We start from the raw sequence: 72089 nt of genomic DNA, 5'->3' as shown, positions 1-72089 counted from the left end.
ACTAATTCTAACATTTATTTTTGTAATCTATTCATTTCTGTAACGCTGCTTTGGGACCCTGAAAGAAACAAGAGCAGAGCTATTACTCTAAACTATTACAACCTAAGGTCTGTAGAAATTAGTCACTTTGTGTTCTGGCACCGCAAATAGAACCCGAATTACACTACGGATGTTATTGGGATACCGGATTTTTTCAGCTCGGATCGTTCCCACAAAGTTGGAAAAAATTGTATAAGATGTCATTTGGATCTTTTTTTTTTTCCCCTCTTCACTTGAAGTGGAAGAGCCAAACCTGTTCCAGCATGACAGTGCTGCTCTGCAAAAAGCCAGCTCCATGAAGATTTGATGTGCATGGGATGGAGTTGAAGATCTCCTGCTATAGAGCTATAAACCCCAATGATACGCCTTTGGGATGAATGTGAACGCAGACTGCACCCCAAACCTCCTCACCTCACCTGCTATCAGTACCTGACTTTACTACCACCCTTGTGGCTGAAAGAATCTCCACAACAATCTAGTGGAACATCATCGTCGAGTAGTGGAGCTTATTATAAACAGCAAATGGCGACTAGACGTGGAATGGAACGTTTAAAAAGCACACGGATTAATCTAGCGTTTTAATTTGATTGATTTGCTCTAGTAAGAAAACAAGGACTTGTCACACTGCAAATTTCGGCGGAATAAAATCAAAGGATATCTGAAAGCAAAAGGTCAGAGTAGCTGTGTTGTGAGTCAGTAGCTGTCAGTTGTAGATCTCACCTCTCTCTCTCTCTCTCTCTCTCTCTCTCTCTCTCTCTCTCTCTCTCTCTCTCTCCCCCCCTCCCTCCCTCCCTCCCTCCCTCTCCTCTGTAGTGAAGCTGAACGGCGGTCGCCATGTCCAAGGCATCTTGCGGGGATTTGATCCCTTTATGAACCTGGTGGTGGATGACTGTGTTGAGGTGTCCACTGGTGGACAGCAGAACACCATCGGCATGGTGGTCAGTAATCTCATTTATTTATTTATTATAAATATCTATCCATCCTTCTGTCTGTCATTCTATCTATCCTTCTGTTTTATCTATCAGTCTTGTCCTTCGGTCTGTCTGTATATGTATATATATATATATCAATCTCTCTCTGTCTGTCTGTCTATCCTTCTTCAACAGAGACATCACTGGTGTTTGATTCCACTTGTTTTATCTTTAGAGAGTTATATAGTATCTATAATCATGGTGTGCTCTTGTGTAGTAGTATCTCATTGATAAGGCTCTGGGTTATAAACCAGAAGGTTGAGATTTAAAGCTCCATGCTCCAGGCCCTTAACCCCAGAGGCGCTGTATCATGGCTGACCCTGCAATCTGATCCCAGCTTCCTAACACCCCTTGGAGATGCAATGAAAGAATTTCACTGTGCTGTAATGCACATGTGAGAAATAAAGGCACTCGTTAGCCAGTTCTTACAGCGTATTATGTATCATGAATTATCAAAACAATCTGGATTGATTTTACACTGTCTTTCACAGGTCATAAGAGGAAACAGTATTATCATGCTGGAGGCTCTAGAGAGAGTATGATGATGATAACGCCAATACCTACGTCTTTTCCACGTCTTATGTGCGAGTTTGTGTTATGAAAGAGGAATGAATACGTTACCTTTTTTTTTTTTTTTTCTTCCATAATGTTTGGAAAATTGTGTGACATTCAAATAAATACTGGATCATTTTTGATGATGTGTGTGCTTTGTTTTTTTGTTTTGTTTTGTTTTTTATTCGAAGGGCCCAGACCCCAGACAGGCGGCCGAAGGGCCCAGACCCCAGACAGGCGGCCGAAGGGCCCAGACCCCAGACAGGCGGCCGAAGGGCCCAGACCCCAGACAGGCGGCCGAAGGGCCCAGACCCCAGACAGGCGGCCGAAGGGCCCAGACCCCAGACAGGCGGCCGAAGGGCCCAGACCCCAGACAGGCGGCCGAGCGAATTTAAATGATCGTAGAATTGACATTAGGGGGACAAGCACCATTAATGCAGGTCCCGTTGTTTTCAGTAATACTTGCTATGACTGCCAATCAAGTCTAAGTGGGTGGAGCCTATTTTCATTCATGATTTTTGCACTTGAATAATAAATTAGGTTAGGTGGTGATCAGCAAAGTGGACTGGTAGCTTAGTGGATAAGATATGGGACTTCTAATTGGTAGGTTGTGAGGTCAAATCCCAGCATCACCCAAAACCACTGTCAGGCCCATAATCAATGCCCTTACTATTTAACTTCAGTTGTATGAATGAGTTTACTTTTAAGTCTTTTTTGGATAAGAGTGTCTGCTAAATGGTCTAAATGTGAATCAGGGCTACACTGTTATATGATGGGTAGTAATTAATGAAAAAATTAGACACTACGGAAAAAAGTATGAAGACACTGTTCTTACCCAAAACCGTTGGAGGAACACAATTGTATGGGACGTCTTTGGATGTTGGAACATGGAATTTTCCTATATTTAAACTAGGAGACCCAAACCCGTGCACAAAGCCAGTTCCATGAAGCTCTGCTTTGCATGAGTTGGAGTGAAAAATCTGTTATCGAGCTCCAACATGGAACACCTTTGGGATGATCGTGCACTCCAGGCCTCCTCACTTCACCTATATCAGTACCTGACTTTCCTAAAGTGGCTGAAAGAATCTCCATAAAATCTTGCAGAATACCTTCCCAGAAGAGTGGAGATCATTATAACAGGAAATTGAGACTAAATGGTCAGGTGTCCACCAAATTTCAGGTATATAGTGTCACACTGATGGAAAATAAAATATCTATTGAAGATGTGGAAGTTCAGCCGTGTTTGGTGCAAAGAAAAAAATTGTGTATAGAATGTTTGGGGTAAAAAAAAAAAAGACTTTACACACACACACACACTAGAAAACACTTGCAGAAATCAGGCAGAAAAACAGCTTTATCTCCTAATCTGGTATCTCAGGCGTTTAAAAACATGGTGTACATTTTTAAACTGAAAGAAAAGGAAAAAAAGTGCTCGGTGATACGAAGGAGGCGGACGTGGGAACAGTGATGCAGTTACGAAACGAACAAACCTGCCTCGAAATAACCTACGCTGCCGTAACACTGAAAGATTGTACCACGGAAGAAAGTGCATTTTCAAAAAGTACTTCATATCATTTTGACAACGTTCGTTTCGACTTTCGCCGGATCGGGACGTACGCCGGATCGGCACGATACTACGCGTGGCGACGTTTTGATTATTATAATATTATTCATATCATCATTATACACCACAATGTCCAGCCAAAAGCTCCTAAAGATCATGATCTAATGAAGAAAACTATTATTTCAGAACACTGATAGGAATCTGCATGGAGTTCACTGATATCAAGGAGAACCGAGGATTTATTGAATCACTGTAGATGTACGATGGCTAAAACTTGTGTGTTGTGTATGTCAGTGTGTATGTCAGTGTGTTCAACCCCCCCGCCCCCCTCCCCCATTATGCTGATGGCACACATTTTGGTCCATGGAACGAATTGAGATGCGAGAATAATAGGTGGAGAAAATGAGGAGGTGATTATTGGTGAAAGACAGTTCGGTCTGCGATCGCGATAATGCTGAAGAAAAACGCGGAGGCAGGCATGGAGACGTTACAGGAAGTAGTCGGGGGTCCGGCGGGTCACGTGCGGTTCTCCTCTTCTCGGCGCCGGGTCGAACTGCAAACTGAAGGAGGAAAACAAAATGTTTGTTTTTTCGTCTTAGAAACGAATTTGTTCATCAAAACATCTTAAATGCAATAAAATACACCAAAAGTATTAGGACACCCTATGTGCTTCTTCCCCATACTGTTACCACAAAGACTACTTGCACAAATCCACCTCCATGAAGATATACTTTAGATATGTTGGAGCGGAAGATCTCCATCCCATAAACCCTGATTATCACCTACAACACTACCTGACTTTCCTAACACCCTTGTGGATTAAAAAATCTCCATAAAATCTAGTGGAACCTCTACCCAGAAGAGTGGAGGTTATAATATGGAGAATTTGATTTTCAAAAAAAGAGCTTATGGTTGGGTGTCCAAACTTTTGACCTCATAGCCTATAACCTGAAAAAGAGACTGATCATCTAAAGTTACGCCGTGTTTCCTCGTCGCATGCGTGCGAACGCTAGAGACCGGGAACTCGTAATGAGAATGCCTGATTTGTCTTTTCTTACCGAAACAGTGTACATTGTAACAATGGCGCATATCCGGTCGCTGGCCGTATTTGCAGCGGGTCTCGGTAGAAATTTTACCTTGAAGTCCAGTGTATTTGCACCCTGAAAATGCACGCTTTAAGAGGTGGACTCATGAGAACGAGTCTTGCTCGAGTCTTGCTCGAATAAAAGGAGGCGACCGGATTTGCGCCATAATACGAAATACAATCTAAGGATCGCCATATTGACACTGATCTCTAAAAATGGTCGCACCTAATGGTCAGGTAATAAGAAGAATAAAAAAAAAAGAAACAGAATATCCAGGACTACAGGAGTTTCTCCTGCTGTACACCCACAATGAATACTTGAGCGTGTCGTCGAGCTCCATGATGGCCGCCTGGTTGCCGCAGCGGTAGCAGTAATTGGGAGCGCTGAAGATGGTGACGACGTTCCGCTCGTGACACCAGTTGTAGCCCTGCGAGAGGAGGTTTGAAACATCAGGCTGAAGTCAGATGTCCACATTATGCTATAATTCATGACCTCTAAAGTCACAGGGGAAGAAAAAAACTCAACAAAGGTATTGGTTACCATTAACTTCTGACCTTAGGAATCAATACATGGATTTTTTCCCCCTTTATTTCTTCCATCCTAGTTTGAGTACAGTGTGATTTAAATCCATCAGGGCTTAAATACACTATATATATATACAGAAGTTGTTGAAAAAACCCTTTTATTTATTCCGTTCAGAATTAAATACACTCTTTGTTAGATTTTAGGTTGTGGATTATTGATCGCTACAAAAGCATTAATAAGTTCAGGAATTCATGTTGGATAAGGAGATCTGGGGTACATCTGGTGTTCCCAGTGAATGTGGTCAGGGTTCTCTTAGTGCTGATGAAGGGGCATATAAAGAGATGTTTCACACACAAGGGAAGTGGGAGCTCAGTGCTTAAGGGTCAGGAGGTCAGGTGCATCACCAAGCCGCCACTTGGGGGCACTGTATCATGTCTGACCCTGCACTCTGACCTTCTTCCTGTAATGTTTAAATGACAAGTAAAAATCTTCTGTCTGTCTTTTCCATTCTTTCAGATAAAAGAACCACATACGTGTGCGATGGTATGGGGTGCACAAACTTTTGGCCGCCTAGTAAAACCTTCCCTGTTTGAGCTTTTAATAATTAGGTTAAACTGCCTTTATGCAAGTCTTCTCATGTGACTGTGTCAATGTTGCATTGAATTATCGAACAATAAACAGGTGTGTGTGTGTGTGTGTGTGTGTGTGTGTGTGTGTGTGTGTGTGTGTGTGCGCTGGAAGTGTGTCTAGCTTCTTAAGTGCTTTCCTGAGCGTGTTTTTCAGTCATGAGCGCAGTTTGGTTCTGCTCTATATTACCTCCATGACCAGCTGGTGAGCTCTGGACACCAGGGTGAGAGAGTTGGCGTGATTGAAGGTTTCTGAGATGTCCTGGCCGAACGTGTAGCCGGCTCCTCTGGGCGAGATCCCCCAGCCACCGCGGTCGTCGGGATCCGACCACAACAGGTCGCACATCGGGCCCTGTCAAATCAGCGCATCGATCACATCACCGGTGAAAAACAAACGCTCGGACTCGTCGCTATGACGACACTTACAACCCGAACATCGTACAAAACACACTTCACTACTACATGCTAGAACAGGGCTCTTCCACTTTTTTCAGATCTCTTAGGATCTTAGGATTAAGTATCTAAGGATCTAAGTATCGCTAAACTTGCACTTCTTCACCGCAGAAAAATAAAGTGCTTGTGATACAATCCGCCGATGACAATTCGTGCCGAAACAGGACAGAAAGCTGATTGGTTGTTGAGTTTGGTCTCATTTGAAGTCGTAATACAGTGAATTACATTTGATCTAGCGGAAGAAAGAACTACAACATCAGAACTAGCAAACAAAAGCATTCTGAAGTGCTGCACTTTAAAATTATATAAGATTAAGTAACAGCGAATTTAAATTGTATCCCTTTTTTTGACGTTTTAAGTCTCCGCACTCAACTAAAAATAATTACATCTAGATGTTTTTACTATGGTTGTACAGTCTGTTTCACTGAATGCCTGTTTGGGAGACTGCCCTTGAACCTGTTGCTATGACAACACTTCACGAAAATATGGATAGGAGTTATATTCAGAATAAAAAAGACGACATCTATGTTTGTACTATACACTGCTATGCGCTGTTATGCTTGTGTTTGTTTTTGGTTTGTTTTTTTAGATAATTGAGCAGGTAGAGGCTCACTTCAGGAACGGCTCTAATTATAGAGAAGACGCTCTGGATCATATAAGAACATCTGTACTTGTAACATGATGTTAGAACTATAGTGCGCGCTATAATGAGTGGAGGAACCGGTTAAGAATCAGACCTCATGTGGGACTTCCTGGATGCGGTCCAGAGCTCGAATGTGGTCCAGCGTATCGATGGACGGAGAGAGTCCTCCATGGAGACAGAAAATCTAGAAATAAAAACAGAGTTGTGATTATAGAAACAGCAGCAATCCATGGATTTGGAAAGGTGTGATTATATATATATATATATATATATATATATATATATATATATATATATATATATATATATATATATATATATATATAAAAATTTCCAGCATCAGAAATGGTCTCGTATATTAGTGTCATTATTCTAGATATATCTATTAGGTAAACCATGGAGATTTTTCATGTACGTTTCATGTATGTTTTTTTATTACTTTTTTAATTATTTTGGGAGAACGAAACACTGACCTGTTTCACACAGAGTTCTCACACTTCGATACTTATTGCAATCGAAAACTTTTAGTGGAAACTAAATAGATATGACGCAAGGGTAATACATTGAAACACAGAGGTAAGAAGATGGATCAGATCAGTGGATCTTAGAGTGTGTTTAGCGGCGCTCTAGTGGAGAATAAAGACATGACAGGTGGAGGCGTAATGACCGGCAGGATTTATATATATATATATATATATATATATATATATATATATATATATATATATATATATATATATATATATATATATATATATATGAGGTCATTAAAGCAAGTAAATTGAAACATTGATGCTGTTTGATGTTATTGATTTACTACTAGCTGTTTAAATAAATTAGACTTTTTAAAACTTAAAGTATTTCATTACTATAAATTGGTGTGATTGAGGGCAGGTGGGGCTTAAAAATAGAACCCCCTCTAAAGTGGGGAATGGCAGAAAAACCACTGGACTAGATTAATTTTTAAACGACACTTGTAAAACCAAAACTTGTTTAAACCACTGGACTAGATTAAACGACACTTGTATTTTTCACATTATAGTTTTCAATATTTTTCTCCTTTCCTAAATGTAGAAAACTGACATAAATCTTTTTATTCTTTAATTTTGGCTCACACCGTGTGTCGTGTATTGCCTTTTTTTTTTTTTTTTTTTTTTTTTTTTTTTTTTTTTTTTTTTTTACCCCCATGTGCTGGAGATTTGATCCTGTTACCTGTGTGTCCACCAGGGCAGTGAGTGGAAGGTAGTCGAAAAGGTCGGTGAAATATTTCCAAACGTTCGCGTTGCCGTATTTCCTCAGGCACTCGTCGTAGAAGCCGTAGACCTGCGTGATCTGTCTGCTCTCGTGGTTCCCTCGGAGGATGGTGATTCGCTCTCGGTAGCGAACCTGTGGGAGTTATAGACACAGAGATGAAGTAGTGCGATCGGATTCCATTTCTTTAAAGGCACTGAAATACATTGTTTTCGAAGACAGAAAGAGGCGGTGTATGTGAACTACATGCTGCTGATATTAATAGTGAAGCTGTTGGTGTGAACACCTGGTGCTGTTTTTCGTTAGGTTTCTCATTTCGACGTTTTCTTCTCGGTGCATTACTATGGTTACAGTTGTGTATAAACAGCAAATTCGTTCATTCATTCATACAACGCTGATCCAACATAGAAACTACCTGTGGAACAAAGTTCGGCACTCACACTTTCCTTCAAGCCAATCACAAGCCAGTATTCAAACACCCATGGTATAAGTTATAATAAAACAGTACAAATGAGACACTTCTTTATTACAATCAGGAGATATAGATATATCTTGGTGGCCGATCTTTACCTTTAAACACACCAGCAGTGTGACAGTCTCTACAGAGTAATAGCCTCGGTCCACGTAGTCACCCATGAACAGATAGTTGGTGTCTGGCGATTTCCCGCCGATCTTGAAGAGCTCCATGAGGTCGTGGAATTGCCCGTGGACGTCTCCGCACACCGTGACCGGACAACGCACCTCCTGAACATTGGACTCCTTGGATAAAATCTCTTTAGCCTGGAGGAAACCAGACAAATATAGTTGGTTGGTTAGTTTATTGTCCACGGAGTGGAAATTTGCCTTTGGCTTCACGAAACGATACAAATGGAAACATTAGTCAACAACCTTAAAATTATCCCCAAGATACATAAAGAAACAGCATGGAGCCTACATCAGAAAATGGCCACAGATACATACATACATACATTCCCATATATATATGTTTGCATCGGCAAAAAAAGGTTAACGATGTGATGTATCGATTTTAAAAAAAGTGTGCACTGTATACAAGTTGGTATTTGTATTGCGATGCATTGTTTTGAACCTATTGACCTATTGGTTGAAAAAAATTAAAAATAAAACTATTTATTTATATATGATTATTCATAAATAATAGACTTTTATTAATTAAAATGTAGCCAATATTTGATATGTCGATTGATTTCTTTTCGCATCGCAAACTACGGAGGCTGAGAGTCACATAGAATACATAGAGAGTCACATAGAATACAGATTAACATGGCAGAGGTAGAGCTGTAACTTCCTGCAAACACAACAGGGGGAAAAAGTCTGGGGTTTTTTTTCTTTATTTAGGCTTTTTTCGTTTTGCGCTACAAATGTGTACGTTGTGAACGTTTCAGTACCATGAAGTTCTTTTCAATTGTTCTTCACATGACCAGTCTAAAGATGAACAAAGTTGGTGTGGAGGTTAACTCAAGAACCATGAAGATTTGGAGTGTAATTACTCTAAAAACATTCTGCAACAATGGCTTAGGGTCATCTACAATCACCATGAACAGTTTTACACTTGAGGCTCTGTTAGTGAGCAGCTGATCACCTCAACAATGATACAACATATATAATGAATGGAGCTTCTGTGGCACCCAGATAAGGATGGGTTCTCTATGGAGTCTAGTTCCTCTTCCTCATACCATCTCAGGAAGTTTTTCCTATAAATGTAAAGCTATATTGGTAATTGATTTTTCTCTGTAAAGCAGCTTTGGGGCAATGTTAAAAGTGCTGAATAAATAAATTGGAGTTGAACTGAATTGAATACAGTATTCGTTTTTTCTCGCTGTACACACACACACACACACACACACACACATCAAAGATTCAAGGTCAACAGGATTCGACGTTCGAAAAATCAAAAACGTGAGCTTGATTCTCAAATAGACATTATAGGTGCGCTCCAGTTTTCATTTAATAAAAATTTTCGGACAAAACGTCTAAAAACCCTGACGTCACACTGACAGGCCACTATATTGACTGGTGGATGCAACCATAAGATTGGTACGTGCTTCAATCTGAACATCCCATTCTGCATGTATTCTCCATTTGCTCATATAATGAGCTCCACTCTTCTGGGAAGATGTTTCACTAGATTTTTGTACATCATATATTCATGGGCATGGCTTTGTATGAAGGCTAATCGTCATGCTGGAACGAGGTTTGGGTCTCCTAGTCGAGGTGAAGGGAAAACGTTCATGCTCCAGCATCCTTTATACAACCGTGTGGCTCGAAAAGTTAGATTTTTGATGAGGAACCGCCACATATGACATGTCCGAATACTTTTGAGCCAAACAGTGCGTTTCTTTGACTGAATGAAAGGGGGGGGGTACACTTTTGCGCGCGCTTTGCTTTGATAACCGGGAGAAAAATCTATATCAGAGTCACTTTAAACGTTAATGCTTGAAAATATATGTAGAAAATGAATAAAATGTATGTTTTTCTCGTTCTTTTTGAACGTCGTCTGCCCGACAACGGGCGCCATCATGGCGGTCACACCCCGGGGGCGAGCTCCGGTTGCTAGCTGCAGTGCACTCGAATGCAGCCAATCAGCGCCGAGTGAAATTGGCCCGCCAGCCAATGAGAACTCGTCTTGGGCAGGACTGACAGCCAATAAAAATAGAACTCCCCGCCATCTTGGAGAAGGAGGAGGGGTCGGGGTGTGGAGGAACTGTAGCTATAGTAACTCGGATTTAATTTTATACCCCATACAATTTATATAGAATATATTTAAAATAAAGTGCGCGTTCAATGGCGCTGGGTGTGTCGGACGGTTTACAAGTTAGCGTCCGAAAAATAAATACTTACTTTCTCGCATAAGAATTTAACCTGGTTCTCCGAGAGCTGCTTGCACTCGTTCAGCTGCTCGATCCATTGATCCAGTTCTTTCGTAAACACCTTCTCGTCCATTTTTCACCAAATAAAATCGAAAAATAAATCGTTAATATAAGGAAGAAATACACGATATTGTATATATGATGGTCTAATGTAGGGCTCGTGTCATCCGGGTCCTTCTCCGTTTAAAAAAAAACAAACACTGGTTTCTATATATTTATTGCGACGAATCAGGTCAATTTGGAGATATTTTCGGGATTATTCCAACATACTGAGAATGATTATTATTTTAGTTAAAACCTGAACGTAAGGAAGAAATAAAAAAGAGAGAAAAACAGACGCCGATTATTCCGATGCGCTTTGCACCCGCGCAGGAAGCGAAGAGGAAGCCGAGCAGCGTTCAAGTGACAAAGCGCGTTGCATCACGTTGTGCAGTGTTACTCTCCTCCTGACGTGCGATGTTGGGATTCAGTGCTTTACTGCCAACCAGTGCTGGTTTAACCCTCTGTTTTAACGTGGCACGACATTTATCACAGTTGATTTTATTCCAGAAATGTCAAAAGTACGACACTAAGACTGATGTGTATCAGCTTCTTCATTTGGTTTAGCTTTACAGAATATAATATTTATAAAACAAACATTTAAGTGAATTATGTGTATTTATCCCAAGGGGAAAACTTCCTTCGATGGTATCATAAAGAAACCTTGAGAGGAACCAGACTCAAAATTGGAACCCGTCCTCATGTGGGTGAAGCCCAGAGTGATATTATAAATCATTAAAACATTACAAACACTGGAGTGTGTGATTATGAATAATATCCTTTCCACAGTTTTGAGGGTTGTGGAACCAGGCACTCCTAAGCAACTCATAAATTAGATCAATATCTGAGATCATTATAGGTTCAACACCAACTCCTCCATGCCCGAGCTGTTAAACGATGGAGAAACAACACATGTATCAAAAAAATTGTTTGTATTGATTGAGGATGTTTATCCTCAAAGTCCGATGTTTCAAAATCTACATGAAGTGGGATCCAAGTGGCACTGGTACATCTCCAGATGGCTTGGGATCCTCGCAGGGTCTGCATCTTCTCTTCAACGGTCCGAAATGTTCAAAAAGAATAAAGCACCGAAGAACGATGATTTTACCTAAATGTACAATGATTCCCCCTAACCAAATCCATGTCCTGTTAGGACCAGTAGCACCGATTATCAAGACTGATACCGATTTTTGAAAAAACCAAGAGGAACATACACTGACATTCCCCCCTTTTGAGCCTGTTTCTCCTGGGACCTATTCATTTCTTGTGCTTTTGAAAATATTATTTTGGAAGCTCTAGATCAGGGGTCACCAACCTTTCTGAAACTGAGAGCTACTTCTACGGATTAATGTGAAGGGCTACCAATTTGATACACACAGTTTTCAGTTTGATCTAAAATAACAAATTTGCCCAATTTACCTCTCATTACATGTTATTATTAATAATTAATGATATTCATCTATGTGAAGACACTGATCATGTTAATTTCTCATAATTATTATCAATAATGATTTAACAAAGTAGGAAACAGCTATTTTGAGAAAAGGCCTGCGGGCGACCCATGTGGTCCTACCTGGTGCCCGTTGCACCATGTTGGTGACCCCTGGTCTAGATGATGAGATTTCAAGATATATGACAAAACTGAGTGAATGCTGAATTGTTTATACAATGAACAGGAGGTGCAGCAGAAGAAGAAATGCTTCCAAATATTAATCATAAAAACTCACTTGTATATAAAACTGCAGGAAGGATTCATATTCTAACATGAATATCTTTCCATACAACACTGGGACTGAAAGTATTGCTGTTTTTAGAATAATTCAGTCGTCCCTACTGTGAAATTGCCAGCAGGCATTCTATTTGCTATAACTTGTATCAGGTTTTGCTTCTGTTAGCGATCCACTTCTGAAAACAAATCAGGAGGTGGATGGATCACGTGTAATGTACCGTCTCCTGATGGAGATCGCTGCACCGAGTCGTTCCGTATTTGCATAAAGTTGAAAATTTCTTAACTTTGTGGCATCTTTGGATGAATCATTATCTAGTAAACAGCGGTCGCTGGTGCTCTGCTAATCTGTTCGCTGTATGGCCTCTTTAATAGGTTGATTGTGGGTATCGTGGTGGTTCAATCCCAAGTTCAGGACTGTGAACTTCACATGTTCTTGCTGTGTTCTTCTTGCAGGTCTCATCCAGCTTGTCCGGTTTTCTCTGTTCTCCTAAAAACCACCAAAGTAGGTAGATTGTGCCATATTGCCCATATGTGTCTGTTTGTGTGCCATCCAGAGCAGATTTTCATTCATGAGCAGATTTTCTGGAATAATATTCCAGATTTTCTGGAATAATATTCATGACACTAAAAGCCACTTGACTGTTCCTAGATCAAGGTTAAACCATTTCCTGAATACGAATAAAAAAGTTGAAAATAATTTTGATAGCTGCAGATATGGATTTGTAGGAAATGACAGCACCGAAATAATGTGCACTCTTTGACAAAAGTTTGTGGACATCTTACCATAAAATTGCTATGTGCTTTTTGAACATCCCATACCACATTTAGTTCCATTTGCTATTACAACAAGCTCTGCTCATCTAGGAAGATGTTCCACTAGATTCTGAAGTGTGCTTGTGGAGATTCAGCCAGAAGAACGTCCACTCAAATCCATGTAAAGGGACAATGTTATTCTGGAGCAGATTTGGGTCTTCTAGTTCATCTACCACATCTAAAGATGTCCTATACAATTGTGTACCTCCAAATTTGTGGTTTGGGGAAGAAGAACCATATCCTGTGGGAAAAGTCAGACAAAGTCTAAATACAATAAATAACTCTTTAACTTCAAATAACTTAAATGTACCTTTCAATGCCAGTGGGATACTTCGTAGTACATAATTATTTTTACATAGAAGCAGGTATTGTGCCTTTACGTTTATCGATTTCTATGTTAAAGCTACAAAAAGAGTATTGCTGTGGCAAAGTACAATACAAATAAAGCTTTTTGTGTAGTATGTCTAATTCTTTGTTTCAGTGTGTGTTTGTGTTTCTTTGTGTCTGAGGTGGTGTTTGAAGGCATTTGGAGTTTGTATTTCTTTTGTGTATCTTGCCTTGACAAATTCAACCATTCAATTTTCTATGCAATACAAACTTTGCTGTGTGGGAATTCTATATTGATGTTCAACTCTACTGCAAAACCTGTCAAATGCGGATTTGTGTATAATAGTATTTATTTATTTTTGCTATAAAACATCACAACATCATCGAGTGCTGTGACGCAGTGTTTATTAGGGCAGTGGATCTAATTGACAATACTTTAGCACAGCATTGTTGAAGGCACCCCTGCTGCTGTGAGAGGAGGCGTTTCGAACAGGAGGGTGGAGGACATGATGTGAAGAGGAGATGATGCTGCTAATGTCTGATGATTTAATAGACCGTGGAATGGATCTCAGCAGATTAAGCACCAGCCGAATTGTACAGAGCAGGTTGTTCAAAATATATCTATGTTTCAAAGCCATGATGAAAGCCTGCAGTGTATTCATGGTTTCGGTGCAAAAAAATACATAAAAATCAAGGTATTTGACCCATACCGTTTGGACATCCATTTTCTTCTCACATAAAGCTGATGCTCGGTTTTAGAGGGTTTAAATCCCATTCGGGACCTGTGTTTGTGCCGCTTGCATGTTCTCTCTGGACATTTAGTGTATTCATGTTAGGCTGATGCTATTATGATCATATTGCAACATTATTTTTATCTGCTTTCTTCGACTCTGAATACACAGTTACCATCTAAGTTGAGAGTTTAAACAGTATGTAATAGAATTGTAATTAAAGCGCTGGAAAAAAATCTCTATGGGCAAAATTTTGTGATCACCTGATCATAAGATTTGTGCTTTTTGAACATCTGATTTAACATTTAGTCCCTGATTTTCCAGTTAGAACAAGTTTTCAACTCGAGTGTCCACTAGTATACACTTAAAAACTTCAACAATGATGGAACTATAATGAATGAACATTCAGTGCCACCTGGATTAGGATGGGTTCCCGTTTGAGTCAGGTTTCTCTCAAGGATTCTTTCTCATACCATCTCAGGGAGTTTTTCCTTTACCATCATCACCACTGGCTCACTCATTAGGTACAAACGTATTGGGACTAATTTATAATGTTGAAATGTATATTTTTAATCCATTTACACTGATCAGGCATAACATTATGTCCAGTGAAGTGAAGTGAAGAACACTGATTATCTCTTCATCATGGCACCTGTTAGTGGGTGGGATATTATCAGGCAGCAAGTGAACATTTTGTCTTCAAACTTGATGTGTTTAAAGCAGGAAAATGGGCGAGCGTAAGGATTTGAGCGAGTTTGAAAAGGGACAAATTGTGACGTCTAGACGTCTGGGTCAGAGCATCTCCAAAACTGCAGCTCTTGTGGGATGTTCTGGTCTGCAGTGGTCAGTATCTATCAAAAGTGCTCCAAGGAAGGAACATTGGTGAACCGGTGACAGGGTCATGTGGGGAGCGAAGGCTGGTCCGTGTGGTCCGATCCAACAGATAAGCTCCTGTAGGTCAAGTTGCTGATGAAGTTAATGCTGTTAATGCTCGACGGGTCAGGACTGTTTTTAGCAGCAAAAGGGGACAAAGATAATATTGCAGGTGGGCTTAATTTTATGCCGGATTAGTGGCTATAAAGTTATGCCTGGTTGGTGCATTTCTTCAAATGTCTATTGGTATAGATGTTATAGAAATTAAATTGAATTTTAACACCAGTCCAAAGACAACTTTTAAAGGCTGATTAGCATCTACATTTTCCAGAGTGTGTGTAACTGTGTATAACTCTGCCTTGCACTGGGTTGGCACCTAGTCCCAGGTGTCCCCTCCTGGGTTCACAGAGTTCCTAGAAAGCGTGTCCTTGTGAGGGATAAGCAGTATAGAAAATTACTTTTGCACTGTACTGTTTTATAACAGTATCATAGTATAACTAAAAACACTTTTTGTTCACAGTAAACCTACCATTTTACCTTTTTTTAAATGAGGGTTAATCTGCTGACGCATTCCCAGCACAAAAGTGCGGCACTAAGCCTTACCGCTTGAGGTCAAGACCAGTCACATGCCAAACCGGCCGCTGGCCAACAATGTACTTACCACAGTAATTACTGAAATTGGCTGCCCTACATACTTAATCCTTAGTGCTGAAAACATACTCCAGGAAAACCTAATAAATACTTCAAGATGCATTACATTTTAATGACCTAATGTCCTCATAACACAATTTTTATTCATTCATTCATTCATTCATTTCTTTAGTAAATCTGTTATTTTTTACATCACTGTGGAACAAGAGCACATTGTGGAATCACTGAAGTGATTTACATGTTAAGCAGAATGTATTATCATATAAAAAGCTGACATCCTTAGGACTTGTGCTCACTATAAAGGAACATATTTACATATAAAAATATACATTTATAAAAGAGGAGAGGTGAGGGTACGCGCTGGAGAGAAGAGGAATGAAAGTCAGTCGGAGTAAGACAGAGTACATGTGTGTGAATAAGAGGGAGGGCAGTGGAGTGGTGTGGTTGCAGGGAGAAGAGGTGGAGAAGGTGGAGAAGGTGGAGGAGTTCAGGTACCTGGGGTCAACAGAGCAAAGTAATGGAGAGTGTGTTAGAGAAGTGAAGAAAAGAGTGCAGGCAGGGTGGAGTGGGTGGAGAAGAGTGATAGCAGGAGTAATTTGTGATAGAAGAGTATCTGTGAGAATAAAAGGGAAAGTTTTAGAAATGTGGTGAGACCTGAGATGTTGTATGGTTTAGAAACAGTGGCATTGAGTAAAAGACAGGAGGTGGAGCTGAAGGTATATGTATAAACTTTACAGTATAAATTGTATGTTGGGGTGGGCATGTGGACAATTTGTACAATTTTGTTGTATCACTATCAACGTCGTAAAATCGAGCGATTAAGGCCCTGGAACCATATACAGTGAGGAAAATAAGTATTTGAACACCCTTCTATTTTGCAAGTTCTCCCACTTAGAAATCATGGAGGGGTCTGAAATTGTCATCGTAGGTGCATGTCCACTGTGTGAGACGTAATCTAAAAAAAATCCAGAAATCCCAATGTATGATTTTTAAACTATTTATTTGTATGATACAGCTGCAAATAAGTATTTGAACACCTGAGAAAGTCAATGTTAATATTTGGTACAGGAGCCTTTGTTTGCAATTACAGAGGTCAAACGTTTCCTGTAGTTTTTCACCAGGTTTGCACACACTGCAGGAGGGATTTTGGCCCACTCCTCCACACAGATCTTCTCTAGATCAGTCAGGTTTCTGGCCTGTAGCTGAGAAACACGGAGTTTGAGCTCCCTCCAAAGATTCTCTATTGGGTTTAGGTCTGGAGACTGGCTAGGCCACGCCAGAACCTTGATATGCTTCTTACAGAGCCACTCCTTAGTTATCCTGGCTGTGTGCTTCAGGTCATTGTCATGTTGGAAGACCCAGCCTCGACCCATCTTCAATGCTCTAACTGAGGGAAGGAGGTTGTTCCCCAAAATCTCGCAATACATGGCCCCAGTCATCCTCTCCTTAATACAGTGCAGTCACCCTGTCCCATGTGCAGAAAAACACCTCCAAAGCATGATGCTACCACCCCCATGCTTCACAGTAGGGATGATGTTATTGGGATGGTACTCATCATTCTTCTTCCTCCAAACACTTTTAGTGGAATTATGACCCAAAAGTTCTATTTTGGTCTCATCTGACCACATGACTTTCTCCCATGACTCCTCTGGATCATCCAAATGGTCATTGGCAAACTTAAGATGTGCCTGGACATGTGCAGGTTTAAGCAGGGGAACCTTCCGTGCCATGCATGAACTTAAACCATGACGTCTTAGTGTATTACAAACAGTAACCTTGGATACGGTGGTCCCAGCTCTTTTCAGGTCATTGACCAGCTCCTCCCGTGTAGTTCTGGGCTGATTTCTCACCTTCCTTAGGATCACTGAGACCCCACAAGGTGAGATTTTGCAATGGAGCCCCAGTCCGAGGGAGATTGACAGTCATGTTTAGCTTCTTCCATTTTCTAATGATTGCTCCAACAGTGGACCTTTTTTCACCAAGCTGCTTGGCAATTTCCTCGTAGCCCTTTCCAGCTTTGTGGAGGTGTACAATTTTGTCTCTAGTGTCTTTGGACAGCTCTTCGGTCTTGGCCATGTTAGTAGTTGGATTCTTACTGATTGTATGGGGTGGACAGGTGTCTTTATGCAGCTAACGACCTCAAACAGGTGCATCTAATTTAGGATAATAAATGTAGCGGAGGTGGACATTTTAAAGGCAGACTAACAGGTCTTTGAGGGTCAGAATTCTAGCTGATAGACAGGTGTTCAAATACTTATTTGCAGCTGTATCATACAAATAAATAGTTAAAAAATCATATATTGTGATTTCTGGATTTTTTTTATTTAGATTATGTCTCTCACAGTGGACATGCACCTACGATGACAATTTCAGACCCCTCCATGATTTCTAAGTGGGAGAACTTGCAAAATAGCAGAGTGTTCAAATACTTATTTTCCTCACTGTATATATAAAGTAATTAATTAATAATGATATTTATAAATAATCACACATATACTACTACATTAACAATAATAATAAAAAATTATACAACAGTAGCTTCTCCAGGCACTTTATATAAAATTACCACAACCGTATAAATAAAAATCAACACAAAACATCTGTGGTTTAATGTTCAATTGGTAAGGACGTTTCTTTGCTCTAACACAAGAACTTATCTAAGACAAAGAAAATGTTAGCAGACTGAGGGAAGTGGATGCGAGAGCAGAATCATCTTTTATTTCACAAACACAAATACTAGAAACAGAAAGAACACACACACACACAAAAAAAAAAGAATTTGCATGAGAATGGAGAGACAAACGTGAGACAATGTGTATTGTGGATGTTGAAACTACACACAATACAAAAGAGCTAATCAAGATGGAAAAGAACTGGTGTGTTTGATCAGTGACATGTGACAAACAAGTGGCTTTTGGGTAATGTAGTTCCTACGCATGATCCTGAAAGATTTGACTTTAAACAACTTTATTAATTCCAAGAGGGAAATTCACATACTACAGAGAGTAGAGATGATACTTAAAGTAATTTACATAAATCAATGAAAATAAGAGAATAAATATATAGATATACAGTATATACATTATACAAGTATATAAAAAAAGAAAGGTAGCGTGTGTACATATGCAGACACTCCATATACATTGTTTCTTATTGTCTTTTATGGTTTATAAGAGACACTCGTTATTTTGCTTCTATGCAATAAACTAGATAAAGTATGTAAAACTTACCAAAGGTGTTCTTCACTTTTTAGAGATTTCTTTGCGATCTTGTTTATGATAGATGACACTTCAGATAACTTTTTGCTCTCTAAATAATGCTTACAGAGCTCAGACGGTTCCGATGAACCGCAGTCCAGATGGAATTACACAGTGTTGAAGTATGGAATGGTAGCCATGTTGGTTCAGGATTCCTTTCATCTTTTCATCATTTAACCTACATGAATATTATGTTCTTCTTCTTCTTTCGGCTGCTCCCATTAGGGGTCGCCACAGCGGATCATCCGTCTCCATACCACCCTGTCCTCTACATCTGCCCTCTTTCACACCAACTACCTGCATGTCTTCCCTCACCACATTTATGAACCTCCTCCTTGGCCTTCCTCTTTTCCTCCTACCTGGTGGCTCCATCTTCAGCATTTTTCTACCAATATAATTCATGTCCCTTCTCTGCACATGTCCAAACCATCTCAATCTCGCCTCCCTCACCTTGTCACCAAAACATCCTACATGTGCTGTCCCTCTAATAAACTAATTTCTAATCTTGTCCATCCTCATCACTCCCAACGAAAACCTTAACATCTTCAGCTCTGCTACCTCCAGCTCCACCTCCTGTCTTTTACTCAATGCCACTGTCTCTAATCCATACAACATCGTTCATTAAAAATGAACAGCAACTTGTGAACTGGAACATGACATTGTCTCAAAAACCAAAACATTTATACAAGCACAGTATTTTCATTTTGATCATTTCAAAAGTCATGCATTTCAAATATCAGCAGAAGCTCCAGAAGTAGTAGATGTTTAGAGTAAAGAGTAAAGTTTCTCGAGAAACAGGATGTTTCTTAAAGAACATGCACCTGTCAAAGCAACCTTTTTTTCTGAGGCCACTTAAGGGGAAACCAGGGCATGTTTTGAACACAACAGCTTTTTTCACAGGTAGTCAAGGGCAACTTCGAAATAATTATAATCATAAAAAAGATTTGTCGTTTACTGTAAAGCTGTTTGGAGATTTTTAAACTGCTTTACATTCCTAAATGAATCTACAAAAAGATTTCAAAAAGTTTTCATGTGTCTAATAAAATAGACAGAATAAGTTTGACATGAATAAAAAGAATATGAAAAGAGTAATGACCATAGTTTGTCTTTAAAACTGCATTCGTTCTCTCTGGTACACTTCTATGCACATGGTATTTTATGATTGGATTTTTTTAAGCATCTTGGAAAACCTTCACTTTTTTTGTGAAACAAAAATTCGGACATCTATCTTTTCCACTGACCTTTCAATGACGCTAAAAATAAATATTTAAGATACTTTTATGGGATTTTGGGATTTAAATCCCACTTACAATTTCAGTGGCGTTTTACTTTAGGTACTCTGGTTTCTCCAGTCCAAAGACATGTTTTTAGGCTTATTAGCATTTCCAGTTTGTCTGTAGTGTGTGTATATGTGTGTTTTTGTGTCCAGCTGTGCCCTGCAATGAGACTATCCAGGGTGTCCTCTAATTTCTGTGCAGAGTTCCTTAGGAAAGGGACCAAAATAGAAGTCTTTTGGACTTGTTCTATATATGATAATACTGAAAACCATTGGAATACAAGTCAAGTAGGCTTTAATTGTTATTTCAACTATACACACTATAGTACAGTGCACAGTCAAATGAAACAAAGGAAACAAAGTTCCCACATAAGACAATCGTAAAAAGTAATACAACACACAGAACTACCCAACACTAACTAGAGCACTACATAAAGTGTACATAAGTGCCATTTAGTACAGAAACAACGTTAGACAATAAGACATTGGACACAATGACACTGCAGCACAAACCAGTACAGCAGATTTATGATGTGCAAATAAATATAAGTCCACATAATAGTAAATCATGTACATGTAAACTCTACACAGCTTAGTGGCAATTGCTGCAAAACGTCGATTTTGTGCAAACGGTTAATGAGTTTGTTCATTTGTGTCCAGTCCCTTTGTATTGAGTAGTAGAATTGAGCATATAGTGTTATTTCTTTCCATTTTCATGCATTTAATAAGTAAAAAACTTGGAGTTGTTTGTATGGAAATAAGCAGAGTCTTTGAAAATAAAAGACCATGCATAAAGGCATAAAATCAAAGGGGCTGAAGAAAGGAACAGACATTAAAGGAGCAAAATCAAAGCATTGATTATTTAATAGGATGATCCATGTGCATTAGGGATGGTAAGATTCACCGATTTGCATAAGTGCATCAGCATAAAATGTAACGATATGATGCTTTGATTTTAAAAAGTGTGTATCAGATACGAGTTGGCATTTGTATCACAATGCATCGTTTTTTAACATATTTGCATGTGTTAATTTTTAATTTATTTATATAGAATTATTACTATTCCTCGTACCTCCACCTCTCCAGGCTCTTCTTAACCTGCTTACTACTCTCACCACAAATCACAATATCATCCGGCACACATCATAGTCCATTCGGACTCCTGTCTGACCTTGTCTGTCAACCTGTCCATCACCACTTCAAACAGGAAAGGGCTCAGAGCCAAACCTTGATGCAGTCCAACCTCCACCTTCAACCAGTCTGTCGTTCCTACTGTACACTTTACTGCTGTCACACTGTCCTCATACATGTCCTGCACCACCCTCACATACTTCTCTGATACACCTGACGCTTTCTCTAAATCCACAAACACACAATGTAACTCCTTCGCTTTCTCTAAACCCACAAACACACAATGTAACTCCTTCTGACCTTCTCTATACTTCTTCATCAACATTCTCAAAGCAAATAATGCATCTGTGGTGCTCTTCCTCAACTTGGCTTCCACTACTCTTTCCCATACCTTGGTGTGACTGATCAACTTAATTCCCCTGTAGTTACTGCAGGTCTGCACTTCTGCCTTATTCCTTAAAATTGGTACCAGCCAGAGGTGGCAAAAGTACACACATCCTTCACTTAAGTAGAAGTACAAATGCTAATGTTTAAAATACTCTGGTTACTTTTTTACTCAAGTTAAAGAAAGAATTTGGGCTCTGACATGTACTTAAGTAAAAAGTAGTCATTACTACTACTGTTTTAGTGTCACGCTGGTAACTGGACCTCACATCATATTTATATTAGGGCTGTCAATCAACTTAATCGCACATTTTTATCTGTTCTAAATGTACCATAAATGAATACTTTATTTTTTTTATACTCTAATTAACATGGACATGGAGAAATATGGATGCTTTATGCAAATGCATGTTTATTATTAGTGAAACCATACTCAACATAGAGCATGAAGACAAAATATTTTTTGCAACTATTTCTTTTTTGGACAACTTTTTACATTCTCTCATTACATTTTTACACAAATATCTGTCCTTTTACTTCTTACATTTTCATTTAATCTATTTGGTGACATATTTGTTCTTCTCATTGCGCCGTTTTCAGCACATCAACCTGTTTCTTGTCATTTCGTGTCTTTTTTAATCTACCGCTGCCGTATCATTTACGTGGATGAGACAGAGGGAGTCAGTGATGTAAACATGACTGAAAACAGACACATTCCTGATCACCTAATCATCATCATCTTCTCTCTGTTTGTGTTCTATATGATGGATGTTCATCCTGGACACATTAATTAGATAACAAAATTTGAAATTCTTTTTTATTAAAGAGACCCGAATTTTTCAGTCCCCCTCAAGCCCCATCCCGCAGGTAAAATGTCATGTCATGTCATGAACAAAAAATGAACATGGACATGAATAAGTAACTATTTAGAACATAAAACATTAACTGGAACGATATCTTATTAAAAAAATAAAAAAAACAGGCCAAGGTTTTGTTGTGTTGTATGTTCCTTCTTTTAATAATAAAGTCTGTTTTAAGTAAAACATTTTGCCTCAGTGTGTGCGAGAATTTGCTTCCATCCAAGTCATTTTCTTCTTTCGGCTTCCCCCAATAGGGATCGCCACAGTGGATCCTCTGTAAATCGTTTTATATTACCTTAGTTGCAATTGTTGCTTTTGTGCAGTAGATATATAAGTTTTTTGTTTTTAGTAATTTTTTTATATATATATTTTTCAGACCATTACTGTGAGGTCCAGTTACCAGCGCTACCTTTTGCTTAAATACATGTTAGAGCCAAAACATCTTTAACTAAAAGCGTAGTCAGTACTTCAACTTTTAACGCAATCTTTTAAAACACGAGTATCTGTACTTCTACTTAAGTGAAGGATGCGTGGACTTTTTCCACCTCTGCCTGAGAGTCACATAGAATATGGATTAACATGGCAGAGGTAGAGCTGCATCTTCAAATCAAATCAAATCAAATCAAATTGTATTTGTCACATACACATTTATATAGAGTAAGAAAGGAAATGCTTTCTGTGACTGTCCAACATGTAAAAAAATAAAATACAAATATAAAGTATAAAAACATATACTTTAGAATAAAATATATAAAAAAAAATTAAACAGAACAGGATGGATATGGATATGACATACTGTAGATAATCGACTGTAGTCCAGATTGAATGTGTCACAGTGGTAAATTGCAAAGCATAGTTTTTTCCATGGCATCATATTGCATTGTGTCAAATCAAATCGAAATTGTATTGTACTGCGTCATAATAGGGGAGAATCGTATCGCATCGGTAGCTTCTTCGTATGCATCTTTAATGTATCGTATCGTTGGTTATGTGTCGAATTGGATCGGGTCTTAATTGTGACTAAAAAGAGCGAGTAATCATAAAGAGTGATTCGATCATTTTCCAATGGACGTGCATGAGCAAAGCAACGAAAAAATCTCTGTAGGTTATGTACAGGAAACAGAACTGAGTCGTTCACCTCTCACATTTTCTGGTCCGAGTCGTTCGTTCGTTCTTTTATTTTTTTATCTTTTGACTCCCACAGACGCTACGCAGTGAATTAAACAGGAAACGTCATTTGAGTAGTTTGTCTCATGTGACTCCTATAGCTGCTACACAATGCAATCTTTTTTGTTGTTGTTCTGAATCTTGTCATTAAAGTCACGTAACAAAATAATGCCCCACATGGACCAGAAGCTATGAGAAGTGAAGCTCCTCATTCTGTTTATCATCATATCTGCATTGTTATATAATTCGAACCATATAGTCAAAGTTGGTGCTAATTGTAAAAGCTGCTAATTGAAATTGTCACAGTTTTGATCTGAGGAACGAAATGAACTGAATGAATAAAAAAGAAATGAATAAAAGAATTCTTTCAAAACAAACAAGGTCTTTCCATCACAAGTGTACAGTTCACACGTTTCACACTACACAAACACTGCACCGGTCTGCGCATGCGCACCGAGCAACACCCCCCCCCCCCCCCCGGTCCTCCTCCTGTTCTTCAATATTGTACTGTTTTTTTTTCCGAGTTAAAATGGCCGCCTTACAGATATAATCCTCGGAGCTCCACCGTCAAATCCCTTCACCATCCAAAGCAATAACCAATGCGATCGGCCATTCGGACGGCACCGTAAGCCTTTCCTAGACGTTATAATACAGATTATGCTTTGGTTTCAAGGATGGAAGATCTATCTGTTTCATATTTAACCCTTTGCTCTCCGAGATCCGCGTCCAAATGAGGTAAAAAAGGAGCCTTCTCCGTCGCCAAATATACGTGCTTTTCTCTTCATTCTGCATCGTCTTTTTTATGCTATTATGGTCCTTAATACTGGTTTCTTTTCCCTAGCGAGACCCGTGGAGCAATAAAAGAAAAGACAGAGATGCCTTTTGATAAGGATATTCTTCGTCGGTCTTTGTACGTTTTTGTGTGTGTGTGTGTGTGTGTGTGTGTGTGTGTGTGTGTGTGTACGTACCAATGTGTGCATGTCTGTTTCCAGGCCTACATTAAAAAAAAAAAAAACCTGAACACTAGCTTTCCCACCCTTTTTTTACTAAATAGTGTGCGAAAATATCTACTATATAAACCACACACTTATCAATGCATACTGTTTAGTGTGTTAGTACGCTCCTGTGTTTGCCTATGTATCGGTTTTCAACAGCCATGGCAACCTATGGGCACTGTTTTCTTGCTCGTACTGTTTAGTATGGAAGTACGCAAGGGTGCATGTCGCCATGGCGGCCTTGCGTGAGTACTAGTTAGTACGGAAGTACTTTCGGTTTTGCATACCTCTCAGGAGGGGAAAGAAAATGGTTGATAGACCGTGTTTTTGTAGATCTAAAGTCTGAAAATGATTCACAAGTTCGATTTGAGCGTCAGTACTATAGATACCTGTCGGATAACTGTGTCCAGGTTAATTTTGGCGATAAGAGAATCCTGACACGTATCCGTACGATACATACTGATTATACTCCTAAAGATTATTAAGATTGCATGTACGGACTGAAATCCTTGTTTCCCGGTTTTTCTTTCTTTCAGAAAAATGATGCATCAAGTAGGTAGCAGCAACAACGATTACGGATTGGGAGGCCTGGGAGAAGATGGCCAGCACTCAAGTGGACATTTTGAGTTGTGCGCCTCGCAATCGGGGAAGTTCTATCCGTCCGGGCCGCCTCCGCCGCTCCAGCTGCCCATACCGAATTTGCCCCCCTTACCGCAGAGCATGATCAAGCCCATGTCGTGCCAGATGCAGGACTCGGCGAGCGACTTCCTGCCTCAGGCCGTGCGCATGAGGGCCGCCGAGGCGCCCGAAGGCTCCAAGAAGAAGAAAGGACTCGGGAAGACAGGAAGGCGCGGCAGACCTGCGGGTACCACCAAGTCCGCTGGGTATCGGACAAGCACGGGGAGACCGCCTGGTACCACGAGGGCAGCTGGGTTCAAAACGAGCCCCGGGAGACCGCTGGGGACGACCAAAGCCGCGGGTTACAAGGTCAGTCCCGGGAGGCCTCCGGGTAGCATCAAGACATTGGCGAAACTCAACAAACTGGACTATAGCGCCTGTAACGGAGCCCCCTTCCCTTACACGCTGATGCAGAAACGGGCGCTTTGTGAAGCCACAGTCAAAGAGAAAAACACTAGCGAATGAGGGGCAGGCTTTTGTATTTATTAGGAAAGGATCGAAACCGCGTATATCCATGGAGACGTTTTTTTTTTTTTTTCTTTGCACTGGAGGCACTGACTCTTGCGAGGGCAGAAAGGCAAATTTTGATACTTAGACTTAACACTTGTTATGTATGTGGAAGTGTTACATCTTCATGATCAATTTCGTGTTATTTCTCTATCCAAAGAGCATTACTCATTCTCTCACACCTGCAAGGAAGGAGCAATAAGCAGACTTCCGTTTCATTTCATTCGAAGGAATAAAACCTTCAGGAAAAAAACAACCTATGGAGCGCTATGCCGCGGCTAGACATAACCCTGGAGGTTCGTGGCAGACAGACCCAGACAAAGACCTTTCCTCTCGACGGCCTGTCCGATAAAAAGACCAACAAGCAAATCCCCCAAAAAATGGCTGCTTATTGCTCCTTTAAACGTATATTAACCTACTGTACAGATGTGCATGATAGTAGTCTTGTGAAACAATAACACAGTATGTATTATATGACATTTCTCGGGCCAATAGTATTCACAAAAAGAAAAAAAAAAAAACATACCGCAAATGTATAGAGAGAAAAAAATAATCACTTTTGTGTTGTTTTTAAACTTGTTACCTAACTTTTGATAACGTGACCGCTCTATGCCGTTCTGTAGCGACATTCGATTTCATTCCGCACTTGAAAACGTTTAATCAATATCACGTGCATATTTATCCTTCTTTTCTTAACGTGTTATGTGATTCGTGCTTTGCCTGTATCGTCTTTGGTATGAACTATCTTTTATTTGTATTGAAAAAAAAAAACAAAAAAAAACGTGGTGCCCTTTTAAAGTAGTGTCGAGTGACTTTTGAAGACTATTTCGATTAATTCTTTTTATCCGTTCGTTCGTTCGTTCGTTTGTGGTGAGACGAGAAATAATGAATCAGTGTAATGCTTCAGAGCATTCTTTTTTTCTATATGTGACTGTGATACATTTGATAGTTTAGTATATCCTGTAGTGTTCCTGTTCCATTCAAAATATTCATGTTTATCCAAATCTGGAATGCCATGGTTTAATCTTTCGTTTAGTGTTGTGTAAGCAATTAGCATCCAATCTGCAAAAAAAACTAAAAAAAAAAACACACAATAAACAAATATCACGTAAGCAATGCTACTTGCACGGAAAATGCTTTTCAAAATCGTATCCTTTTACAGGGATGAACAGTATTCCCAGGATGGGCTTCGGATCCACACCGTATAACCCCATGGCTCTAACCAGGATAAAAAAAAAATAATTAATTATATTGATTGCATATGTGCCCAGTGATACCACGATTCAGTGGGAAACTATCTCTGCGAAGGACTGGTACTGGAATTCTGGTATTCCGGATCTGGATCCAGCTTGACCCAGATCAGGACCAGCGCTAACTCAACAATGAATGTTTGTGACATATTTACATGTGATCCTTCAATTTATTTTAATGATATAACACATTACAGTATCTAGCCTTGTGATGGAGTGGGATCCGATCCACGGATTTCCGTCTGCCACCCAATATTCCCGGGATAGGCTCCCGATCCATCTTGACCCTGACCACTATTATTAATAGATGAATGAATGAATGTTTATAACATATTTACGCATGATCTTAACATTGTTGTGTTATTGTGCGTTATTGTATGAAACCTTGTGATAGACTGGTGTCTGATTTGTGGTGTATTTCTCTATCACCATTGAGAATTCCGGGAATAGACTGGAGATCCTCTTCGACTTCAACCACAACGAAGCACTTACTAAAAAGGGAATGAATAAATGTTGATTCCATTTTTACCCGTAATATTTACAATAATTCACCCATAGCGCATTATGATGACTATCCCACTGTAAAGAACTGGTATCTGGTATCCATGGTGTATTCCTTTTCTGCACCCAGTATTCCTTAGATGTTCTTCGGATTCACCTTGACCTTGCAAAGGACTGCCACTCACGAAATAATATAATAATTGCTATATTTCAAGATGATATTTCTATTGTTTTACTATTGTGCACTAGTTATGTGATGGGCTGGCGTTCGAACCATGGTGTGTTTCTATCTCAAACCCCAGTATCCTTGGGATGCTCTCCAGATACACCTCAACACCAACCACAATGAAGCACTTATTAAATATGTACGAATGAATGATTAACATTTTACCCATGGTGTTTCCAGGCAAATTTACCATCTTATGTTGAGTGGCTTTCTGCAATGGACTGGCATCCCAACCATGTTGTATTCCCATCTCACTCTTGGTATTCCTGGGATGGGTTATGGATCGACCTGGATCCTGACCACAATAAAGCACTTATTAAATATGTACGAATGAATGATTTACATTTTACCCATGGTGTTTCCAGGCAAATTTACCATCTTATGTTGAGTGGCTTTCTGCGATGGACTGGGGTCCCAACCATGGTGTATTCCCATCTCACTCTTGGTATTCCTGGGATGGGTTATGGATCGACCTGAATCCTGACCACAATAAAGCACTTGCTAAACATTTACTAATGAATGATTGACATTTTACCTGTGATGTTCCCAGGCAACTTTAGTATCATATGGTGAGTGGCCTAATGTGATGGACCAACCACGGTGTATTCCCAACTCATTTCTGGGATGGCTTCTGGATCCACCTGGACCTTGACCACCATAAAGCACTTACTGAAAATGTTCGAATGAATGTTAATCATATTCTACTCATGTTGTTCCCAGTCAACTATAGTGCATTATAGTGACGAGCCCACTGTGATGGACAGGTGCATTCAGGGATGGGTTCCAAATCCAACCCCCGACCATGATCTTGATAAACCTCATTAAATATGGCTGAATAAATGAGATGCTCGTGATATACATGATACACAGTCACATGCTTCAGATATCTTTCTTTGCAAGCAAGGGTTTATTTTTTACTTTCTTTATACCTGCTAGCTTTAAAAATATGACTAGACTGTGCTAATTAATTGCCTTTTTATATTGTTTGGGGAGGCATTTTTTTTTTTTTTATCATGCCTAACCTTCATTGAGGGTCCAGGACGTGGACAAAAAAAAAGGCACACATTTATGTAATTTGATTTAAAAAAAAAAAAAAAAATTTAATAGGGATATAAGTATCACAATAAAAAAAATGGAGGACAAGTACCCGGATGGAGCTCAACGCGTTAGAGCTCGTGCATGGCATTTAAATTTGACCGTTAAAAACGGCCATTTTTTAAATGTTATGCTAGCCTGTAAATTGTGTATAAATAAAAAACATCGCATTATTAAACATTATAATGAATAAATCGCCATCTATTCAGTGCCACAGATTCTTTCACGTTTGTTAGGGCCGTGGTGATTAGTCAACAGCAGGGCCATCTTGTGACATAGCTCACTTTGGCCTGTTTTTTTTTTTTTTTAAGCCCAAAATGGCTCCAAGTTACAAGTAATCGACCAAATACGATTATTAATTTCACCACCGCGTCTCTAACGTGTTTTTTTTCTCTCTCCACCATTAGTTTGGGATTTAGGTATTACAGTGTTATCACCGTGTAACTGGGTGGTATTTATGTCCGAAAGGCTGTGGTGAGCCCTGGGTGATACTAAAATGGAGGAAGTTTCAACTAGTCTTTTGTTCAGGAAATACGGCATTGAAAATAATAATACAAAAATAAACCACAACTTATATATATATAAAAAAAAAACCACTTAAAACCTGCACCTTCATATATAATGATTGTGTTTTAGGCTGGAAGTAAGAAGGGATAAAATGTCACTGATCAGTCGTGGGATACTGTGTATAATATGGAGCGTTTTGTGTGTCGGAGGGGGGGTTGGGTGGCACTGCCGGTCGGTCTCTGACTCTCTTTCTCCCTCTCTCTCTCACACACACACACACACACACTCTCTCTCACACACACACACACACACACACACACACACAAGGCTTTTCTGCTTTAACATGACCAGGGCCACGATCAAAACAAGCCATGCATTTCCATGCAAAACGTGCTTCCGACCCGCTCACGTTTTGCACCCGTCTACACGACTGCTCTCGGTGAAAGCAAGCGAAGGCTCCTTGATTTTTCTACCGGCAATGAACTAATTATTTACATTTCTTCATTTTAAAAGAAAGATAGATAGATAGAAAGCAAAGCGCTGATCCGAGAGTAGAAATGAAAGCCGAGTCCAGGCCTAACACTGTTCCTTCTGCCGCTTTCTGCAGCTCCGGCTTTCACAAATCGCCCAAAAGTGACTCCTCGCCTGCTCTTGTGAACGGAGACCGGATGGTTTTATCTTGACCGAGCCGTAAATGGTAAGATTTCGGCCACTTTTCTCTCCCATTCCCCCCCTCCCCTCACACCCTCCCTGGATTTTTTGCTACATTTTGTTTCTCTTTCTTTCCTCCTTGTTTGTAAACCGAGTCGAGGTTCCTGCTCGGCCATGGCTGTATCACGGCTTTTCAGGTCTGTGTGCATGAGAGTACAAGCTTTAGCTTCCTGTATCCACTTTTACCTTCCCATCATGGCACTATACCTACCGCACTACCTTACAAAAACACGGCTTAATTCACTCATCTCCTAAGCGTTAAGACATGTCCGGGTGCTCTTCAGCGTCGGCTTTGCTTAATTGTCGGATTTTCTGATTGAATCCAGTGCCTTCAAGGTGTCTTTTGTCTGCCCTGATGGACACCACGGCCTAAACGAGGGCGCTGAACTCGAGCAATGAATGTCTAATTAAACACCAAACGCTGATTAAACAGCTGATTTGGATTTGTTCAGTCACCACCTATAGACACCTGTGGTTCTGGTCATCTACGCCATGTCGACCCCCAGATTTTGTTAATTGAATGTAGCTGGTTTAGTCAGTAAGCTTTTTTTTTTACTTTGTTTCTGTTCAAATGCAGGACGAAGCCATGCCAACATGAATCAGTCGTATAAACTGGGCGCCAAAGATGGCTCGGAACGTCGCCCGGGCCCGCACTGTCCGCAGGTCGCGTCCTGTGGGCTCCAGCATGGCGCCAAGCAGGCGTCCTCGTTCGGGTACGGCCAAAGGGAATCGACGTCCAACTACAGTCCGCTGAGGAGGCTCCAGGACCTGACGGCTATGGTAAGCAGGCCGGAGATGAGTCTACAGGACAAGGATTTCCACGGGCGAGCTAAAGCGCACGTCCACGCATCGGAGTTCGGCCTCGGCATTGTCCACTCGCCGCAGTCCTTCAGTCGTGACGCTGATGACAACGTGTTTAGGAACGTCCAGAATCTGGATAAGAATGGCTTTTCTCCCGTGAGCTCGGACAGCCTGGAGCACATATCTCCGATCCCAAACGGATTCCTGCATTTCGAATCGAGCCTCTTCGACAGCGGGGACAGCAAGGACGACCACGACGAAGAGGAGCACGTGGTGGCGTTTAAACCTTCAGCCAAAAAATGCCAGAAAAGGGACTCCAAGAGCTTCTCTGGTGCAGGCCTAAACTTAAGCTTGAACAGACACGAACGTTTTGACCCAGTTTCCAAAAGTACTCCACAGCCAGCACCGGAACCTCCTCCTACTCCACCTCCACTACGTGTTGAAGACATGATAAGGGATTTTGACAGTTCGGATGGCTACTCAGACAGTGACTGTGACCTTCCGAGCACCGAAAACTGCGCTTCGATGTTCAACGTAGGCCTTTCTCAGAGGCCAAGCTCACCTAGCAGCACCTACACAGATCCTGTAAGAGCTTCACGTGTCTTGTTTTTGTACTCATTGGTCACCTCAGGGAATGTTTCTTTACCCTAGAAATGTAACGGAATAGCAAATTGATCACCATATGATACAAGCGAGTGTAATCCCCTTCAATCACTGCACATAATCCAAAAAAAAAAAAAACGGTCCTAAAACTAACCGAACCAGATAGGACATTTCTTGCGTGAAACTTACGTCCCAGAGAAACTCCAGAAACAATTATATTAACCTACCGCTCCAAAAAAACCCAGTCCAATCTAAATACAGCTTAAAAATATATATATATTTCAGAATTACACTATCGATTACATCGTCGTTATAAAACCCCCACGAAAATCAGTTTGAATCGATATTGTGAAAAAGTTACAGATGAAGTTGATGATTTTTATCATACGCCATCGTGAACTTGAACAATACATACTCAATACTGCTTCTAATCAGCTTCTCATTTGCATCAGAAATAAATTTTTCTATCTTCTACTCAGGACATCGTTGCTCTTCTATGCGTATAAGACAAACATTCAAATAAAACGTGTTAAATATGCTAGGTGCTTTTTTGAACATCCGATTCCACATTTAGTCACTGTTATAAGAACTTCCACTCTTCTTAAAAGATGTTCCATCAGATTTGGGAGCGTTCTTGTGGAGATTTGTGTGGATTTATCAATCCACAAAAGTGAAAGTCAGGTACTGATGTAGTGAGTACATTCATCTCAAAGGTGATTCATAAAGTAGTTGAGGAAAGATTTTCCACTCTGCCTCATGTAAAGCATATCTTCATGGAGCTGGCTTTCTGAACAGGAGCGTAGTCACGCTGGATCAGGTTCAGAGCTCCTTGTTCACGTGAAGGGTAAATTTCATGCTACAGCGTCCATAGACATCCTATACGATTATACTACTTTGCGGTAACGTTTGGGGAAGAACAACATACGGTTGGAAAGGTCAGGTGTAACAATACTTTTCTCCATAGAGAGTACGCATATGGCCTACCTGACGTCATATACCTGATGACACGAGTGCTGTTATTGCAGCATGGCAGACAGTTTAGTGACATCATGTGCAAAAAAAAATATCCCTGTGAGTCATTTGATCAGTCATTTGCCAGGTTTCTCATGCCTACAATAAAAATATGAAATTTGACACTCATTTTTCAAGTAATAAAATGACTGTTCTGGAAACTGTGGACGATTACGTACACTATATAAAACACTATATTGCCAACTAGCTGCTGGTGGCTCATTGGTTGGCCATTTCCAGACGTACCTGTTGTAGATTGTAGCTCTCCAAAGTCAGACACTATATTAAAGAAATCAAATCCACATTATGACTACTGATAACTGTCTTTCGTTACTGATGAGTGAGGCGTTCTTGAAAATGCTGCGAGTTTGCATCACACATGTTGGCATGCATGCTTGTGTTTTGCATCCGTTCTTTAAAAGCCTAGACAACTCGTTTCCTTTGCCACTTACCACAAGACAGCCAGCTCTTCGAAGGTCATTCTGTGAGCAATGTAAAGTAATAACTGGGCGATATTCACGCAAGTTATTAGTCATTCGAAAACTACAACGGGAACATAGTCATGGGAAATGTTCTGTAAAGACTAAGAGCATTGATGGTGGTAATTACAGTCAGGATGTGGAGGTTTGCTGTTTGGGCACGTTCAAGAGCTGTACACCTACTTATTGCTGTACAGTTGTTACATAACATTGAATCCCACTGAATATTACCATTACATACCATCGAGTATTAAACAGCGATGTTTTCCAAATCTTTCTCGACTCGAAACCCTTTGGCTATGCGATCTTATACTTTCGCAAGTTACATTGCTAACTATCCTAGCACGCTTCTAACTTTATCTTACATGCTGGTTAGCGAATGCAAAGAACGCACATAGCGTTGCTGGCCAGAATTTGAAAAAATGATACCTCAAGCCAAGCAAAACCCAGTGCTATTTCTTTCCCCATTTGGTTCATTGTTTCATCACAGCCAAGTAATGGCAAGAATACTAAGGCTTTTGTAAAAAAAAGTCGTTCTCAAAACTAACACTGTAAACATTGTATATTCATTTGCTTACATTTTCACCAATGGCGTTCACCGTCCTGATAGACAGTCCTGAATCGTCTGTGGACACTAGGATTGAATCGATTGGTCTAGTCTATGCATGTGAGAGTGCTGAGCGTACGAAGACTCGCAAGATCTGAAGTCTTCTTTGAAAAAGAAAAAGATTTGACACAGCCCACAAGCTATATAACGTGCACAGTGTTTTTGAGAGCGACTTTTCTATAAAAGCACAGCCTAGCTAGGATTCTTGTCATCACTTTGTTGTTAGCTGAACAAACAAATAAATTCTAAATAGTATTGTGGTGTGCAGCACTGCTTAGCATGAGGTAAATCTTTTATTTATTTATTTTTATTTAAATGGTCAGCAATGGTATGTGCATTCTTTGCTTTAAATAGGAGTCATGTAAAATGAGGAATATTCTAGAATAAGCAGCAATGTAGGGTTGCCAAATGGTTACGAGTCGAGAAGGAGTAAAATATTTGTGGGACGTCTACAATAATCCGGATCGAAAAAAAGGCAGTCTCGTCTAAAAACGCTCCATGCTCATGCTATTGATTTTTTTAATCGTTTCCCAAAAGTTGCTCATCCACATGCTTACGTCCCTTTACTTAAGACGCTTCGACTTTTCCGGCTCTTTGAAACGTCGTGACAGTGTAGAGGAAAGGCAGCGTCACATAACAAAAAAATGCGCAATTTTTTTTCGAAAGCCTTTGTTTTTGAAAGCTCCAAACGCGAATTTCGTATTGAAATCCGCTTTGGAGAGCGTTTTCGAATACTTCTTTGTAACTAAAAAACGTTGTCTCAGTGCAGCAGGTAAGGCCACAATGGAGGGAAAATTCTGCGTCTTCAAACGAAAATGTATTGGTGTGGACATGGCCTAACTGTGGGAGAGACTTCTGACTGGCAGCAGCGCAGGGGTCTATGTTATAGTATCGTATATTTATTATTATGTAATACCTAGGCTACATCTACGCTAATCTGGATCAATTCGAAAGCGGCGTTTTCATCTAACCTTCATTTTCAATCACATCCCAAAAGTTGCTCATCCACACCGAAAGGTCTGAAAACGGAGAGAAAAATATGCATATACATTATGTGGGCATGACCCTAGTTTCCTCTTCTGACCCTCCAAACTGGCCAAGGAATCATCACCTGCCTTCCAAACTCTTGGTGCAGTGGTTAACATTGATTTCTAAGTCATAACATGGCACCTTTTTTTTTTTTTTTTTTTGCAGTCTGACAGCCCAAAGAAGAAGCCTCTTCCAGAAGTGAAGTTTACCGTAGGCGATGTGGTGTGGGCCAAATTTAACCGCAGGCCTTGGTGGCCCTGTCGCGTCTCCATCGACCATTCAAGAAACAGCCACACCAAGATGAAAGGTGATTATTCGTTTTCATCCTCAAAGTAGCATTTTCAACTTCAAAAGTGACGACATGAGGTAAAAGACCTCATGCATCTAGAAAGTATTCACAGCACTTCGCTATTTTCCATTGATAAAATCCATTATTTTTCAAAATTCTACAAACAATACCCCATAATGACAAATTGCAAATTGATTACCAAAAATCGCATGTACATAAGTATTCACAGCCTTTGCCATGACAATAATTGAGCTCAGGTGCATCCTGTTTCCATAACAAAATGTGGAAAAAGTGAAGCGCTGTGACTACTTTCTGGATGCATTGTTTGACTTGTAACAATTGCAAGTCTATTGTTACAAAATCTCACAAACTTCTCAAAAGAGATGCAAATTCGAGACTACAAGAAAGTACTGTATTTATCTACGTTTACACACTATCACCGTTAAAATAGTCCCCCTGCACAGCAAAACAGCACCATCAGCGTTCCTGCCACTTCTGGAAAGTGTCCCGGTAGTCTTCTTTTCTAAGCGTGTCAGTCGCTTTCTGCGTTTCGCGCTGGATCTCTACAATGCTATTAAAAAGGCGAGTAGGGTGGGCACGGAAAGCGAGGTTACACTCAAAGTGGGCACGTGGTCAGAATAGCGCCGGTCGTACAGCTCTCGAAATACACAAGTCTTTCGGCACTCTGGCTAATAAAGCCTGGTGCTCCCTGAGACTCTGCGTGCAGCCTTGTGTTTCAATCTGTTGGTGTTACAAAACTCGAGTCCTTTTGATACCGCCACGTATATTGACATCGGTCAAAACAGTGAGAATGTTAAACATTTGTAAGTGATCTGGTTGATGGTGTGATGTTGATGTGATCTTTTAGAGCCCAGCAGCAGGCCATGCCGAATGTATTTTGTCAGGACGTTTGGGGAGATCGTGGACCAAGCCTGGGTGTCTGCGAAAGCTACGTGTGCTTTTGAAGGAGGGCAGCAGTTTGAGAAACTTCCAGTGCTGAGGCGACGAGGCAGAGATAAATTCTTGGTAATGTCTGCAATTGCTTTTTTGTTCTTCTCATAATTTGTTCATATTTGTAAAAATTGCATACAGTTAGACATTTAAACATGTTTTTCAAATGTAATGTTAAGTTTTCAGATTAATAATTTTTTTATTGCCTTTGTTTTAGGTTTCAAAACGCTTGATGCCTCTGTGGAAAGCCAGTGTGCTGGAGGCAGAGGCAGCTCTACCAGAGTATCTCAGGAGTAAACTACAACTTCCCTCGGTCAGAGAGATACACTCTCCTGTTATGGATGAGAGGACATCCGTTTCTCCGACCTTCCCAGACTTTCACTCGTCCTCACCGAGTCCAGTTTTCTCAAACGGACACGATCATCCCGTTGTCGCTTCACCCAAACCTAAGGAGGGAAGCAAAAAGAAATTATCTGCTAAAAGGAAAAACAGCTCGCTGCACAAAAGCCCGGTCAAAAACAAAGACGAATTGTTCTCCAAATTGACGTCAAGCCCCAAGCCGGACATCTCGAAACCTCCTGCTGCTCTTGCAAACAATCTGGCGTCCGACTCCAGGGACTGCCCTTACTTGGACATTGATTCGGTTCCCAGGATACTGTGCCCCAAACGCCCGGAAGAGCAGCTCAAAGAGGTTTCGGATAAAGAACTGTGCATTGAACCGAAGGCAGAACGGACGAGCAGAAAAGCAAAAAAAGTCCGCAAGGTGGCAAAAGAAACCGCGGCTTTGACAAAACCCAAGTCATCTACAATCAGAAACAAAAAGGACACCACTTCGAACGGCAGCAGCTTGAGTCGCACTTCTTCTGGATCAACAGACGGCACATTTGAGATGCATTCTTTCTACTTCCCGGCGAGTTGCGGCCTTATCTCCAGAGCCCTCGCAAACTACGAGCTATCCGAAAAGAAGAACGACCTTGATTCTAGCAATGAATCCCGATCATCATCTCCAGCTCTCTCTGATGAGCACGATTCATTTTCCCCAGTCATGGACATACCAGAAACTACAGAGCACCAATGGCAAGTAAAAACAGACCCCGTAGCCAATCCGACACATCCGACATCTCAGCACTGTGGAGGCTCCCCAAACCCAACTTTGCTCAAGTTAACAAGAATCCGGTCCAACAAGGAACCCTCTTTAAACGGCTCTCATCGAAAAAGGAAGGATTCTACCACCAGACCTGCGGAATTGCCAGTCGCAGGTTTAAAAATCAAGAAAGAATCAAGCAGTTCCTCATCCTCCTCCTCCATTTCATCCCCATCACCTTTACCCTTCGAGGCTTTCCGGGAGCCTAAAGACTTTTCTTTGCATTCTCTGGTAAAAGACGAGTGCGGTTCAGATGACAAGTACAAATTCACCACCTACCTTATGTTGCTGAAGGACTTGCATGACACCCGGGAGAAGGAAGGAAGGCCCCTGACGCTCCCGCCGACATCCCCATCTTCCCTTATCAAGGAAGAACCCTCTCTCCTCCCTGCACAGCCCCAGCCTGAACGTACAACTCCCGACATGGTTCAAAAGAAAGATAGTCAGACTCCTAGGGTTCCAAACGGGCCCCAGGGAAAAACCCCAAGCAGCCTGAAGCCAAACAAATTGAAACCTAAATCCACAGGCAAAAAAGAACCTCAAAAACATGATGGGGTGAACAACTTGCTCCCTCCGGTTACAGAGCTCAAGAAACAAGATGATGCGAGAGCGACTCTAACCGAGAAGCTGCCAAAGTACCGGACAGGTTCTGTCCTTGCTGGCAGTGGGAAGGGCATGATGTCAGCAGTGGCGCCAAAGAAGCGCTGGCAGACGTTTGATGCCGAGCAGGAGGACAGGGCAAAGCCAAAAAAAGATCAGAGCAGCTTGCTTGAGCAAGACAGGGTCATGCCTCCTACCAGACTCAACGGAGTATTTGAAGAGAACCACGAAAGCCCTCAGGTCAACGCTAAGGACAGGAGGGATAGCTCTGGTAAGTGTGAAAGATCTCTTTTGAAAATGAAATTCTGTTACGTGACCATAAACTTAAAAACAAGGAGAATTGGTATCTTTTATTGGGAACAATGTCATCACTGCTGTTCTGCGGTTCTCAGTGGCAGATCTGGGACAAGGCACTGGGGTGAAGGTTATGGATCCTGTGAAGATGGAGCACGTAGGCTATTTTTTCTGTCTTGTTGAGGCCTTGCTCATACGAACATGTTCTTAAGATAAGCTTTTAAACAGATACAAATATGAGATGTTTTATAGGGCATCTGATTGAAATGCCTTTAAAACTGCAGGGTGCACCAATAATAATAAGCACACAGATATTAAGTTTACTGGACAAAGAAAGGCTGTGCTTGATATATTTACAATGCTTGTTCAATGTCTTTTTAACTGCCTGCTCTGGGTTGCTTTGACTTCCTTTATGCTGGGAGTCTGTTTATATTTGAAAAATATAACTCAATTATTTTGGTAATATTACGGGGAGGTACGAACAGAAACATTACCTGTGTAACCTTTTTTACGACAACCTCAAACTGCGATTTTTAATAGTCAATTGTTGCTTGTCAGACCGTACAAACATAAACCCCATGTCACACTCTAGGATCTTAGACTCGCCCAAAAGAAAAAGACTCGTCCAAAGTTTTACGTCATCTAACCGTAACTGTTTAGACTAGCGTTCCCTCGCTAATGGTAGCGAGCAGCAAACAGAAATAATCTGTAGCGTTAATTTGTTCACGACATGCCTTGAGAATAAAAACGTCACACTAACATTCCGTAACGCAATAAGTTTCTCTTCTTGCTGTATTGTCCACCAGACTCGTTTTGACTTTTACCCCCGAGTTGGTTTGAAAGTAAGTCACGTTGCAGGAAAGAGTCTGAAATCTCTTGAAACTGCCAGAATTCCTTCAGAGGAAAAATATAATCGCAATGGTTAATTAATCAGCTAAACAAACCAGCGATCAAATACAACAAATTTTAGCCTAGGATGATAGGAAGCTTTTTTTTTTAGGATTTACAAAAGGATTTACAAAATTGGCCAAAATCGCAGTGTGCACCTAGCTTAACACATCCAGCTTTAATGAATTAGTGTGATGTAGCAGTTCAAAACCCAGTTGTTGGATCAGATCAAAACTCAGTACCATCAGGCTTCCATTACTGGTCCCTTAAACAAGACCCTTAACCCTGAATCTCACTCATAAAGAATTCACACTGCATGTTGTACAGCGATGATATTGCTACATCTGGGGGTTTAATGATGATTTCAAGGGCATCTATTGAAAAACAGACACAGTTGAGCTTTAAGCTATTTCCACTGTGGGTTTAAAGTGGGGGGGTATAATGCTATTTCATACATTATTTACATTGTCAAAGAGTTGGGTTCTCATGCTGATCATGGCCAAAAAAGTTTCCAAAAACCTCTTGGATGTATGACAGAGCATTTATGTGTTAAATACACTCCTTCCGGGTTTGTATACTTTTTTCTTTTTCGAATACGGCCCTTTGTGATGGCATGAAGAGCAGATTTCCTTGTACAAGTAATTCTCCTGGGAGAGCGAGAGCACACCCATCACCGTGCTTCATTTGCTTACTGAAGTTGTCTCAGTGCTGCCCAGGATTCGCTCGAGGAGAAAGTCTCAAAAGAAGTGTGTTTTTGGGTGTGGGGATGGACAACCTCGTTCTGTACTTACCATATAGAAGCCTCCTGCTGTAGTTGTTCTTGCTGCTATTGTTCTTGATGTTAAATTTCGGACCCGCGATCTGATTCCGGGCTGATTCTGGATGTACAGCTGGATCTGATTGTTAGCCAGAGCTCATTTATTTTTAGAAACGTTACAGCTCGGAGACGATCGCTACTCAAAAGATTGTTTAGGTACACCTACGCCACGTCTCCAGGAGCTCGACTGTTTTCGGAGAGAAACGTAAAGCTGTATCTTTCTTTCAGAAATCTGATAAAAGGCTATTCTATAGGTATGCAAGATTAATGTGAGATTGGCTGAAACGGTGTATGTCCCCTTTAAGTACTATACATATATTTTATAGCAGTATACAAGTCACAAATAGTGTCACTGTGTTACACCCGCAATTGGTCCAATCATTGGTTGAGACAGTTATACAATATCTTATTGTTTTTTTAATCAACATTTTCTTTTCTAATTCCTTTTTTTTTTTTTTTTTTTTTTTTTGAGAGAGTTGTAAATTAAATGAGTCTAAGCTGTGCTAAAGGTTTTGGATTCACCTCAGCAATCAGTTTATTAGAACTTAGTTGAGGCAGTTATCCAGTCAGCCAGTCATGGGGCCGAAGCACAATACATAAATCAACAAGAGCGTAAGTTAATTAGTTAGTTCACATCAAACATCAGAGTGAGAGGAAAAAATCAACTTGTGAGCATTGTTTGTTGCTGCCAGATGGGTTGGTTTGAAGGTTTCAAACAACTGTTGATCTGTGATTTTCACACCATAGTCTTTGAAGTTTTCACAGATTGGTGCAAGAAAACAAAAAGAGTCCTGTGTGCCGAGGGTCCGCAAACTTATTGTTGATAAAAAGATGAAAGGAAAATGATCAGATTGGCCTGAGCTTACAGGAAGTACATAGTACCCAAATAAATATTCTTTGCAACCACGTTGAGAAAAAAGTTCAGAACACAACATCAAACCTTGAGGTGATGGAGCTACAGTAGCAGAAGACTGGCCTGGATTCATGTTCTTGGAAGCCATGAGTGGAACCCAGTGTGGACTTTTACTCTTGTAGCACAGTCACCTCAAGGTTCAATGCTTAGTGTATGCTGAAATGCTTTTCTTCTCAACACGCTTGTAAAGAGCGATTATATGGGTATAGCCTTTCTGACCGTTTGAACCTATCTGGCCAATCCCATCAAGGCATTTCCAGAATTATAGAACTGTTGGCTTCTCATATGTTCTTTTTTGGCACCATAAAGCTATCTGCATGAATTTGTGTATTGTGACTGATTAGAAGCAGGCAAAAAAAAAAGAAGCAGGGAGACACATCGGGCTAAATATATAGCCGACAAAACACGATACGTCTTTTCTGTATTAGGCTTGTATCGACAAGGCTGTCAGGAATCTCCAAAGAATTCCATCAATCAGTGATGGAGATCAGGTTTTTATTGCCGGGATGATTTGTCAAGAGACAGTAAAGAGAAACGGAGGCTCGGCAGCCGTCGTATTGTTTTTCTATCATGGCGTTTTTAGGATCATTCTCAAACAAGGTATTGGAGCATGCCATTTTTCTGTTGTAGGGACACGGAGAGTTTTGAGACGATATGTTCTTGAAGTTGAATAGGCATTGACCAAATCTGCCCCTCCTTTACTCATTAGCATGTACTGTACAGTGATGTTTTTGTACCATTCATCTCTTGGAGATATTTTAGTGGGGGGGGTCAAATCAGAGGTGCCGAGTTTAAAACCCACAGTATCGACTTGTACAACGATATACAATTAGAATTATGCATAATCTATTATTTTTTTGTGTGAGAACATGATGTCATTGTTAGTTTGTTTGCTTCGAAATTTTTGTCAGTAGAACCGTATGGTGACGGATCACAACGCAGTTATTACGACTGAACGCATTGACACTGTGTCTGAACCCTTTTTTTCTCTCTGCAAATTGGGATTTCTGTAATTGTTCAAACAAACTGCAGAAAAATTATGGGGAAAAAAAACAGCTGCTCAAAACATTGTGGATAATCCACTTGAAAAACAATTCCCCATTGTTTACTTGGTGTGTGCCAGAAATCCCCAGCCACTAGGTCACAACCCAGTCCCAGGCTGTGGAAGAGTTGCTACCTGGGCAAAATGTCTATAGATGTGACACTGTATTATGTACTGGCCGTTTTGCATTTTAAGAGCAACTATCCAAATTTACATTTAAAAATATATACAGTGGGTACGGAAAGTATTCAGACCCCCTTAAATTTTTCACTCTTTGTTATATTGCAGCCATTTGCTAAAATTATTTAGGTTCATTCTTCTTCCTCATGAATCTACACATAGCACCCCATACTGACAGAAAAACACAGAATTGTTGACATTGTTGCAGATTTATTAAAAAAGAAAAACTGAAATATCACATGGTCCTAAGTATTCAGACCCTTTGCTCAGTATTTAGTAGAAGCCCCCTTTTGATCTAATACAGCCAGGAGTCTTTTTTGGAAAAGATGCAACAAGTCTTTCACACCTGGATTTGGGGATCCTCTGCCATTCCTCCTTGCAGATCCTCTCCAGTTCTGTCAGGTTGGATGGTAAACGTTGGTGGACAGCCATTTTTAGGTCTCTCCAGAGATGCTCAATTGGGTTTAAGTCATTGCTCTGGCTGGGCCATTCAAGAACAGTCACGGAGTTGTTGTGAAGCCACTCCTTCGTTATTTTAGCTGTGTGATTAGGGTTATTGTCTTGTTGGAAGGTAAACCTTCGGCCCAGTCTGAGGTCCAGAGCACTCTGGAGAAGGTTTTTGTCCAGGATATCCCTGTACTTGGCCGCATTCATCTTTTCCTCGATTGCAACCAGTCGTCCTGTCCCTGCAGCTGAAAAACACCCCCACAGCATGATGCTGCCACCACCATGCTTCACTGTTGGGACTGTATTGGACAGGTGATGAGCAGTGCCTGGTTTTCTCCACACATACCGCTTAGAATTAAGGCCAAAAAGTTCTATTTTGGTCTCATCAGACCAGAGAATCTTATTTCTCACCATCTTGGAGTCCTTCAGGTGTTTTTTAGCAAACTCCATGCGGGCTTTCATGTGTTTTACACTGGGGAGAGGCTTCCGTCGGGCCACTCTGCCATAAAGCCCCGACTGGTGGAGGGCTGCATTGATGGTTGACTTTCTACAACTTTCTCCCATCTCCTGACTGCATCTCTGGAGCTCAGCCACAGTGATCTTTGGGTTCTTCTTTACCTCTCTCACCAAGGCTCTTCTCCCCTGATAGCTCAGTTTGGCCGGACGGCCAGCTCTAGGAAGGGTTCTGGTCGTCCCAAACGTCTTCCATTTGAGGATTATGGAGGCCACTGTGCTCTTAGGAACCTTAAGTGCAGCAGAAATCTTTTTGTAACCTTGGCCAGATCTGTGCCTTGCCACAATTCTGTCTCTGAGCTCTTCAGGCAGTTCCTTTGACCTCATGATTCTCATTTGCTCTGACATGCATTGTGATCTGGAAGGTCTTATATAGACAGGTGTGTGGCTTTCCTAATCAAGTCCAATCAGTATAATCAAACACAGCTGGACTCAAATGAAGGTGTAGAACCATCTCAAGGATGATCAGAAGAAATGGAAAGCACCTGAGTTAAATATATGAGTGTCACAGAAAAGGGTCTGAATACTTAGGACCATGTGATATTTCAGTTATTCTTTTTTAATAAATCTGCAACAATGTCAACAATTCTGTGTTTTTCTGTCAATATGGGGAGCTGTGTGTACATTCATGAGGAAGAAGAATGAACTTCAATGATTTTAGCAAATGGCTGCAATATAACGAAGAGTGAAAAATGTAAGGGGGTCTAAATACTTTCCGTACCCACTGTATAGTTTCCACTCACTTTCATGTAATTATTGACGAGTGAATTCTTCTTCAGTGCAGAATAGGGGTGGAAGAAAATATTGATACAAGTGAGTCGTCTTCTTCTTTCGGCTTCTCCCTCTTCTATCCCTCTCCATACCCCCCTGTCCTCTACATCTGCCTCTTTCACACCAACTACCTGCATGTCTTTCTCTTAACGTATCTATAAACCTCTACTTTGGTCTTCCTTTTTTCCTCCTTTCTGATGCCCCCATCCCCAGCATTCTTCTACCGATATACCCCATGTCCCTCCTCTGCACATGTCCAAACCATCTCAATCTTGCCTCCCTTACCTTGTCTCCAAAACGTCCAGCATCTTCAGCTCTGCTACCTTTAGACTCCTTCTCCATTCCTCAGGCATCCTCTCACCTCTGGGTAAAAACTCCACTGCATCTCTCCTAAACATCTCCATGCTTCTACCGGTATGTCATCTGGTCCAACCGACTTTCCACTCTTTATCCTCTTAATCACTGCTTTCACTTCCTCCTTACTAATCCTATCCACTTCCTGCTTCACCATCTCCACATCATCCAACTTTCTCTCTCTCTCATTTTTTTCATTCATCAGCTGCTCAAAATACTCCCTCCATCTTCTCAACACACTCTCCTCACATTTCTCAACTTCATAGTCAACACATTTCCCTCTCCATCCTTTATTGCTCTAACTTGCAGTACATCCTTCCCAGCTCGGTCTCTCTGCCTGGCCAATCGGTACAAATCCTTTTCTCCTTCCTTAGTGTCCAACTTCTCATACAGCTCCTCATATGCCTTTTTTCCTTGGCTTTCGCCACATCCCTCGTTACCTGCTGCCGCATCTCCTTGTACTCCTGCCTACTTTTCTCATCACTCTGTCGATCCCAGTTTTGTTTCTCCAACCTCTTTCTCTTTATGCTCTCCTGCACTTCCTCATTCCACCACCACGTCTCTTTTTCTTCTTTTCTATTTCCAGATGTCACACCAAGTCATTTCTAGCTGTCTCCCTTATCAATTCTGCAGTAGTTGCTCAATCATCCAGCACCTCCGCTCTTATAAGTCACCATATGCTCCTCCTGCTTCTTAAAATAAGTATTTAATCGCTACACGTGAGTATTGCAATATTTTGTTTGGCGAAACTGTATCGAATCTCCAAAATGCAATGTAGCTGTTTTGTTTTAAATGTATATCCCGACCGCTAAATAAATCGCAGTCTTCTTATCTCTGAACTTAAACAGTGACGGGAAGCACTAGCCTAAGGGCATGCCACTAATATTAGCGTTAATATCCACCTGTTTTCTATTACTTCCGCCGGAATTAATAGCAGCGTTGACTGACTTGCGCCGACAGCAATATGTTTTGTTTAAGTGCAGTTTGGTTTTCAGGCTGGAAAATGTTAAAATGGTATTAAAAAGTGCAGGAATAAAAGACATAAAAAAAATGCCTGCTTTGTTAAATAATAAATCAAATAATATTTTGCAAAAAAATGTAATAGAATAAATCTAATTAATGCAAATAAATGGAAAAATTTAATTTAATTGTTTGAATTTGTTAGACCCCATTTGATAAGACGTGTGTGTATGTCAGTGTTTGTGTATGTTTAACATATGTTTCATTTTCTAAAGATATGATCTACTTAAATGTTCTACTTATTTCAGCAGACTTTAACAAATGTCTTCATTACTTCCATCGTTCATTCATTTAATCCCTCGATATGTGGACTTGTCAGGGTTTTTTCCTTTTAAGAAAGATTCTTGAAGCTGGACATAAAATGGTAAAGAGTATATTGCGCAAGCGTTAGCCGATATGTATGTATGTATGTATGTATGTATATATATATATATATATATATATATATATATATATATATATATATATATATATATATATATATATAGTTTTTGCTATGGTTTGCATATAGTGGTGTGTTCTTAATGACAGCTTTCCAAAAATAATATCTGTATCGCAACATATCGTATCACAACCCCCGTGTCATGGTATGTATCGTATAGCCAGATTCTTGCCGATATAAGAAGGGTGAAAGAGACAGCTACTGACGAAGAAAAAAGACAGCAGCCTGTAACCAAAAATAAGTCTTGTATCTGAATTCCGGCTTTGTCCCAATGGTCAGGTCACATGCTTCAAATCAAAGATGTGTAATATGTGGAGATTTGTTAGGTAATGAGTCAATAAAGCACTCAACATTGCTTCAGCATCTTGAAACTAAGCACCCAGCACTGAGAGATGTTAGATAATTGTTAAGGGGAAAAAACATTACATATTATTTATTTATATAACCCACAAGCTTATACCCAGTGTTTTTTTGGAACATTGAAATGCAGGGCAGGATTACATGTAAAGAAACCAGAGTGAAAGTGAAAGTAGAGTATATATCGAGTATATATTAGCATATATCCTTATGCAAAATGTGAATAGTTTTGGTTTTGGTTTATTTTAGTACTTCAGTAGGAACGCTTAACTGGTACTGGGTAGCATCTTGCTTTGCTTTGAGTTCTTGTTGGAATAGATTTCACAAAATGTTGAAAACTTTCTCCTGAGATTCTGGTTCATGCTGACATTGAAATCCTGAAGATTTTTCAGGAGCATTTTCATGCTGTCAATCTCCAATTCTACCGCACACCAGAAGGTGATTTAGGTCCATGCATATTCAGTGACTGGGAACACTGAAGAACTCACTGTCAAGTTCATTAAACCAGTTTGAGACTTTCTAAATTGTTTGTATTGATATTAGTATGTTGGATGCGGCCATTAGAAGACAGTAAATGGTGATCATGAGGCCCAAAGTGTGAGAAGAAACCATTTTCAACACCATCACACCACCTTTAACAATTTGGAATGTTGACTCAAGGCATGTTGAGTTAATTAATTCATTCTGTTCGGTGCCAAATTCTGTATCTGATATTCATCAGACCAGGCTACGGTTTTCTACAACTATCACGTGTTGTTTTTGGGTGAAGCAGTGGAACTTGTGGTCCTTTGCTGTTGCTATTGTGCAAGCTTTTCTGCTCACCACAATTGTACAGAGTAGTTGTCTGTAGCTCTTGTCTGATTGAACCAGTCTGATTATTCTCTGTTGCTCTACTAAACAAGGCATTTCCATCTCGAGAACTGCTACTCACTGAATGTTTTCTGACTAAACTCTATCAACTACTGTGTCTAAAAAGTGCAGTATAGACTAGTGATGGTAAGATTCACTGATCTGCATCGGTGCATTGGCATGAAAGTTATTGACGTAATCCATCCATTTAAAAAAGGATGAAAGTTGGAATGTGTATCATGATGCATCGTTTTTAACATATTTTCATCGGTATTCATATTATCAAACCTATTTGTTTATATATAATTATTAGTAGATACTTTCATTATTTAGAAAAACTTTCTTTCGGCTTCTCCAATTAGGGGTTGCCACAGCGGACCATCCACATGTTAGATTTGGCAAATGTTTTTACGCTGGATGCCCTTCCTAACACAACCCTCCCCATTTATCCGGGCTTGGGACCGGCACTAAGGCTTGTGCAACCCTAATGGCTGGGGTAGGTTCCCTGACCGGGGATCGAACCCGGGCCGCAGCGGTGAGTGCGCCGCATCCTAACCACTAGACCACCAGGGAACCTACTTTCATTATTTAGAAAAAGCCCAATCATTTGTGACCAACATTTTATATGTAGATTGATTTATCCTCGCTAAACTGTTTCACAACCATTGATTTTATGTGAATATGACACATCGCTATAGATTCATGTCCCGAGAGTCACATAAAATACAGATTACCATTGGCAGCAGTAGAGCTGCATCGTCCTGGAGACAGAACAAGGAAAGAACGTCTGGTTTTATTTAATCTTTTTAAGGCCTGTTTGTGAAAGGGCCATGTGATAGAAGTAAATTTATGATTTACTGTCTGTCTAAACCAAAGAAATAAAAGTGATCTGCACCATACTGATTTGGTATCAGATTTTTTCCCATTGTGTTCGAGCGAATCGTAATCGTATCGCACTGCATCGCAATAGGAATGAATTGTATTGTATCGCATCGGTAGCTGCTTCGTGTGTATCTTTAATGTATTGTATTGTTGGTTGTGCATCGGCCTCAGTAATCAAGGAGATGTACATCCCTAATATATACACTATATACAACACAATATATACATTTATATATTCAAAAACTTGTATTAATAATCAAACCAGGCCATTTGGCATCGACAATCATGACACGGTCAGATCGTATTTATTCCCTGTTCTGATTTCTGGTAAAGAAAATAGATTGAAGATAGAGTATAATATTTTAAATAGATTTCAATGGAGTTTACACTTCCAGGTTTATTCTCGCTAACCAAGTTATTTGTTCTTATTTGGCGGTATTGTATTGAAAATCCAAATAGGACATGATTTTTTGTCAGTAATAAAAAGTAAAATAATGTCTTATTTCTGTGTATGGGCTGACAGAAGGTTTCCTGAGGTAGTAAGGTCCATTTATTTGGAATAAACTGAGTTCTTTGTTGGCAGATTTGGACTGTTATACTACATTTTTCTTTTCACCACTTACGCACTCATAGTAACACAGTAAACACTGTTAGCTTCAACAAAATAGCCAATCTTCACCACTAGCAAATTAGGAATGAATCTGTCCAGAAATTGCAATATATCTCATCTCATTTAAAATGTAAACTTAGCTAAGTTATGCATAGGCTGAGCTCTTGCTCTTAGTGGTTATTGAACTAGCTGGCTAACTAATGCTAGCATGAAAACTAAATATGTAGCCTGTAAAATAGTTCTGTTCGCTATAATTAGGTGCTCTTTTCATAATGAGACCTTTTGTACATCGAGATTTAAGTCAACAATTTTTCCACTAATTCTGTTTTGAGTTTTTTAATGCTTTATTATAAAAAAGAAATAGAGGCCCATGATGAATCTTGTGTTTCATTATTTAGTCAGTACACAGAATTCTGAAGAATCGTGTTTTTGATTAAAGACCTTTTGTCATACAATATGGATTTTTTTTTTTGTCAGTTGCCCGATTCATTCCTGAAGCATTAATTAACCGATATTTTGTTTTATTACATTCTTTTTTTCTCACAGAGAGCAAAAGACTTCGGAAGCCAAGCAAGAGGCTGATCGAGTGGAGCGAGGACTACGAGCAGATCTCCACTACAAAGAAGAAAACGAGGAAAACCCCAGAGTCCTACAAAGCAGTAAGTTTTCCATCAATGCTGTTCCTGGTAGTATTGCGTTTGACTTCTCTGAGGTATCTGGAGACAGTGATAGATAATAATTATCTATCACTGTTATCTATCAAATAGATCAATAATTGTTTTCCTCCCAGGGGAAAATTTAGGAAGTGGGGATTAAATGTGGAATGAAACTTTTGGCCATGTGTTCTGGGAGGTGGTAGCTTAGTGGTTAAGGCATTGGAGTTTGTATCTAAAAGTCATGAGGTTAATTCCCAGCCACTCCAAACTGCCACTCCTGGGCCCCTGAGCAAGGCTTTCAACCCCATAGCTGTTTAGTTGTATGAACGAAATAAATGTTGTCTGGATAAGGATGTTTGCCAAATGCCATAAATGTTAATGGTCTATGATTGAAACTTTTAGAGATTAACTTTTTACATATAAAAAGAAACAAATTTTAACATGCCTCATTTCCCCCTCTAGGCATCTTCGATTAATAACACTAATGTTGGTGAGGATACGCCGAGAACTTTGTTGGCTGACGTTTTGTGCTCAGTAGCAAGTCAACCGTCCGAGTCTTGGATACCAGAACTATCACAGCCCGAACGTCAACTCGCTCTCGATGAAACCGATAACGCTCCTTCCCCACCAAAATCAACGCCCCTTAAAGCTCCCACGGTCGAACTGGAATTGGTTGAAAAGAAAACAGGTAAGGGTTGCGTTTTTTTTTTTTAAATGCAGGTGCAGTCCCTCATTTGCGGTTCGTGTCAACCCGAACGCATTAACCGACTCTCGATCTTGCAGCGTCTTCAGAAAGGAAAAGGCCGCGGAAGACTAAAGTGCTGGACTCGACTTTCGAAGATGCGATTCTCAGAATTCCAAAGAAGAAGGTGAAAATCTTTGGAGTCACAATGAGAGTTTGTGATTCGTTTGGATATTTATCTTTTTTTTTGTGTGTGTGTGTGTGTGTGTCAAATCAGGAGTCGAGGCTGAAAGGTCAATGGATACAACAAGTGGTGGTTGAAGATGTTCAGGTATAAGATTTTTTTTGTGTTTAGTCTTAATAAATGTTTGAGTTTGAATCCTGACAATAAGAGTCACTAAGGCATTGCTTTCTGGCAATCATGGGCAATTGTGAGTTGAGGTATGCGGAAGGGGGCAGATAGCACTTTCTTTCAAGTCAAGTCAAGTTTATTTCTATTGCGCTTTTCACAACAGACATTGTCTCAAAGCAGCTTGACAGAATTATAAGAGTTAAGGTGAATGATGTGTATTTATACCTGAGCAGCCATGGCGACTGTGGCAAGTTAAAACTCCCTTAGATGTTATGAGGAAGAAACCTTGAGAGGAACCAGACTAAAAAGGGAACCCATCCTCATTTGGGTGACATCAAGAGTGTGATTATAGTCTTTAAACAATACAGAACACTGGAGAGTGGGAACTAACATGAAACTGGAATGTAAGATTATGAATAATGTTCTTAAGAGATCCTGTGAGATATGTCCTATCAAGTGTGATAGTTGGGACAATAGTGGCTTAGTGGTTTTTGGTAATTGATCAGCTGATTGGGGGTTTGAGGCCCAGCATTGCCATTCTGCCACAATTGGGCCCTGAGGGGGTATCCTAAGCTGGGGGGTATCCTGGCTGGCCCAGTCTGCTGACCCTTTCTTTCTAAAAAGCTGGTGTATGTAAATAAAATGATTATACTTTAATGTATATATGACAAATTAAGGTTGTTTGATGATTTTCATACATAGCACAAGCAGAAATTTGAAAAGATCTGTTTTTTTAGCTTGATTCTGAGGAAGCATGGTGGTAGTCTTCACAAGGACATGGAATATACAAATGAACACTGGAACCAGACCAAATGAACTATGACTGTAGTGGTTCAGTGGTTAAGGGTTACTGATTATAAGGTTGGGAGTTCAAGAACCAGCATCGCCAAGCTGCCACTTTTGGGGCCCTTGAGCAAGGCCCTTAACCCTATCTGCTTCAGAAGCACTGTATCATGGCTGACCCTTTGCCCTGACCCCAGCTTCCTGACAAGCTAGGATATGTGATTGGAGGAGAAGTGGTAGCTTAGAGGGTAAGGGACTGGGTTAGTAATCAGAAAGTCAGGAGTTCGAACCCTTGTATCCCCATGCTGCCACTCTTAGGGCCCTTGAGCAAGACCCTTGACTGACTGTGCTCCAGGAGCTCTGTATTATGGCTGACCCCTTGCTCTGACCCCAGCTTTCTAACATCGTTGGGATATCAGAATTTAATTATGCTGTATAGGACATTTGACAAATAAAAAGCACTTTTTAGTGCTTTTACCAAATAAGGGAGATAATGTCCCCCTAAGTTTAAATGTTGTCACTCGTATAAGGTGTGTTTGCTGTCAGAAATTTAGTTTTTTCTCATAGCTACAAAATAAAAGATTCTAATAAAGGATCATTGCAAACCGCAGGTTTAACATCTGACCACCCACCAATTACATTTACTTTAAAAAAGACCTGTGTTAGCAAATGTTTGGCTGTTATACATTCTTTTTTATTTTTTATTTTTAGAAAAAAAAAGTGCCTGAAACCACTCTGTCCAGCCCTCCTTCCAAAGCAGGTGAGCACTTTTTCCACCTGGTCTGGACAAATATTAGCTGTATGTAAATCCAGTTTATTTAATTAAATTTGTCTCTTGTTCGCAGGTATATCACCTGAACTGGGTGATGCACAGGCATCCTTAAAGCAACCCACAACACCCAGAGTCTTCCAGAGCCACATTCAGGGAGAGAACAGCAGTCCGGCTAAGCCCCAAACGGTCGAGATGAAACCATGTGACGACTCAGGACCTTTACACACAGAGGTGAGAAACAGTCAACGCTCTCATGTGTCATGCTGCAAAACCTGCTGGTGGGAATATAATACATTTAAATAAAGGTAATATATATTTTATTTACGACTTGTACACTGTGTACACTGATTTTTCATGTTTTTATTGATTAATTTGCATTGACTGAACAGGTCTGTCACTTAAAGCTGTTCAGGTTTGTATTTCAATTAAACTCGATAATACATCGAACATTTTAAAATGATTGATTGTGATTTGCAGAGGTGGCAAAAATACACAAATCCTCACTCAAGTAGAAGTACAGAAACTCATGTTTTAAAAGACTCTGGTAAAAGTTGAAGTACTGACTACACTTTTTCACTCAAGTTAAAGTAAAGAAGTTTGCGCTCTGACATGTACTTAAATAAAAAGTAGCCATTACTACTACCTGGTTAATTACATAATCAGAGAATATTTGTTTTTCAAAGTAGACATTTTGAAATTTCTATTCATGTATTTATTATGTCTGTGAGGCAGGTATTCACTGAGATTCTGGTTATTTTATTTATGTCTGTGAAGAGAGATGACAGAGACAGCTGGTAGCGCTTCCTGTCAATTTTTCTTTATTTTACAAAAGCACAGCATTTTGTTGTTATTTTAAGTGCATACAATTAAAAGTAGACCTTTACTGATTCGAATGATGTATTGCTCTTATCTGTACGATCAAAAAAGACAGAGTTATTCCACATAACGCGCCGGCACGTATGTCGACCCCCAGACGGTTAATTTTGTGCATCATGGCGGATTTGGGTGCCGATTTGAGACTTAATGCATCAGTATAAAAAATGTGTTGTGCTGAAGGTCATTTCACCTCTTTAAAATGTATTTATTTATATTTTTTTTTATAAAAATCGTCAAACATCAATGACAGGAAACAGGTTGATGGACTGAAAACAGCATGCAATGAGAAGAAAAAATATTGACATATTCACAAAATAGATTAAAACTAAAGTAACAAGTCTGTTTTGAAAATGTAAGACGTAGAAAGTACAGATATTTGTGTAAAAATGTAATGAATTAAAGTAAAAAGATACCAGAAAAGTCTACTTAATTACAGTAACTAAGTATTTGTACTTCGTTACTTCCCACCTCTGGTGATTTGTGAGTGAAATATCACAAATGCTGATGATGAAAGTAATTTTTTAATCTCTCGTTCTGCTCGCTTTATTATTCAGGTGTTTGGTCCAGCACTGACTGAAGACATGGTCCAGTCCAGAGACTCATTAACTGCTGAAATGGGTGTCTCAAACAGTAAAAAGGTATCTGAGAAAGGTGGAGGCGCCTCACTGAAGGAAAACGTGTGCCAGGTAAATGATTTATTGGGTAGTATAATTGAATAAACGAATGCACTAAACCTGTATATCTGTGGATGTGATGTCTCCATGTCAGGTGTGTCTTTATGACCTGCTATGTGTTCCCAAGGTGTGTGAGAATACAGGCGAGTTGCTACTGTGTGAAGGACAGTGCTGTGGAGCTTTTCACCTCCAGTGTATCGGACTTAGCGAGACCCCGAAAGGACGCTTTATCTGTCAGGAGTGCACAACAGGTGAGCGTAGAAAAAAGGAGTTTTTGCTTGTCCTACTAAGAGCAAGGCTTCTTCCTCTCTAAATTCCTTCTTACGGTTGACTGCATCCCATCCCATATTTAGTTATATTTGTGGAGATTCATTCATCTACAAGGGTGTTAGTGAAGTCAGGTACTGATACTATAGGTGAGTTGAGGAGGCTTGAGATGCAGCCAGTGTTTACATTTATCCCAATGGTTTTTAATAGAGTTTATAGCCCTATAGCAGATCTTTCACTCTAACCCATAGAAAGCATATCTATCTATCTATCTATCTATCTATCTATCTATCTATCTATCTATCTATCTATCTATCTATCTATCTATCTATCTATCTATCTATCTATCTATCTATCTATCTATCTATCTATCTATCTATCCATCTTTCTGTCTATTTATCTCCGTAGGGCTTATTTATCTATGTGTCTGTCTGTCTATGAATCCATCCTTCTATGTTTATCTGTCTGTCTGTCTGTCTGTCTGTCTGTCTGTCTGTCTGTCTGTCTATGAATCCATCCTTCCATGTTTTTCTGTCTGTCTGTCCATCTGTCTGTCTGTCTGTCTGCCTATGAATCCATCCTTCCATGTTTTTCTGTTTGTCTGTCCGTCTGTCTGTCTGTCTGTCTGTCTGTCTGTCTGTCTGTCTGTCTGTCTGTCTGTCTGTCTGTCTGCCTATGAATCCATCCTTCCATGTTTTTCTGTCTGTCTGTCCATCTGTCTGTCTGTCTTGGTTTAGCGATCATTTTAATGCTACTCTATCTTTGATGAAAAAACACTTATTTACGTCTGTTCCGTCTCTCTCCAAGGCGTGCACACGTGTTTCGTGTGTAAGAAACCAGGCAAGGACGTGCGACGCTGTATGATCCCAGTGTGTGGGAAGTTCTACCACATGGAATGCGTAATAAAATTCTCCCCCACGCTCCAACAGAACCGAGGCTTCCGCTGCTCTCTCCACGTCTGTCTGTCCTGCTACATCACCAACCCCTTAAACCCCTCTAGCTCCAAGGGTGAGTAGTCCAGTCATGTGTAGGATGAAAATCTACAGCCTGGTGTCAGTATGCACTGTATACCGTAACAGCATGTAATACGATGTTATACCATGTTCTGTATTGATATGCCGCCTTATAAACAGTTATAACAAAAAATTTTTGGGCACCACTTTCCACATTGAGTCTCCATTTGCTGCTATAATAACCTTCACTCTTCTGGGAGGATGTTCGACTAGATTTTGTGGAGATTTGAAGGGATTCATTCAGCCACAAGGGTGTTAGTAAAGTCAGGTACTGATGTAGGTGAGGAGGCCTGGGGTGCAGTCAGCGTTTTACATTCATCCCAAAAGGGTTCAAAAGGGTTTATAGCTCTATAGTAGAAGATCTTTCATTTCAACGCATGTAGCGCATATCTTCATAGAGCTGGCTTTGTGCCCTCGGGTATTGACATGGTGGAACATGTTCAGGTCTCCTAGATCAATGAAGGGAGTGTGCTTGTGGAGATTTCTGGAGATTCATTCAGCCACACAGATGTTAGTAAAGTCAGGTACTGGTGTAGATGAGGCCAATTCCTCCCAAAGTTTTAAGGGATCAGAGTTCTATCGCAGGAGATCTTCCACTCTAAATATAACCACAGTAACTTATAGTTACAGATCCAAACAGAGATTAACGAGTACGTCGGTGAGGTTTAACTAACAGTGATTTTGATAAATGGGTCGAGGCACAAGGTGAATTTGACGAATTGGAGAAGAATCCATTAAAAAAAACTTTCTTTTCGGCTTCTCCCGTTAGGGGTCGCCACAGCGGATCCTCCGCACGTTTGATTTGGCACATGTTTTACGCTGGATGCCCTTCCTAACGCAACCCTCCCCAATTTATCCGGGCTTGGGACCGGCACTAAGAGTGGCTGGGGATGGTTCCCTGACCGGAAATCGAACCCGGGTCGCAGCGGTGGGAGCGCTGCATCTTAACCACTAGACCACCAGGGGACCTGGAGAAGAATCCATTCAAATGAGAAATATAACGAAACACAGCATCAGGAGTTAAACTGCAACAGCTTCATTATTAGTACAGATGCACAAAATCCTTCTCTCTAACTTTCACTTGCGCTTATAATTATATATATGTATACACACAGTGGAACCTCCATACTCACGACCTTGACACTCGATAGTTGGCGACTTTTCATTTGGAACCGGACTAAGAGTTACTGCTGGTCCCGAGTTCAGAGTACCATTTTAAAACAGTTTGTACTAATAAATTACATAAAAATGTGTAAAAAAAAACTATTTTATTATTGTATTATTCATTTAAAGTGATAAATAAAACATTGACATTTTTATATATATATTAATTAAAAAACATCCAAATAAATTTAATCCGATGCTACTACAGAATTCTTGATCTAGTTCTTGAACAAGAAAATATTTAACAAAAATAACCATGATTTTGATCCATTCAGTCAGTTTTGCACTGCAAACATAAATTACATCTTTAATATGTTGACGCTCGCAAGTGACCATGGTATAAGCAGGATAGTCCTGCCTTAGGTGGGAGGATTTACACTATTATTGACTTTGCGTCGGGCCATCATTTGCCTCCACAACATGCATTAAAAAACTCCTAGCTATGGATTATTTCTTACACATTGAATAAGTAGCAAAACCAAACGTTATATTTATAATCACAATTAGTTGAAATCTTCTTGCTGTACTAGATGCTGCTTATGCTCCATTATCAACCACAGTACTTCCTGCTTCTTCTTTAAAAGCATTCAGTTTGACTGTGTACCTGTGTGTGGTTGTGTGTGTGTGCTACAGGTCGCCTGACCCGCTGTGTGCGCTGTCCAGTGGCGTACCACGCAAACGACTACTGCATGGCCGCCGGCAGTGTTCCGCTGGCCAACAACAGCTTTCTGTGTCCAAATCATTTCACTCCCCGCAAAGGCTGCAAGAACCACGAGCACATCAACGTCAGCTGGTGCTTCGTCTGCTCTGAAGGTCTCGTCTGGCACGTCTTTAAACCTGATGGAGTGTTCCCGATTAAATACAGTGCTATGTATTAGGTAGTAGTAGTGACCTCGAGATGGAGGCGGAGCTCATTTGTAGGAAAATACTAGCAAGAACCATTACATATTTATATCATGAATGCATTCCTGGGCTGGTGGTAGCTCAGTGGTTTAGTCATCGGATTCTAGATCAGTAGGTCATTTTTCATATCCCAGCACCACCAAGCTGCTACCGCTGAGCACTTGAGCAAGCACATTAACAGCTGCAAGTTGCTCTGGATAAGAGCATCTCCCAAATGTCATACATGTAAATTCTTGTTAGGAATTCACTTTAGAAGCACTGCAAAGTCGCTCACATTAGCGTAGGAATGAGATACTGACAAACCCCTGCAGATGCTGCTGTGTAATACTTGCATTTTGGTTTAGGGGGCAGTCTGCTGTGCTGCGAGTCCTGTCCTGCTGCCTTCCATCGCGAGTGTCTGAACATCGAGATGCCCAAAGAGAGTTGGTACTGCAACGACTGTCGAGCAGGCAAGAAACCCCACTACAAGGACATCCTGTGGGTGAAAGTCGGTCGCTACAGGTCGGTCTTCCGCGGAGTTCAAGTTCAACCCCCTCCAAAGCAAACAATGTCCTTTTTGTTGTGTGACACAACTCTCCGCTGATCTGTTTCTCGTGCAGGTGGTGGCCAGCTGAGGTGACCCAACCCAAGAACGTACCCGAGAACATCTCGCGCATGAGGCACGAGGTAGGCGAGTTCCCTGTACACTTCTTTGGCTCCAAGGACTACGTGTGGACCTATCAGGCTCGCTGTTTTCCCTATATGGAGGGCGACGCTCACAACAAGGAGAAAATGGGCAAAGGCACAGACGCTGTCTACAAGAAAGGTGCTTGTAAAAGCCACAGTAGACTCCTCATCTAGCTTCTCAGCTTATTTTCCAAGACCATGGAATTTTATTTGTGATGTTGTGCTACAGGCTAAAGGTCGACCGATACCGATAGCTAGGATAGATTCAATTTGCCAATAACTGATTAATCAACCAATTAATAATACTGGATTAAAAAAAAATATTAAAATGTAAAAAAGAATTTAAGTGCTGATATGTGCTAAACAAAATAAATATTAATATATTTATTAATAAATATAATTATGTAATCAAGAAATTATAAATACAAAACATAATATAGCGTGCAAAAGTCTTGAGTGTAAAAACAAACAGTAGGTGGCTTCAGGGATTCGCCTCTAGAGGCCGCTCTCGAAACGACAGCAGACCGGATCCCGGAAAAACTATCAGTGTGTATTTTTGGCCAATAGCCGATAGTTCCTATCGATGCCGATTAATCGGTCGACCTCTACTACACGCTACACTGTAGTGCTCAATAGCTTATATGAAAAGAGACGCACAAAGGGACCAGGTAAATTTTACTTCATATTTGTGTACAGTGTCACAATTCTCTATGTACAGAAACCCAAGTCTTCACTAATAACACAAGAAGCAGGGAAAAATAAACTGCACCGGAAGACCAACAATGGTTTTATTAATAAGATGATAATTCAACCCAAAGAATGATATGATCCATATTTATTTTGTACAGCTTTAAACGAGGCCGCCGAGCGATTCCGGGAGCTCCAGACGGAGAAAGAAATGAGGCAGCTTCAGGAAGATAGGAAGAATGACAAGAAGCCCCCACCATACAGACACATTAAGGTGGGACTTAATCTTTTTGCTTTGACTCTGTCGACAAAATGTCATGACATCTGCTCGCATTTTCTTTGCAAAAGTGTGAAATATAGCGGAGTTTCAATTCCTTGTTCATGCCCAAGATCTGCCAAGAAGAACCTTACATATGCTTAAGCTTCGAATATTCATTACTGGTTGACGAGTTAGCTGTATTCATTTTCGTACCCTTCACTCCCTTTGCTCTCCTCCAGGTGAACCGTCCAGTAGGTAAGGTGCAGATCGTGACGGCGGACCTGTCGGAGCTCCCGCGTTGTAATTGCAAGGCCACGGACGAGAACCCATGCGGAATGGACTCGGAGTGCATCAACCGCATGCTATTGTACGAGTGCCACCCGCAGGTGTGTGCCGCAGGAGAAAGGTGCCAAAACCAGTGCTTTACCAAACGCGAGTACACCTCAGTGGAGATCTTCAGGACACTGTCGCGTGGCTGGGGGCTCCGTAGCATCAACGACATCAGAAAGGTGAGAGGGCATGCTGGACATTTATCATTTTTTACATGCAGATCTGGTCAGGTCCCCTGGTGGTCTTGTGGTTAGGATGCGGTGCTTTCACCACTGCGGCCCGGGTTCGATCCCCGGTCAGGGAACCAACTCCAGCCACTCTTAGTGCCGGTCCCAAGCCTGGATAAATGGGGAGGGTTGTGTTAGGAAGGGCATCCAGTCTAAAAACATGTGCCAAATCAAACATGCGGATGATCCGCTGTGGCGACCCCTAATGGGAGAAGCCGAAAGAAAGTTTTGTTACATGCAGATCCGGTCAGTGCCATACTTCACAACACAGAGGTGTGTTTTGAGAGTAACATAGAATACAGATTAACATGGCAGAGGTAGAGCTGCATCTTCGTGGAAACAGAACAGGAAAAGAACATCTGGCTTTATTTCATCTTTTTTTTCCACCATAAAGGCGTGTTTGTGAAAGGACCATGTGCTAGAAGTCAGAAGGCACTTAAGTACATTGATGATTTGCTGTCTGTCTGAACCAAAGAAAATAAAAGTGAACTATTTGCATTGCAGTACCATATTGAATTGCAAAGCATCATATTTCTTCCATTGAATCACATCGTGTTGAATTTAATTGAAATCGGATCGCACTGCACAGTAATAGGGGTTAATCGTATCGTATCGGTAGTTGCTTCATAGGTATCTTTAATTTATCGTATTCGTTGACTACACATCCAGATGTGAATCGCATCAGCCTCAGTTATGGAGATGCATAGTTCTACAACACAGTGTCTTTTACTTTTCTAACTGTTCCTTGTCCTTTAATTTTAGGACATTTTTGCTGTTACATAGTGATAAATATTAATGAAAGAGTTTGTTTTATTAACTGAAATGTAGCAGTGTTAGAGGAATTAGAAAAAGCTTATAAAAGCATCCATAGGGATTCCTCAGGGATTAGTGTTGGCCTTCTTTCAGATCTCTGCATATGTTTCATTTTTGCAGCATGCAGTTCGAATGACTCGATATGTGAAATTCATAGCAATTCAAATCCATAGCAGACGTCCAAATACAGCAGGGACAAAACGAGGCTTAAAATTATATATGACTCGAGTTAATAAATCATCATTAAAGTCCAGAGCAAGAGACAAACCATATCTTGGAAACAATAATACAGTATAATCCATATTATAGAAACAAACAGTTTAAATCCAGGAATTATAGAAGCAGAGAAAAGGCTGAAATATTATTTGGCAAGACTTCATAACGAGACAAAGAAACCTCAGTGAGCTAACACAGAACAGGCGAACACACTAGAGTAAGACACCAATGACAGAACCAAAATGAAGCCTCAAACTTTTTATATATTTCTTTTTCCAATTGGTCAGCTGTAGTCCAACATGGAGTTCATTCTCTGCCCCCTTTTTTTTCAGGGTGCATTCGTGAGCGAGTATGTGGGCGAGGTGATTGACGAGGAGGAGTGTCGTGCCAGGATCAGACATGCACAGGAGAACGACATCTGCAACTTCTACATGCTCACACTGGATAAGGCAAGTTGCTCGAATTTCCGTACCTTACACTTCCTCCAACGGTGCAGCATCTGACACATCTACCTCTGGAACATACACTCTATGGTGGAGTGTGAAAACTCTGTTTCTATACAATAAACTTAATAAGGGTATTAAGATTTTTTTTTTTGACCAAACAAATAAATAAATGTCCAGATATCCCACTTTATTTTCATTAAAAAATCCTTAGCATGGATAAAAGCTTTAAATTCTCTCAGCATCTAACCCTGCTCCAAAACAACTCCAAACCATAAAACATCCACCTCCATGTTTGACTGTGGGGGGTGTGGGTTTGATAAACAACAGGATCATGCATGTGTGTGTCAAAGAATATAAAAGACTAGGTGTTTCCAAACTTTTAACAGACACGGATTGTACGGTTACTCACTTCAATTGTGTAATACTATAAACTTGATATAATAGTATAAAACTTAATATAATAGTATAGAACTTGAACACAAATGATCTGTTTTTGAAGCATTAAATGGGTATCGCCTTCCCCAACATAAGCCACGGTTTTTTTCTCTGTATTTAGGACCGAATCATTGACGCAGGGCCGAAAGGAAACCAGGCTCGATTCATGAACCACTGCTGCCAGCCCAACTGCGAGACTCAAAAATGGACAGTGAACGGGGACACGCGAGTCGGCCTCTTCGCTCTCGTGGACATTCCTGAAGGTGAGATAGATCTTTTGTCATTAAATTCATCCTCATTGTGAATGCTTATAGTTGATTTGATCTCTACAGACTTCTTGTCAGATTTTTTTATTTTAAGCATTTGTCAACCCATTCATCGTTATACATACCAATAGTTTTTCCGGGCTGCATTATACATTATGAGAGCGGCCTATAGAGGTGAATCACTGACACCACATGCTGTTTATTTTGAATTGTTTTTTCTTTTTGTATGTATTTGCTTTTATTTTTAGAGTATTCGTTTTCGTTACAGTTTTCCTCAGTATTTATTAATATAATTAATTTGTATTTTATTAGCACATTTTCACAATGCAGTACTGTTTTTTTCTTTTTTTTATTTTTGTAATGAAGTCCAGTGCTATTTTATAGGGAGTTGTTTTTTTTTTAAAAAAAAAAAACATTTTAAAAACTGTGTTGATTCATCAGATATCAGCAAATTTGATCCAAACTAGCTATTTGTTAAAATCCACTATCAGTTGACTTCTAGTATTAACCCATTGCCTGTTAATGCCCTTCCCCCTACCTCCATGTCACATTAGTTTCATTTAAAAAAAACTCAGTTTTCAGTTAATTCCCGTCCATCTTTTTCAGGTTTAACACTATCCCCTGACTGTTTTATTCAGGTGTCGAGCTTACGTTCAACTATAACCTGGAGTGTCTGGGAAACGGCAAGACAGTGTGTAAATGCGGAGCACCGAACTGCAGCGGCTTCCTGGGGGTGCGACCAAAGGTACAGCATGCAACATGAACATTAGATATAGGAAAGTGGTAGATCGGTGGTTACTAATCAAAAGGTTAGGGGTTCGAGCCCCAGTATTGTCAAGCTGTCACTTATGGGGCCCTTGAGCAAGGCCCTTAACCCTCTGTGCTCCAGGGGTGCAGATACAGCCCCCCACTTTGACCATAGCTTCCTAACGTCTTTCGGGATACAAAGAAATCCCTGTGGAATTATTTAAGTATTCTAAAATAAATAAATAACATTTTATTGAGCTAGGAAATCAACTTGGCAGACATTTCCCTCTTTCTTTTTTCAGACTTACTGCACATAATTTACTCACTGGCCCATTTTCCTAAACAGAACTAAGGTTGATGGTTGAGTTATGAGGCTTTTACTTATTAGCCCTTTTGCTGACTCCAACTCAGAACAAAATAAATACATTGTACTGAAGAGATAATCAGTGTTATGAAGAGATAATCAGTGTTATTCCTGGTCGGTGTTATACGCTCTGTTATAAACTGAGCGTATAACACCGACCAGGAATAACACTGATTATCTCTTGATACTGGCACCTGGACCTGTTAGTCTTTGGGATATATTAGACAGCAAGTGAACATTTTGCCCTCAAAGTTGATATGTTAGCGGCAGGAAAAATGAGGAAGCGTAAGGATTTGAGGAAGTTTGACAAATTGCTAGACGGCTGGGTCAGTGCATCTCCAAAACTGCAGCTCTTGTGGGCTGTTCCCGGTCTGCAGTGCTCAGTATCTTTCAAATGTGTTCCAAGGAAAGAATAGTGGTGAACCGGTGGCAGGGTAATGGACGCCCGAGGCTTAATGATGCACGTGGGGATCGACGGCTGGCCCGTGTGGTTTGATGAAGAAGTTAATGTTCGACGGATCATGACTGTTTTGGCAGCAAAAAGAGAACCAACACAAAATTAGGCAGGTGGTCATAATGGTATGCCTGATTGGTGTATGAATTTTATGAATGACACGAAATAAATAAAATGAAACAAATAAGGTCAGCAAATAAATAAATTAACAAAAAAAAACAAACGAAATAAACAAAAAAAGTGTAGGGATTCCTCAGGGCTCAGTGTTGAGCTTCCTTCAGATCTTTAGTAAGTAATTTGTTGTACTGTTAAGAAAAGGATATAGAAGCATAATATAGCATAAATAAAGCATAACATTTATATAATATTGCAATCGATTTGCAGCCCTAATAGATATATAAAAAAGTCAGGTGTCCCAATATTTTTTGTCCACATAGCGTATGTCGAGGGTACTAATGTACATGTTGCTGCTGTTGCAGAATCAGCCTCCATCAGATGACAAGGCCCGGAAAGGAAAGAAGAAGATGTCTGCAAAGAGGAAGAGCCAGCTGCAGGTTGTGAAAGAGCATGAAGACGAATGCTTCTACTGTGGAGACGGAGGGCAAATAATTTCTTGTAAGAAGCCCGGCTGCCCCAAAGTTTACCACGCTGACTGTCTGAACCTGTCCAAGAGACCTGCAGGTGAGAACAGAGCCACACAGTGCTTAGGAAAGTATCTGTTTTTTTGTACAGAATTTGCAGCTACAAACAAACCAAACAGAATGGAGTGAGTTTGTATTTTAAAAACTGCTGTAATGATCCCTATTGACAAAAATAATGAACATGTGAATACGTACCTCGGGGATAAGCATACTTTAAACAAATAACTTCTGCTAGATAACTAATAGAGGTTGACCCATAGTGTATTTTACTGATACTGATAGATAGGTTGGATTGTACTTGCCAATAACCGATTAATCAACTGTTTTTAAAATGGATACTGGATAAAAAAACAAACATAACACTCCATGTAAAATATTATTGAACTTTATTACAAACATCAAAAATGAGTACTGAATCTTGAAAATGTGCGAAAACGTGTAAAAACAAACACCACATGGAGTCAGTGATTCGCCTCTAGAGGCCACACATGTAATGACAGCGGACCGGAAGCCGGAAAAACTATCGCGGCCTCGACCTTTATTAATAACTAAGGGACATTAAAGCTTGAAAGCTATCCTTTATTATCAAATCCAGATATGAGTAAAACTTCTTCTTCTTCTTTTTCTTCTTTCGGCTGCTCCCATTAGTGGTCACCACAGCGGATCATCCGTCTCCATACCCCCTGTTCTCTACATCTGCCTCTTTCAAACCAACTGCCTGCATGTCTTCCTTCACCACATCCATGAACCTTCTTTTCCCTTCCTCTTTTCCTCCTTCCTGATGGCTTTATCCTCCAGCATTCTCCTACCGATATACCCCATGTCCCTCCTCTGCACATGTCCAAACCATCTCAATTGGGCCTCTCTTCCTTTGTCCCCAAAATGCTGCTCTAATAAACTCGCTTCAAATCCTGTCCCTCCTCATCACTCCCAACGAAAACCTCACCATCTTCAGATCTGCTACCTCCAGCTCCACCTCCTGTCTTTTACTCAATGCCACTGTCGCTAAACCATACAACATCTCAGGTCTCATCACAGTCCTATAAACTTTCCCTTTAACTCTTGCAGATACCCTTTATCACAATATGATATAAGTAAAACACATGTTTAAAATTCTATTTCCAACAAATGTCTCTGGCATTGTTCAGGGGGCCGTTCCAAATGTGGGGGACAGCAAGCTATAGTTTGGGGACCCCTGCTTTAAAGTAAGTGTGTGTTTGTGTTTGCCGTCAGGTCGCTGGGAGTGCCCGTGGCACCAGTGCAACGAGTGTGGCAAGGAGGCGGCATCGTTCTGCGAGATGTGCCCCAGCTCGTACTGCAAGCAGCACCGTGACGGCATGCTCTTCATCTCAAAGCTGGACGGCAAGCTCTCGTGCAGCGAGCACGACCCGTGCGGCCCCGACCCCCTGGAACCCGGAGAGATTCGCGAGTATATCCCGGGAATGCCTGTCCTATCCCCTCCGCCCAAGTGCAGGTTAACTCCGCCTACTGCCGATCTCTACATCCCTCCCGTTACCAGGAAAGCGCCCTACAGCAGGCAGCAAACGGCCTTTGAGGATGAGGTCGTGTTGGACGAAGACTTGCTCCCCGCCCCTTCTCTGTCTAAAGAGGTGAAAGATGACGTCATGGCCGAGGTCGAGGAAGGAGAAGTGGTGGAAGGGCTGATCGGGGGTGAAGGTGTGGGCCTGGAAGTCATCGGGGACGACGATGTAGATGAGGACGGCGAGGTGGATTACGAGGAGTTTGAGGACGAGGATGAAGAGGAGGGATTTGAAAAGGGGTGGGACGAGGACGACTGGGACGATGACAGTTGCATAGACGAAGACTTTGTCACGGAAGGTTTAGAGGACGAGTCATATAGGGGGAAGTGAGCGGTCTGGGTTTACTCTCTATCCCCTTCATCCATGCATTCATCCATCATGCACCGCACAGTAGAAGATCTCGGCCATCGGGCAGGTATAGGTACAAATTTTGTAGCCTGTAGGAAAGAAGCAGTCAATCCGATCTCAAATCAGCGCTCTCACTTATCCAGAGATGCTCAGAGATCGGCTAGTGTGTGTGTTCTCAGCTGGATGCAAAGCAGCTCTTTTTCCACTATAACGGACACAGGCAGCGTTCTGACATTAAGACAGAAGTCGGCTTGCCTTCTTTAACCAAGTTCACTTTTTCAAAGAAAGGCGAACTGGAAAAATAAAGTGGTGCTGTGGACCTTTGGCTGTTCAGTCATAAGTCCTGTTTTGGGTGTAGAGTTACTGTTTGGTGCTTTCTTTGTTGTTTTCTTTTCGGTTTTGTCCTCATCATCATGACCATCATCTCCTCCACCTACTGTTAATATTTTTTATCTCTGGCAAACCGTGGCATCTGGTAAGCAGGAAGTGGGGCAGTGGAACAACAGTTGTTACTCAGATGACGCATGAATTACAAAAAAAAAAACTTTTAACCGATTTACACTGATTCTTATGACATAGATTGGTGTTCGAGTCGAATTAGTTAACAGTTTTAAATACACACATATATATATATATTTTGTATTCATTTCAAAAGCTTTCTCATACATGAAAAAAAAAAAATTCTGTGAAAGTAAGCTTTGACCCAGTATTTTAATTTTTTTTTAAGGATACCAGGTTGTATGGTTCGAAATGTTTTAAGGAAGGCAACATCTCAATTTAATATACAGTGAAACCCCGTTGTACGAGCAACCTATTGTATGAGCAAACAGAGATACGAGCAAACTCGCTGGCAAAATTTTACCCTGTTTCACGAGCAAATTTCGATGGCACGAGCAAACCCACGCTGCCGGTTCCCCGTTTTCGGCGGAGGGTCGCATCAGTCGCTTAGTTGATGACCCTTAGTTCAAGTGATCGGAGGGTGTGTGTGTGTGCGCGGGCGCACGCGCCAGAGATGTGCTGCCTGGGGCACTAAATAGACCGACACAAAAAAACCCAAATAAAAGTGGCTCCCGTATTCATACGCTCTCCCACAGTAACTTTTTTTAGTTTTATATTTTTATTTCCCTAGAAATCTTGAAAAATGTCTCCCAAGAAAATCAGTGATGGTGCTGTGAAAACGAAAGTAAATAGAATTACCATGGAAACCGAGGATGTTATGAGTGGGGTGCGCGTCTCACACTCGCAATCAACCACTACCCCATGAGTAAGTGTTAAATTATGTTTATATTACGGTAATTTGCGGTGTATTTGTTTTTAAAAATAGGCTACAAATACTTTTTAAATGCAGAAATAAGCGATCGAATGACATCTCGGAACGGATTAAATCACTTTTACATTCATTCTTATGGGGAAAATCAGTTCGAACATACGAGCAAATGGACACACGAGCAATTTTCAAGAACGAATTATGCTCGTACAACGGGGTTCCACTGTATATAGTTAGGAAATAACGTTCAGAATTGAGACTATGAGACAAAATCAAAAGACTGGTCCAGAATTAAAACTCTGGTTTGGGATAGAGAGCCTGGTTCAGAATCAAGACTTTGGTTCAGAATCAAGACTTTGGCTGTGAATTGAGACGCTGGGTCAGAATCGTGACTCTAGTGCTAAATTAAGATTTTGGTTCAGAATCATAACTCTGGGTCAGAATCAAGACTTTGGCTGTGAATTGAGACTCTGGATCAAAATCAAAGCTCTGGTTCAGAATCAAGACTTTGGCTCTAAATTGAGGCTCTGGGTCAGAATCGTGACTCTAGCGCTAAATTGAGACTCTGGTACAAAACTGAGATTTTGGGTCAAAATCCAGAGTCTGGGTCAGAATTGAGATCAATACTTTGGTTGAGAATTGAAATTCTGGGTCAGATTCCAGACTCTGGATAAGAATCAATATTGGTTCAGAAATGGGACTCTGGTTCATCAAAACTCTGGAAGTAACATCTTACTTGATTCTCCACTTTTTACTGGACCATCGTGCCACCCAATCAATCAGGACAATCAGGACTTGGCCAATAAACCTGATTCTGATTCAGATTCTGAATATGCCAAGAGCCAAAGTACTTCATCTCCCAATCAGCCTTTGCATGTCATATGTCCCAGTCACATTCCACTGAACATCACACCTGCTTTTTGTTACCTTTAATTAGCACTGTTCAACGTTCCCACATGAACCTTGTGGTAGTCTCACATTTTATCTAATAATGAGACCGGGATTGGATTCAAGTATTAGTTTTATTCTAGATGTAAACAGTGGAAATAGTATCTCAGGGTTCAAGACACTGGATTTTTAATCAGAAGGTCATGAGTTTATATCCCAGCTCCACAGCCAATTCTGCTTTTAACCCTGAACAGCTCAGGGGTATAGATGAGATCAGCGTAAGTCTTTCTGGATAGGGGGCTTCTTGCCAAATGCTGGAAATGAAGATACATAATAAGTATAAAAAAAAAAAGCACAAACCAAAAAAAACAAAAAACGAGTGAGCCACTGAAGCTCATGAACATCAACAATCATGAAGGACAATTTGTATGTATAAAGGTGGGTCTTGAATGCTAATTGAAGGTAAACATGTGACTAGGACCTGTGATGTGCAGGGGATGATGGGAGATGTAATCCTTTGGCTATAGGTATAATACTAACATTTGGATGCCTGTAAGTTATAATCTGTTTAGGATGTGGAGATGGATCCCGGTGTTTCTCCCGCTTGAAATGACAACCTGGGTGAATTCAGAATCAAGTCTTACAAACTTCTGTGATCCCTCTAACGCACTTTTATTGTGGTGTGTAAATCGTCTAAATTTATTGGCCGGTTCTGCGTCTTTAGTCCCAATTCGGTGACCATAGATTTCATTTGAATGAAAAAAAAAAAGCATTTGGCAATCACTGGTTCTAAATCAAAGCCTCAGCTGCAAAGTTGTAGCAAGCTGGTCGTGAAGATGACGACAAAAATTAACCGAAATGATCACAACTATTTATTTTTTTTATTACACTTTCATTCCGGACATCAGGTCTGATTTCGGTGCTGCACGTTGTACGAGGGATGTGGGGTTTTTTTGTTCGTATCGTACACCTTTATCTGAGGTAATTAACTGCTGTTCCAACTCCAAAACACACTTCACAAGCCTCGACTTCGGATTCCTGAAAGCACGGACTTTGAACCAAAAACTAAATACCACTCTTTAGTTCTACAATTCAATCTAATCTTGTGTTCTTCTTTTTATATTTTTGGTCCTATTGTTCAGTTTGTCTATTTAAGCAGTCAACCAGAATAATAATATACTGGAGAAAAAAAAAAACTCCACACAGTGTACAGCCACAAAAAAAACTGTAAAAAAAAACAATTTGGGTGGAATTTCCCTTTTAAAACCCCTTGTGCTTCCTCCTCAGAGCTTTAATCTGATGATTTTATCCTTGTCTTTGCCTCCATGATGAGCTTTCTAAATGAAATTTCCGCCCATTCAGCTCATTTTTGTTATAAAACGTTCCCACGTTTTACGGTGCTTTGTTTTAATCGCTCCCTCACTTCTTCCAGAATATTTTTCCATTCCCTTCAACCTGCGTTCAGTTCCTTTGTTTTAAGGGTTCTAATGCTCAAACGTCTTAAAAGGATCAGGAGATCGTCTACGCTATCATTAGGAGTTTAATACAGAGCAGGAAGCATGGGAATGGAAATATTTTTGAAATTTTAGATGCAGGATAGTTAACGTTGGGGATCCGATCGAGATCGTCGGATTTCCGATATAGCCTTGTTGAATATTTTGACACACCTCATTACATCTAGTTTAAAAGTAACTATAATACTATAAAGGGTATGAAATTATTGGCATTCCCGCACCCATCAAAAGGAGCATAAATAAACGTTTATACAGGTTGATGCAGGGATAACGGGAAAATTTGGAAATAGGAGTTTGCGACCCTGGGACCAGTGCCCATTTATTTTGAAGCCCTTTCCAATAGTTATAATGGAGCAGTGAAGTGGTGTGCAACAAGCGTTTACTGTAAAAGCCTTGGAGATAGTGTGAGCAAAATTTCAAGAAATAGGTTCAGCCTTAAAAAAAAAAGCCACAGAATATCGAGATGGCATCGTAGGGGAGCCTCACGCCTCATCGCTGGGTTGAGCCATTTCTTTGAAATTACACACCCATGCTGTAATCGCACGAACAGACAGGACGAGATTGTGACAACAAAATTTCCGTCACTCACACTATCACCGTTTTTACCCTAGTTCCAAAATTACCTGTTTCCCTGTGCCTTTCTGGCATTCGATCGACGAATTTTCTCATGAATGACATACAAGGAACATCCTTCTCGAATATTTTGGTACACATCTGAATGCAGCGCAATAATACTTCCACTAAACCATGACAGGTTTGTGCCTTTTTTTTGTTTTTAGCTTAGAAGGCATACCTCAAGGCTCTACATTAGGTCCTAAATCTTGTCAAACTTGTCGTATATGAAATGTGATTCGATTTTTTTTTTTATTCAATCCCATCAGCCTGAAATGAAATCTAACTTGCCAGAGACATTTCCAAATGAAGGACAATTGTCTTTTTTTTATTGTGTTTATTGTCTGAACAATGTTTCCGCCTTACAATCATTCATCTTTTTGATATCCACAGAATGTTAACCTTCCTGCCCCACTTGTTTTGGTTCTTATTTTTTGGTTGTAATCTTCACAGCAGCCATCTTTCTTGTCCAAAAAAAAAAACAAACAAAAAAAGAAGCAAAAAAGCATGTTTGCTTTCCTTTAGTCTCTTCATATTTATGGACTTTGTAGAATCAGTTCTCACTGTTTTACACTTTTGTTGTACATTTTTATGTGTGTGAGAGCGTGTGTATGTGTGTATGAGGGTGAGAGAGCGTGAGTGTGTTTTTGTATGGAGTGTTAGATGCCGAATCTGAGTGTGCTTTGGTGCTCGGAAGACGAAACACACCGGTTTGGGGTTGGGGGGTTGAAAGGGGGGTGGGGGGGTATATAAAGTGGGGCAAAGTCATTGCTGCCATGTTAGAATCCTCTTCAACTGTACTGTACTCCTTTGTGTATATGAAAATATTATAAGTAAAGTTTTACAGTAGAGACACTGAGGTGGTTTCTGTCAATCACAATGGACATTTTTTTGTTTTGTTTTCAAAATATGAAACGTTTACAGAATGAAACCAAAATGAAAACTTCTGGCCACACCGGGTAGACGTGGGAATGAAGACGGAGCTCGCACAATGCATCTCCTTTTTTGTTGTCAAAAGAAGCTCATTGCAACACCCACTGCTAAAAGTTACTATGCAATCTATGAAAATTATCCGGAATGCCTACACTCTGTGAGCAGAAGTATCTGGTCCTGGGAACGCTGGCATTAAGGTGGGACAATTCACTTTGGTTGTGATGTTTATACACCACACACACACACACACACACACACACACAGTCTTTGGCAGTAGGTGGTTGTTGGAAGGCTCCTGAGCAACATCAGATATTCACACACTTTTTAGAGTTTTATAATGAAAGAAAGAATTATAACTGTTTTAATAAACTCAAGTTATACATCATTATATCATGACTATCCACCAGAAAGCTGGTCATCTTTCAGACATTTGACCTTGGTGGGTTTGTGACCCTGCATAGATCAATCTCAAAATCTAAATAGTTTATCAACTGGTCATAAATCTATATGATTCCTGTAAATGTTCAGCAAGTCGATGATCTTTGTTAGATCGACCATCTGGTGACAGACACGTTAAAATAACGTGTAATCAATCACATCGGATTAAAAGTAACTAAAAGTAAATAAGCTGACGTAAGAAATTAATTCTAAAATTATTGCCGTTGTCCAACAATGAAAAAGAGGCAAAATGCACATTTACTGAATCCATAATCCAGATATGATTATGTGGCAGCGGTTTGCGAGTGGAGGGTGGAGCCGGACAGAACAAGTGGTAAGACTACACCAGTACCTCTTCTTCGTTCGGCTTCTCCCGTCAGGGTTCACCACAGCGGATCATCGGTCTCCATACCCCCCTGTCCTCTACATCTGCCTCTTTCAAACCAACTACCTGCATGTCTTCCTTCACCACATCCATAAACCTCCTCCTTGGTCTTCCTCTTTTCCTCCTTCCTGGTGGCTCCATCCTCAGCATTCTCCTACCGATATACCCCATGTCCCTCCTCTGTCACTGTTACATTCTCACCTTGGCTAGGCCTAGGGGAGTGTGGGGACAATAACCATTTATTTGTTGCAGGTTGTTTGGACAAAAAGTAGGACCAGAGTTTAGAGTAGTTATTGCTTTAATGGTCAAGTGCAGTAAGGTAACAAACAGATTCCAGAAGTATTCAACAGAGTCAAGAAGACTAGACAAAAGAACATGGACAGTGCCAAAGAAATGAACATAAGAAAAAGGTCAACTCTAGGCTGTATTTTAGAAGCTTAACCTAACTAACAAACAGCAACAGACTAGCTGATTACACTAGGCTATGCTACCAGAAATATACAATGGATGGCACCTGCCCTCTACCTACGCTGTCTAAACAATGGAAAAACCTACGTGGTGGAATGTAGGTGCACGCACATTCCTACCTGTTCTCAAACCAAGTGAGCTAGTATAAAAGCGACAACTAGCAACCAGCACAACTAGCAACCAGCTCTCTCTCTCTCTCTCTCTCTCTCTCTCTCTCTCTCTCTCTCTCTCTCTCTCTCTCTCTCTCTCTCTCTCTTCTCCTCCTCCTCCTCCTCCAGCTCCAACTCCTGTCTTTTACTCAATGCCACTGTTTCTAAACCATACATCATCTCAGGTCTCACCACAGTCCTATAAACTTTCCCTTTCACTCTCACAGATACTCTTCTATCACAAATCACTCCTGCTATTAATCTCCTCCACCCACTCCACCCTGCCTGCACACTTTTCTTCACTTCTCTAACACACTCTCCATTACTTTGCACTGTTGATCCCAGGTACCTGAACTCCTCCACCTTCTCCACCTCTTCTCCCTGCAACACACATGTACTCTGTCTTACTTCTACTGACTTTCATTCCCCTTCATTCCAGCACGTACCTCCACCTCTCCAGGCTCTTCTCAACCTGCTCCCTAGTCTCACCACTCTAAACATGACTGAGAACAGTGACATTCCAGATCATCTTTTCTCTGCTTGTGTTCTATATGGTGGTTATTCAGCCTGGATACATGTATTAGATAACAACATTTAGATAACAACACAAGAGAGGCCCGTTAAGATGGTTTGGACATGTGCAGTAGAGGGACAT

At 40.5% G+C, this 72089-nt stretch overlaps 4 protein-coding genes across 7 annotated transcripts in view; 3 read left to right on the top strand and 1 right to left on the bottom strand.

Moving 5' to 3' along the window:
• Positions 1–1701, top strand: part of snrpg (small nuclear ribonucleoprotein polypeptide G) — a 4494-nt gene extending 2793 nt beyond the window's left edge. The window contains exons 3-4 of the mRNA XM_083547252.1: positions 853–977; positions 1502–1701. Of these exons, the coding sequence (XP_083403378.1) occupies positions 853–977; positions 1502–1552 (176 nt within the window). The 3' untranslated portion in view covers positions 1553–1701. The remainder of the gene's footprint in view (positions 1–852; positions 978–1501) is intronic.
• Positions 1702–2898: 1197 nt separating this feature from the next.
• ppp2caa (protein phosphatase 2 catalytic subunit alpha a) lies at positions 2899–11057 on the bottom strand. Its single transcript, XM_083546642.1, has 7 exons — positions 10569–11057; positions 8280–8489; positions 7671–7844; positions 6553–6642; positions 5553–5714; positions 4520–4638; positions 2899–3686 (listed from the first exon to the last, which is right to left on the bottom strand). The coding sequence occupies exons 1-7, from the start codon at positions 10668–10670 to the stop codon at positions 3614–3616; spliced, it is 930 nt and encodes a 309-aa protein (XP_083402768.1). The 5' UTR covers positions 10671–11057; the 3' UTR covers positions 2899–3613.
• Positions 11058–24319: 13262 nt separating this feature from the next.
• Positions 24320–27131, top strand: LOC310729141 (UPF0461 protein C5orf24). Of its 3 annotated transcripts, XM_083547224.1 has the most exons (3): positions 24330–24570; positions 24677–24745; positions 25367–27131. In XM_083547224.1, exons 1-3 carry the CDS (start codon positions 24566–24568, stop codon positions 25971–25973), a joined length of 681 nt encoding a protein of 226 aa, XP_083403350.1. In that variant the 5' UTR covers positions 24330–24565; the 3' UTR covers positions 25974–27131. The 3 variants fall into 3 exon arrangements, with proteins under 3 accessions (XP_083403351.1, XP_083403352.1, XP_083403350.1); XM_083547225.1 differs by lacking the exon at positions 24677–24745 and having other exon boundaries at positions 24320–24460; XM_083547226.1 differs by lacking the exon at positions 24677–24745 and having other exon boundaries at positions 24322–24570.
• A 2612-nt stretch (positions 27132–29743) lies between these two features.
• Positions 29744–69910, top strand: nsd1a (nuclear receptor binding SET domain protein 1a). Of its 2 annotated transcripts, XM_083546907.1 has the most exons (26): positions 29744–30291; positions 30883–31691; positions 35001–35142; positions 35993–36150; positions 36293–38090; positions 48745–48857; positions 49317–49542; positions 49638–49723; positions 49814–49867; positions 51383–51431; positions 51517–51674; positions 52874–53005; positions 53121–53244; positions 54068–54268; positions 56071–56250; positions 56685–56841; positions 56940–57145; positions 57855–57967; positions 58192–58461; positions 59871–59987; positions 60541–60682; positions 61324–61430; positions 62730–62931; positions 64125–65567; positions 66281–66330; positions 66446–69910. In XM_083546907.1, exons 2-24 carry the CDS (start codon positions 30900–30902, stop codon positions 64760–64762), a joined length of 6165 nt encoding a protein of 2054 aa, XP_083403033.1. In that variant the 5' UTR covers positions 29744–30291; positions 30883–30899; the 3' UTR covers positions 64763–65567; positions 66281–66330; positions 66446–69910. The 2 variants fall into 2 exon arrangements, with proteins under 2 accessions (XP_083403033.1, XP_083403032.1); XM_083546906.1 differs by having other exon boundaries at positions 66281–69910.
• Positions 69911–72089: the final 2179 nt, after the last annotated feature.

This window comes from Silurus aristotelis, assembly GCF_946808225.1.
Source record: "Silurus aristotelis genome assembly, chromosome: 7".
NCBI lineage: Eukaryota > Metazoa > Chordata > Actinopteri > Siluriformes > Siluridae > Silurus > Silurus aristotelis.
This window is presented reverse-complemented; position numbering and strand designations above follow the sequence as displayed.

Coding starts and splice junctions, on each gene's coding strand:
- ppp2caa (XM_083546642.1), bottom strand. CDS start 10,670: ATGGACGAGAAGGTGTTTACGAAAGAACTGGATCAATGGATCGAGCAG. Junction 8,490..10,568: donor TTAAATTCTTATGCGAGAAA/GTAAGTATTTAT, acceptor GGTTTCCTCCAG/GCTAAAGAGATTTTATCCAA. Junction 3,687..4,519: donor GACACGCTCAAGTATTCATT/GTGGGTGTACAG, acceptor TTCCTCCTTCAG/TTTGCAGTTCGACCCGGCGC.
- LOC310729141 (XM_083547224.1), top strand. Junction 24,746..25,366: donor GATATTCTTCGTCGGTCTTT/GTACGTTTTTGT, acceptor TCTTTCTTTCAG/AAAAATGATGCATCAAGTAG.
- nsd1a (XM_083546907.1), top strand. CDS start 30,900: ATGAATCAGTCGTATAAACTGGGCGCCAAAGATGGCTCGGAACGTCGC. Junction 36,151..36,292: donor GAGGCAGAGATAAATTCTTG/GTAATGTCTGCA, acceptor CCTTTGTTTTAG/GTTTCAAAACGCTTGATGCC. Junction 54,269..56,070: donor AAACCCCTCTAGCTCCAAGG/GTGAGTAGTCCA, acceptor TGTGTGCTACAG/GTCGCCTGACCCGCTGTGTG.